Source organism: Sycon ciliatum, chromosome 2 (genome assembly GCF_964019385.1).
Source record: "Sycon ciliatum chromosome 2, ocSycCili1.1, whole genome shotgun sequence".
Lineage (NCBI taxonomy): Eukaryota > Metazoa > Porifera > Calcarea > Leucosolenida > Sycettidae > Sycon > Sycon ciliatum.
Window position 1 is genome coordinate 16,307,457 of NC_088644.1, and position 71,836 is coordinate 16,379,292.

Here is a 71,836-nt window from a genome sequence, read left to right on the forward strand (position 1 = left end):
TCTTACTAGTCTTGCCAAGGGGGTGGCTCTGGGTCCACCAGAGTTTCCCCTGGCGTATTTCTGAATTTGCTGGGGCGAGGGTTCCGCGACGCGGTCGCCAAGGCAGTGTCTTTTCAGTCACCACTCTTCTATACAGTCATACTAACTTTTTTTAGTTTTTTTTGTTAGTTAACTTGTACGCCCTTGAGAAACGCCTCAACTTCAAAACCTATGTATTTGTTTACCGCTGCCTGAATGGACTTGCTAGTCCTCTTCTGCGAGACTGCTTTACCTTGCGCGCCCATGGTGCTCGCACTGCAGCCACCACCCGTGGCCAAGTCTCTGCTGCTCTTGTTCTGCCCCCCGCTAACACCCGATATGGCTTTAGTGCAATTTCTTATTTGGGCGCTGCCAGGTGGAATACACTTCCACCGGCTTGCCGCATGTCTAGTTCACCAGCTGAATTTCGCTCATCCATCAAATTATACCTAGGGTTCCCTGTAAAAAGGCGCTGACGCCTGTTGGGAGAAGAATAAATAATAATAAATAATAATAACGACCGTTGTCGTCCTCGTCTCTCCATTCGCGGTGGTGTAGCTGACAGTAATGCACCATGTACATGTATTTCTTATCCCATGCAGCACCTGCCCGCCTTCGCCATGATCTGAAAATGCCGCAAAAAACTGATTGCCCTTGTGTTCTCTATATGTTGTTGTTGTTGTTGTTGTTGTTGTTGTTGTTGTTGTTGTTGTTGTTGTTGTTGTTGTTGTTGTTGTTGTTGTTGTTGTTGTTGTTGTTGTTGTTGTTGTTGTTGTTGTTGTTGTTGTTGTTGTTGTTGTTGTTGTTGTTGTTGTTGTTGTTGTTGTTGTTGTTGTTGTTGTTGTTGTTGTTGTTGTTGTTGTTGTTGTTGTTGTTGTTGTTGTTGTTGTTGTTGTTGTTGTTGTTGTTGTTGTTGTTGTTGTTGTTGTTGTTGTTGTTGTTGTTGTTGTTGTTGTTGTTGTTGTTGTTGTTGTTGTTGTTGTTGTTGTTGTTGTTGTTGTTGTTGTTGTTGTTGTTGTTGTTGTTGTTGTTGTTGTTGTTGTTGTTGTTGTTGTTGTTGTTGTTGTTGTTGTTGTTGTTGTTGTTGTTGTTGTTGTTGTTGTTGTTGTTGTTGTTGTTGTTGTTGTTGTTGTTGTTGTTGTTGTTGTTGTTGTTGTTGTTGTTGTTGTTGTTGTTGTTGTTGTTGTTGTTTTTGTTGTTGTTGTTGTTGTTGTTGTTGTTGTTGTTGTTGTTGTTGTTGTTGTTGTTGTTGTTGAATTTGATTTAAAGTCGCAACACAAATAGGCGATGGCGTCTTCTTTTTATACATGTGAGCGACAAGACAAATTATAGCAATGGGGATGGGAGGAGGAAAAAATTGCACGTGAAAGAAGTCACCGAAGGTAACTGAATATGTGACAGATAGAGCTGCGGGAAAAGAACCCTGCTGAAAAACCGAAAACAAGGAGTGTAACTTACCGATGAAGTGCATATCCTAACAGCCTTGCAGTACATAACTATTTATAGAAAAGAAAAAGGATCAAGGAACTACAAGTAACGGTATAATGTCCACTAACACCACCAGTTGCTAAACAATCAGCTCATGCGGCGATAACATTGCACGACACTCACCGACGTTGCCGAAGTTCTACAACTAACTGGCTATCAGCTCTAGCACATCTGATTGTTCAGCAACTGGTGGTGTTAGTGGACATTATCACCAATATCCATGAATCTTCCAAGTTGGAAGGCCGTTGGTTAGCGCTATCGAGCAGTGCTCAAGCTCACGTTCTTGCGGTGGAATGTCTCAGTACTCCTTGTCAGTCTGGTGCTACCTTGTGCACAACTGACTGTTCAAAACCTGGTTTAGTTGGTGGACTCTAACGCATAACTTGTGCCCCACCGTTTTCCTTGTTTCCATTTAACATTAAGAAGACGGTTTGATTTCTCACGAAAGCGTGCACAAAACAGGGGTATGAGAACTAAGCGTTTGCATGTGTGTATCAGCAACAACAATGTGAGAATAAAGAAAAAGGGGCAACACGAACACATGGCGGACAGAATTGGCAACAACGGCGCCATAATAAACCAAAAAAACATCACTTGAAAAATTCAAAAGATCAGTTCTCCCAATCCTTTCAAAACTTGAACAATAACAAGTAGAAAAGAAAAAGGACATATTATTATTATTATTATTATTTGGAAAGGATTGGGAGAACTTCAAATTCAAATGATCAGTCGGGGAAGTGAACTGCCTGAAAAGAGAAAAAACGCCAGACCCACCAGGACTCGAACCAGGGACCCTGCTTGTCATGAGCAATGCTCTAACCACTGAGCTATGGGACCAGGTTGAACCTAGAAGGCGCTGACAACCGTGGTTGATCCCCTGGGGGAGGGAAAAAGACCCAAGTGCCATCAGTATGTGTGGCACGTGTTGTGAGCTGCCTTTGGAGTGAAAAACTTGTCAGCGCCTTCTAGGTTCAACCTGGTCCCATAGCTCAGTGGTTAGAGCATTGCTCATGACAAGCAGGGTCCCTGGTTCGAGTCCTGGTGGGTCTGGCGTTTTTTCTCTTTTCAGGCAGTTCACTTCCCCGACTGATCATTATTATTATTATTATTATTATTATTTATTACAACATCTCAAGACTCGGCGGAAACACCGGCCAATGTTACGAGAGTGAGTGATTGCCAACCACGGCGATAAATAGAAATAAGGGGAGGGAAAAGAAAGAGTAGCAAAACGAACAGCAACAACAACTCCGTAAAGAAAGATAATGTCAAATAAAAACAGTGAAAAACACAGAGACGCAAAGGACATGTGGATAATGAGCTATATACGCCGTAGTAAATAAGGGGCGGCACGGATCTTAAACAGGCGGAGTGAGGTCAGGTCCTTAACTTCTCTGGGTAGAGTGAGCCAAACAGAATAAGCAATAAAGAGAGGGGAGCGCAAAAGAGTGGATGAGTTACACTTAGGGAGTAAGAGCGAGTTTCTAGTTCTTAAAGAAGAGAACCAATTAAAACACATGAGATGAGGTGGGCACAACTCAAGCTTAATAGAATGGACAAGAGAAGCCAGGTGTGCACTGCGTCCATGTGATAACGGGGTTGTGTGAGCGATTTTATAAAGGGCGGATGATGAGAGCATGCGGGGTTGACGGAGGAGAATTTTAAGGATTTTCTTGTGGTGTATTTCAAGCTTTGCAGCAGCGGAAGAGGATAATCCAACCCAAGACGTATCTGCATAATCAAATATTGGGTGAAGGTAGGCTAAATAAAAAAGAAGCTTACAAGAAAGTGGGAGGTAGGAGCAGTGGGGGAAGAGAATTCCTAAGGATTTACTTGATTTTTTACAGATATATTCGATGTGAGGTACCCAAGAGAGTGCAGAGTCAATCACAATGCCAAGGTGTTTGTGAGAAGACACTATGTAAATTGGATTTGGAAAGTTGGCAGGGATGAGGGTTGTGAACTCCGGCTGGGGCGGGAAGAGCATGATCTTTGTTTTTGATAGATTTGGGGACAACCCCCAGGACGACATCCAGGAAAGAACTTCCTGAATGCCAGCACGCAAGTTGTTTTTCAGGCCAGTGAGGGAAGCTGATGAGGTGAGAAGGGTCGTGTCGTCAGCAAACAGAGACGTTCCAGGGAAGACTGCAGGTAAGTCGTTTACGTAAATTATAAATAGTAGGGGACCAAGAATTGATCCTTGGGGAACGCTCGACAATACTGGCTCTGCAGCCGAGGATGTGCCAAGCACAGTTACGTACTGATAACGCCCAGAGAGATAAGATTTCAGCCAGGAGAGTGGTTGTTTGCGTACCCTGAATGCATGCTCGAGCTTTGCCAAAAGTCCTCAATGCTAGACGGTATCAAAAGCCTTGGCCAAGTCAAAGAAGCAAATGCCAGCAAGCGCTCTGTTATCCCTATGCTGGCACACCTGCTGCACGATGCGGGTCAGTTGAAGGGAGGTGGAGTCGCCTTTACGAAACCCAGATTGTGCGGGACTCAGAAACGGCGAAACATGTCTGTATAAGTGGTCATAAAAGATGCGTTCACATACTTTGGACACGCAGGGAAGAAGAGAGATAGGGCGGTAGTTTGCAGGTTCGTGGCGGGAACCTTTCTTGAATACAGGTACGACTTTCGCTGTTTTCCATGCGGAAGGGAATATGCCCGTGGTAAATGACATGTTGAAAATATGGCACAAAGGGAATGCTATGGATGGTGCCAGGGCCTTGAGGACCCGGTTGGGGATGCCGTCGGGACCAGACGCCTTGCACGTCGGAAGCTTCTTCAGATGACGCCGGACAGTGGCAGTTGTGGTGATGACGGACGTGAAACAAGCTGAGGGCTCCGAGGGGGTGAGAATAGGGGGAATAGAGAGCAACGGGTCATCTGGCCGAGTCACAGAGGCAAACTGGGCGTTTAATGCCGTAGCTTTGGCCAAAGGGTCAGCCGCCTGCTGAGTCCCTGTTGTGAGTGACGGAATTTCCCGTGATACGTTTCGAATTCTTGCTTGTCTCACAAACTGGTGAAGCGATGGACGGTGTCTACCCTGCAAAGTAGTTTGCACTGAGCGGATATAAGCTCTGTACTTTGTCCGCGTCAGGGTTTTCACAATATTTCGCTGCTGTTGGTATGCTTGTTTGTTTTGTTGTGTTGGGTACTTCTTAAAAATGCTATAGAGATCATATTTCCACTTGATTGCTGTGCGGAGATGGGCATCAACCCAGGGTGGCTGACTGGGCCGTGGGCAGCGGTGAGAATACGGCTGCTTTCCGAATGGCCAGAGGTGCTTCTCAAGGGCACTGTTGAGAATGGAAGAAAAGTGCGAAAGCGCATCATTGACGTTGCTGGCACGCAGGTGCCAGCTCCAGTCAATATCAGCGAGCTCTGCATTCACACTATCCCAGACGGAAGATGGCACGGATTTAAAGTCATATTCCGGCTTTGCAGGAACATTGCTGAAGTGGCTTCGGGGTGCAGCAGCTGGATGTCCGCTTGCAGCAGGTTCCTCACGATAAACAGCATCAGTAGGCAGTAGGAAATGACATATGGAAACGAGTTTCCATCAACTCGTTTCCATAAATATTATGTCCTTTTTTCTTTTCTACATTTATTATTGGCTCAATATCCGAGTTTCGAATAACAAGTAGAGTAATAATACTATCTCTTTGGCCACACAGATCGATCGGTCTTATGAAGTTATGAATGCGTTGACAAAATTAGTTTCGAACACTTTAAACTGCAACAGATAACCATGACGAGCACGGTACGTAACAGATAACCATGACGAGCACGGTACGTAACAGAAAAGCATGAATCAAAATATGAACTGCAACAGATAACCATGACGAGCACGGTACGTAACAGAAAAGCATGAATCAGAATATGGACTGTGACAGATAACCATGACGAGACACCAAAATTACTGTACACTGAGGATTTGCTAGCACGAAATGGAGAATCTACGCACGAGCTTCCGACTCACACACACACCCTCACTATCGCTATCATCATCACTCAGCTCACCTTCGCCTTCATTACTCGAACCACCACTACCTCCATCGTCCGCTCAGGTTTGACTCTCCTGCTCCTCACTGACCTCGACCCGCGTCTCACCAGTCACCACCATCATCAACGCAAATTGTAATTACCCCTGCTGCTGTCGTCCCCTCCAGTTGTTGGGGTTGTATGCTGGCAGTGAATGCATGAGTCCTCTTGCAATCTGCTATTGATCTGCGTGGTCCTCCATTAATTTTGCTATCCCGAGGTGTGAATTCGTTGTAGTTGTTGGATGTGAAGCTTGTGGTGTTGTTGCCGTGATTGCTGATGCCTCTGCTGACTCTGTAGGCAATTCTAATGCCGGAGCCAATACTGATTCCGGTGGAGCAAATGGCTAGCCGGGGTTACTTAATAACCCTCATTCGCCGGTTGGACAGTGCTTCCCCGATGTTGAATGAGAAGAATTATATCGCTGCCTTCAGTGTTATTGTGTAGTTGAATGGTTCGATGTTAGGTTTGATGACGGCTAATTTTCAAAAGATCTTATTTTTTTATTTAGCTTTCTTGCTATTTCTATTCGCTTGTGTTGAGTCTCTTTTTAGCAGGTACATGTATAAAGATGGTATCATTGTGTATTTGCTGTTTTACAGTGTTTTCTCTCTTTTGTTCTTTCATTTTCTCTCTCCCTTATTTTCTTCACATACAATAGCAGTACAGTACTAGTACTCGCCATGGTCTTAAAAGACTGACCCTCTACCCAGGATGCTGCATAATCCAGAACCGAACCGCACAGCATTAACATTTACTGGACCAAGAAGATCAAAGCTAGCTATGACGTCATGGCATACGTGTATTTCAACACAAAGTACAGACCCAACAGAGACGTCGGCAGCTACATTGTAATCATATGTTTCCTCCTTCTTTGTCCAGCACAGCATTAGGTAACTCTTGCATGATTTGTTCGTTCTTCCAAATACAATCGAGCCTGTACAATGTGACGAAATCATCGGATTTAGCTTGTCCTGTTCATCGCGATTAGAAACATTGCCCGCAACTATTATACCCATACATCTTCACGACTCTCTCCCAACGGTAGGCCTTGACGGATTATGCTCAGTGTCTGCTCCAGCGCCGGGTGAGCCGGGTAATCCAACCGGTTGGGCGGCGCTTGAACCCGGTTGAAAATATAGTACCGGGTCACCTGTGACCCGGTTGGTACGAGGTGATTTGTCCCGCCATACCCTTGTCTTTTATACTTTTTTTTTTTTTTACAGAGGGGGTGATAAAGCCTCTTGTACGGGCAAAAGCAACACAATGATGAGAAACCAGGGTATGATAGGAAGATAATATTACAAATAGTACACAGGTGTGGAAAATATGTCTCCGGAATGGCGAGAGTCACACTAAAACACAAATGGATTTAGATCCGGCTTTCAACCACTGCCAGCTCCCTGAGCTCGTTAGCTGGACGATGGTATGCCGACCGAGACCCACGGACACACATGACAGCGGACCGGAGCAGCGCGAAAGACAGCCTGCAGCGCACATACAGTAAGATCGGGCGCCGAAGAACACCTCGCCGAAGAACACCCAGGCTGGAAAACCGGCAAAATTTAAGAACAGTCCAGGCTAGAATTATCAGATTTAAGAACACTTTTAAAATTTTATACATTGTACATGTATGGGAGGTGAGTACATGTCATGTACACGTGTAAACAGTAACTGCTACATGTACAGTCATTCCTATTTACGACACCCACTAGTTTAGAAGTACTACATTGCACATTGTACATGTACATGTACATGACAAACGTCATGACGTCACTCGACTCGCCGCGCGCGTGGGAATAAGAACGGTCTGGCTAGAATCAAAAATTTAAAGGGGAAGTTAAGGCAAAAATTAAAATTTCACCAGTTGTAGTCTTCGGGGTGCTGAGTCGAATGGTCCTGGTCCGAGAAAGCTGAGACGCTCCCTTCCTACTTGAATCCCAATCGAACTCGCGCACTTCCACCGAAACTGGGTGACTGCGCCCTACGAGATGGGGATTTGTATGCAAAATGTCACTAAAAGCGCCGTTTCGTTCTTATAAAAGCACGGATGACCGCGATTGGCCCATATGTTGTAGTCTTTTGGACGCTGAGTCGACTGGTTTTGGTCCGAAAAGGCTGCGATGCAGCGTTCGCCCCTAATTCCCAATCGAACATGGTTGAACAAGCGGTCACGTGCTCCTGCGTACACCAGTCACCTGGTCACCGTGCCTGCAGGGTACAACTTACACCCTGTTTTGACCTTTTTTGGGTGCAGTCCTGTCACTCGAGTTGAACCTTGGTGTGAAAGTTGTCGCCTGCTGGCGTGGTGACCAGGTGATTTGGGCACCCAGGAGCACGTGACCACTTCTTCAACCATGTTCGATTGGGAATAAAGGAGGAACGCTGCATCGCAGCCTTTTTGGACCAAAACCAGTCGACTCAGCGTCCAAAAGACTACAACATATGGGCCAATCGCGGTCATCCGTGCTTTTATAAGAACGAAATGGCGCTTTTAGTGACATTTTGCATACAAATCCCCATCTCGTAGGGCGCAGTCACCCAGTTTCGGTGGAAGTGCGCGAGTTCGATTGGGATTCAAGTAGGAAGGGAGCGTCTCAGCTTTCTCGGACCAAGACCATTCGACTCAGCACCCCGAAGACTACAACTGGTGAAATTTTAATTTTTGCCTTAACTTCCCCTTTAAGAACTTTCCTAGGCTGCGCTCGAGCCCCTGCGTTCTTCGGCGCCCGATCTTACTGTATGCAACATGGTGTGCATAGGGCATGCTGGAATCAGCCCTGGCAAGCAAGCCACAGAGGCGCTTAAGGAACCTTTCACATTCAGGGGCGGCAACACCAGAAGTTGACAACACCAGCGGGCTGAATGTGCCACGATCCACATTGAGGATTCGCTCTCCGTACTGCAGCTTCTTCTGGCGCTCGTGCTGAAGCAGTAGGGCATCCAGTGGTTGGGCCGAGTAGGACGCCGCATCAGGATGGAAGACGCGTACATCAAAGAAAGCATCCTGTGCTCGGGTCCAGAAGCCACGGGCACGGACATCAGCGCGGGCATCCTCGGCGGTGTTTGTTGATGCAGCCATAAACACCTCTCCAGAAAGCGGGGCTAGCTGAGGCTCGATTGCCACTGCGTGGCAGACCTCCGTGAGTAGCTCCCCTACCATGTCACGGACTTCGAGACGAGGTGATTTGGCTTTTTTTAACATTTGGCATTTTTTAACAAATGTGTAAAATTTGCTTTTCTTCTGGCTGTTTCTTTGCTCCGGATGGCTGTATCGAAACATGGGTGGTGGCAAATGAGAGCCAGTTTATCGTAGATCAACTTTGACCAGAAAATTTGGTGCATATAATTTAATTCTCCCTGCCACGTCGGTATACCTAGTGGTGGGTGCTTTGCTGTTTTGTGTAAAATGTGTAAAATAAGCCCCTGAATGGACGAGGAGGGCAGTGGATTGCTTCCGCAGGGCCTTTGGACGACGTCAGGCCGTCTTGCCATCACTAGAGACAGTAATAAAGAACAGAAGGTCACGGAATACACTCTGTGAGAACGAAAACATCGCTGCGATGCTATGCTATCTATCCAATTCCACCGTATAACACAGCCACTAGTTACAAATACAAAAACACGGCTTTCGCAGCATACAATGCAGTTCACTCCTCTGTTGACAGATTAATTTTCATCGACTAGCAATCCTTGAAGTGATATCTATCAACTTCAGAACATTGATGACCTAATATCCCAGTTTGTGATGCCATTTTACAAATTTGTTAAAAAATGACACACCAACTATTTGAATCCTGAGAATACTATGAAAGTAGGACATAATTCAAGACACTTTCCAAAGTGGGATCATTGCCATTTTCGGACACAATGGGCATGAAGGATAGCACTTCCACTTGCAATAATTCATTTGGACGTACATGTAGCTTGTCTAGAAGTGACTGAAGAAACGTCATTTTACAACCATGTTAAAAAAAGCCAAACCACCTCGTACTTTACACTTTCGAACTTTGAAAGGACTGACTACATGGCTTGTATGTGTCAGACTCCAGTACTTCTTCTTCTTTCGTAATTTTCTAATTCCTGTCCTCTCTTTTCTAAATGCGGCTTATCCATTCGCCTTTATATCATGATCATTGGCCTACATTATAGTTCCCGTTTATTGTCCGAATTAAAATAAACCAACCAACCAGTTATGGAGTTGACTCGGCTGGTGAGACAGCGCCAGGTACATGTGTATCCGGCTCCAACCCGGTTGAAATGGTTGCGCCAGGTACACGTGTACCCGGCTGTCCTACAATCCTAGAGCAGACACTGATGCTAGCATAATGTTTCGCATAATTCCTACCAAAATCGAATAAGCGCATAATTCGAGGCAAATTGCATACGGATCGCATAAATTGGAATAATCCGACTAAGTAAGTAAATTATCGTGTCCGTTCCCGAAGAGAACTCACGACGGCCGCTAACACCCGATAAACCCTAGCGGCAGATGCAGCGCCTAACGGTGGGGGTGAGTGGATAAGTCTCACAACTACTGGCACAAGTGCCGAAAACGACCCCATTAGCTGCATCCATGTACCCCTTGTGCCTGGCCACAAGTTCCCAGTTGACTGTGGGTAGCAGCACGGCTGGAAAAACCGCTCCCAGGGAACCAGGCTGAGGTACCTCTCGTATCTCAATCATGGTCTTTGACCAACCCACTGTGCCTGCCTGAATTTAATCCGACTGTTCGCATCAAATTCCATACAGTTGTACATGTTTTACAAGTACAAGTACAATTAGATGCACCAGGAAGTCGTAGGTTTACGACTCCCTTGATAACATGTCCAGTCCACTACAATCAGTGACGGTCGTAGCTAGATTGGACGGTGCGTTGACCCCGTTGAACTTTTGCTACTACAGTACAACGCCCTCTACAAAAAATTCCCCCTGTTATTTTGCACAGAACCATCATATACATAAGCAGCATATGTGAGCATGATGCGCATAATATGATAACTTTTAGCATAAAAATAGCATAATTCTGCCATTTTTTCAGCAATGCGAAAAGCATAATTTCACGAAAATATTAGCATATTAAATCCGTCAAGGCCTAACGGTCGAATGTTCTCTTTATGGGAGAACTAGATCTACGAGTTGTTTTTTCAGCCTTGCGAAGACTAGCCGGTATACCGGTAGCCTAAACATGTTGTAGTTGCTTCTGCACGTTTCTAGTTCTGCGTGCCCCTACGGCCATGCAAATTCAATGCCTGTTTGGGTGATTAAGTGCTATGGACTGTCGGGCTCGAAAATAGAGTTCTGACTTGCCTCCCTGTCACAGTGTGATTCTACAGGCCCTACTCGACGATGAGGAGGAGAGGTGCGAAGGCAGCATGCCAGTTCTTGCCCTGGGTAAACGCTTTCTCTGGCAGCGAAGGGTCAAAATGCCACGAACAAGGCTATTCCGAGGCTACAGTACCAGAGCCTATAGCTATAACCTGGGCGATGTTCGGCAACATTCCGTAGACCTACGTCGACAATCGCGTTTGAGGTTTTGTTGGCGGAAGTATGCAGCAGTGACAGCCCCCGCCCCCCCCCCCCCCGTCTTTTTCTTTTGAATCGCAAAATAGATTCTGCCCCCTTCATTCCGCGACCGGAATCGGAATTGCACCGAACAAACGCTCTGGAACCAAAACACGGCGGATTGACTTTGGAATGGTGTCGGAATGACACCAAACAAACGCAACTTTAGTTTCCTGGTTTCGGGAATCGGGTGTCACATGTCACCATACTCGCCCCGGTGAATGTACACTGGAAAACTGGTTATAAAGCCGCTTTTCATCAAAGTAACAAAGTATTTTGTTTTTGTTGCTGGCGCGCTGTATTGTACTTTGTAGCTTGCTGGCTAGTTGTCGAAGCCGAAGTCTCGTCCGACGCTAAACTCATATCGAAGCTACAGTCCGTCCACATAAGTTGCAGTCCGTCAACAGAAGCTGCAGTCCGTTAACAGAAGCTGCAGGTCGTCAAGAGAAGAAGCAGTCCGTCAACAGATTCGAAGTTTCAGTCCGTCAACAGAAAAAGGAGTCCGTCGACAGAAGAAGGAGTCCGTCGACAGAAGAAGGAGTCCGTCAACAGAAGAAGGAGTCCGTCAACAGAAGTTGCAGTCCGTCAACCGAAGTTGCAGTTCGAGAACCGAAGTGGTAGTCCGACAACAGAATCTGCAATCCTCCAACAGAAGCTGCATTCCCCAACAGAAGTTGCAGTCCGTCAACAGCAGCTGCAGTCCGTCAACAGCAGCTGCAGTCCGTCAACAGAAGCTGCAGTCCGTCAACAGAAGTTGCAGCCCGTCAACAGAAGTTGGGGTCCGTCAACAGAAGTTGGGGTCCGTCAACAGAAGCTGAATCTGGGACAATTGAAGGCTGTCACTGGCACAAACGCGGTAAGCGAAGCATGGCATAGTGGCATAGTGGTAATGTGCCTAAACATGTACAAACTCCTTGCAATGACTTATCATAGACAAGTATGTGCTAGGCACTTCTTTTACTTTGGAAATCATGTCAAGAAAATCTCGACTCGAATCGACTATTTTTCAGCATCACTTTTCAACACGGACGAAGAAAAGTCGGCCGAACGAAGCCTAGAGGAAGAGAATCATCCTCTCCACTTCAGCATCACGAAACCGACATAGGTACGAAACGAAGCAACTAAAAGAACCACAAGAAACTGTATGCTTACCGCCACCCTGACTTCGGTCTGATAATTTTCTATCACATTCAAAATGTACGAGGAGCACTCAAAGATCAGCTACCGACGTGCGTTTGTCGTTCTCTACTCCTCGTGGTAGCCATTATCCCTTTGGTGATCGGGAAATGAAATGGCACGTTCCAGCATGTGAGGTGGAATAATCATTCTCCGAAAAAGATTCCTTCTCGGTGAGTCCAAGTAATTGCCCATCCTGGAATGGGACATACGAAACCGAATTTTGTTACCAGACAAATGAGCCAGAATGATTCCCAGCGATTCTCATTGTGCAACGTGTCCAACCAAACTCTACCCAAAGTGCCCATTCCACAGCACACTTCAAAGTCTACATAATAATGAAAGCATCATCTTGTTTTTGTCTTGTTGTTCAGCCTTGCCGACTGCACGACATCTGCAGACAGATCATAGTTGTCATGGCGATTGGGAAGAGTTTGAAAAAGAGGTAAGTCCGGTAGTTTACAGTGATCCTGACCAGTGACGTTCCAAGACTAAGAATGTATCAACATGTATACACTGATCCTGACCAGTGACGTTCCAAAGACTAAGAATGTATCAACATGTATACAGTGTAGTTTCTAGAATTTCATTGCAATGGTATGTAGTGTTTTACCCAGATACCTTCACGATAATTTACTTACTTTCTTTCTTTTTTGAATTAGGATATTGAGCCAGTATTAAATGTAAAATAGAAGAAGAAAACACATGGGAACGAGTTATGAAGCAACTATCCATGACTGTAACAAGATAATAAGCAGTCAGAACGTGTTATCGCACGTTCCTGAATAAATTGAATGCACTACTCTGCATTTTGCATATATATGAGCTACTGGATTGAGTTTATTTTGCCAGTAATCCTTCTCGAATGCAAATATCTGCACTGCTTTCTGCATCAACAGTGGAGGACGTAGGGACTAGGTGAACAAATTTTGCGAGGCAGTCTCACGATGAATTCCACGGATATACTCCCAGGCGGTGTATGGAACGGGGAAGGGGTTGCACTAGGCCAGACCTCTGCTGGCCGCCCTCATTACCTTGACAGATACCGCAGGACTTGACAAATCGCTTCGCATCGATGCCGATCCGTGGCCATTAGAAGTGCTTGTGAGATGAAAATAGGTCATGTCTCTACCGGGTGACTTGCTGTTGCGCAGATAGCTTCCATCACTGTACTCGGGTCTTTCCTGATTGCATTGAAGGGGTACGCATCGGATAATCGTGTGACAAACAATACCGCTCGCATGTGTTTGTCCAAGTCCCGTTTGGACTTTTGCATGTGAAGTTGGTGATGCAGTCGTCCAGGGACCCGACCTGGCAAAGGCTGAACAACTCCAGGCGAGCCTGTTCTTGCGCAAGGATAGATCTGTGCGCATTGCCAAGGGCTTCCTTCAATATCTCCCAATCAAGGAGCACCTTGCTTGCGTCAAAAGATTACATGAGCCAAAGCTGTGCGTTTCCTGCCAGATTACTCGCTGCATAGAACACCTTGTTTTTGTCTTCCGGGCTTGAAAGATGCAACACTCCCATGGCCAGCTCCATTGCAGATACCCACTGCCTGAATTCGGAGGCTGCACGGGTGAAGACTGGAGGCTCCCGTACGTTTCTGAAGTTGCGAGAGGATAGCAGCTTTGGTGTCCGCTCAGAGCGGTAGTCTCCATCCCGGTCCTCGAGTGGCGGAGCTGACATACGGGCTGTAGGCTGCACGGGAAATGTTTTAGCCGAAGGCTGTCCAGCTGTAGATGCAGAAGCGGAAGTCACATAGAGATGTATAAGAAGCTGGTATACCCCCAGTGTGAACAGATGTAAAAGAAGCTGGTATACCCCCAGTGTGAACAGGTAGCTGGGGGTACCCTTCGTCCGAAATCCCTTTCTGTAAGATCTTGACCAAGCCCTATGGTAGTAGGTGCCCGACAAGAGTGCTTAAGTCTAAGTGCCAATCTTGATCCTAGAATGCCGTTTTCAGTCCGTTTCCTCAACCCATATTTCACATTGTTTTAACATACGAACAAGATTCCGGGGCTGCTACTTGTTCCAATATGGTGCAGTGGTATTGTATATGCAGTCAATTTCCAATCGAGAGGTTGCATGTTCAATTCCCGACGGATATGGACGCACACATCTTTCTTCCCTTTCTCATTCTCCTAGCTCTTCTTTCATTCTCCTGGGTGGCTACAAACAGCCAGTGAATGCCGCGGTATGTAGTGTGGTGTGTGTGTAAAAAAAAGAGAGAATGAAAAAATGGAACAACATGAATAAATGAAATAGGGCAATTTAAAATTTGGACTTCATGGAGAACTTCAAAGTATTAGGAAATTAGAGGCCACATGCCACGTACTGCTCTTTTCTCTCCGAAGCACTTGCAAGCCAGAGCTTGATCCAAGCGAATGGCGAGGGCCCTCTTGGTTGGCGTGAGTTGCCAGTATGATGCAAGCCAGATATGGATTGATCGAAGGATGGATTTACCATCACTGTGGATAGGAGTCATACTGCAGCTCAGTTGGTTACAGCATTGCTCGCGAATAGCAAGGTCCCTGGTTCGAGTCCCGGTGGTGTGACTGATTTTTTTCTTTCTTTCATATCTGGCTTGCAAGTGTTGAGTTTCGGAGAGAAAAAAGCAGTATGTGGCATGTGGTCTCTAATTTCAAAATACGGACTCACGGGCCGGAAAAAGGCCCTTCAATTATAGGCGAGGGGTACAGGCTAAATTCAGTGGTGGTCAATTCTTCAGCCTTGCAAGCTGTTGTATGGTGTAATCCAATAAGTTTGTTCGCTATCATCGCTTCAGCAATGGGCATGTGGAAGTGGAAGTCGTGGAGACCGGGGGGGGGGGGGGGGGTTCAGGTCCGGGGGGGGTTCAGGTCCGGGGGGGGGGGGTTCAGGTCCGGGGGGGGGGGGGGGTTTCAGGTCCCAACTTTGTGTCTGTGTTTGGGTTTGTTATAATGTCCAGATCCAGTCAGGGATGGACTAAAGCGAAGTTAGAAGAACAATGTACTCACCCATACAATCTCCGGCCTCGTCGCACCCGCCAGTCTCAGTCAGTACCGGCTTCTAACGGTGTGCACCATGGTCCAACAGCAGGTGCCATTGAAGTAGCCGCCATGGAGCAACGCAATTCACTGCCCACGCATCACCAGTCAACAGGCCCACACATGAACCCGCTGGAAAGTCTTCATTATGACATTTGGGACTGCGTGCTATCGTTTCTTGAAGTCAGGGATATTTTTCGTCTGTGCGGCGCATCGCGGCCCATACGAACAATGCTGATGACAGAGTATACGTTCAGAAGACTTTGTATGGTAAGTGCTTGGGTGCCACATGAGTATCTTTTGTTCATCGGATAAGCTAAGTCGAATGGTCTTGGTCCCAGGAAGCTGAAACGCTCCCTTTCTCCTTTATTCCCAATCGAACTCGCGCACTTCTACCGAAACTGGTTGACTGCGCCCTACTAGGTGGGAATTTGTATGCAAAATGCCACTGAAAGCCCCGTTTCGTTCTAATAAGCACGGATGACCGCGATTAGCCCATATATTGTAGTCTTTTGGACGCTGAGTCGACTGGTTTTAGTCCGAAAAGGCTTCGATCCAGCTTTCGGCCCTCATTCCCAATCGAACACGGTTGATTAGCGATCACGTGCTCGTGCGTACACCAGCCGTGTTGGTCACCGTGCCTGCAGACTACAATTTTCACACCAAGGATCAACTCACAGGTTCAATGGTTCAACTCGAGTGACCAGAACGCTGTACAAAGTTGTAGCCTGCAGTCACGGTGACCAGCCGTACCTGAAACACCCTTGAATCACCCAAAATAAAGTTGGTGCAGGGGGGGGGGGGGTATCGCGATAGCGCGTAGCACAAGCCAACACACTCGCTTAGCACCATAGAAGAGAGGACCGAGAGAGTTCTTACGTGTATAGCGTTCCAGTTGATATATGGATGAAGAGTTCTCTCGGTCCTCTCTTGTCTGGTGCTAAGCGAGTGTGTTGGTTTGTGCTACGTGCTATGGCGACATGGTGCCGAAAAAGATACTAAGGGGTAGAGTAACAGTTAAATCTATTACTGCAAGCTGCATTAGACACCATAAGCAAACTTACGTCACACTTACGGTCGAACGTTTTGAAGCTATCCTGAATATCCGCCCGCTTCTATACGCCGATGACAATGTAAACAACCATATCTTGACGCCAGCAAACCTGCTTAGCCAGTTTACATTACTTGGACTACCAGAGCAGTGTTTGCTCTAGGATTGTAGGACAGCCGGGTACAGGTGTACCTGGCGCAACCATTTCAACCGGGTCGAAGCCGGGTACGCATGTATTCGACGCGCGCCTAGCGCCTCTGCATGATCTGTCACACATACAAGCCATGTAGTCAGTCCTTTCAAAGTTCGAACGTGTAAAGTGCCAACCGGGTCACAGGTGACCCGGTACTATATTTTCAACCGGGTCCAAGCGCCGCCCAACCGGGTCGATTACCCGGCTCACCCGGCTCTGGAGCAGACACTGCAGAGCTAACAGAAGCAGGACAGGATAACACGGTAAATTGTCTTCCAGAGAAGAGCTACTTGTGAAGTGGAAAACTGGACAGAAACATTTAGAGCTATTCTGGAACTTCTGATGATAACAATCAAACACTCCAATGGGACAAAATTCAAGTATGAAACAACACTAGTGACAAAATTCTGGCCCAACAAGGCCAGACTAACACAACAATCTACTGGTTGAACAATTTCAAAAAGATACTCATCTTTTGAACACAAAGGTCAGGCTTATGAATGCGTCGGAAAACGGCCTCCAACACTTTAACCCTTTACCGGTCTACCATAAGCGTACCGATAATATAGTATCGGTACGTTTGGCCCACATTTTCGGGGGTCTTGTTGCTAGGAGACAGCTAAAATGGCGCTCTACGCGTAGCTGAGGTCCAAGGCTTTCTGACGATGTGCAAAACAACCATGCTCACCATACAAATTTTTGCCGTATCGATCGACTGAAGTTTGTTGAAATTGGAAAAGACGACCATCCGCCATGCGCGCATCAAGAATGCGAGTGCATCTCTTGGGGCGGTGTTTGACAAGCGTTCTGAGAGCAGTAGCATCATCAGTCCAGGCTGGATGTCCCGGGAGGTTTTGCAGTGTAGTGTGCTGAGAAAAAGAGCTCCGTTGAGTCCTGCTACAGTAAGATCGGGCGCCGAAGAACACCTCGCCGAAGAACACCCAGGCTGGAAAACCGGCAAAATTTAAGAACAGTCCAGGCTAGAATTATCAGATTTAAGAACACTTTTAAAATTTGGAATTTCCAAGTTGCGAATTTACACGTAGATCTACATTGTACATGTATGGGAGGTGAGTGCATGTCATTTACACGTGTAAACAGTAACTGCTACATGTACAGTCATTCCCATTTACGACACCCACTACTTTTTTTTGTAGTTTAGAAGTACTACATTGCACTACAATCATGTACATGTACATGTACATGTACATGACAAACGTCATGACGTCACTCGACTCGCCGCGCGCGTGTGAATAAGAACGGTCTGGCTAGAATCAAAATTTTAAGAACTTTCCTAGGCTGCGCTCGAGCCCCTGCGTTCTTCGGCGCCCGATCTTACTGAAGTTCAAAAATATATCGTCCACGAATGAAGAAACAAAATTCTCCAAACAGAGAGGTAGCCTTCTTCCTGCCGACACGGCGACAGCGACTGTCACAAGGACTCGTCAGGTGCGATCAGCTGATTCGCCTGGCCGTGAGAATCACGGCATGCGTAAGCTCGCGCCTGAGTACTCATCTGAGCGAGAGTGAATCTGAAGCGAGCAGCGCTGAGATGAACAAACCGAAACTGCGATATCGTGGAATGGGAATTGCTGCTGCTGGCGTATCGCCGATGGCGAGGTGTTGGTGTTCAATGGCGGTATTGTAGAGCCTACATTTCTTGTAAAGACGTTGCCCTTACCTGATTGTTTATCATACGACTTCAGCTCCATCACGAACTTGGTATGCCTTTCGTGCTGTGATATTCGTGTATTTCATTCGCATTTGTATTTTCTCTCAACTTGAAGGGCTGCCATGGGCCCTATCCTTGCCTGGACCTAGTCATATTTGAATTTTCTGGACGCGTTCAGGCATACAGATTTTGAAAATATTTGGTTTACCCATACCTACATCACATGGTTCTTGAGTTATTGCTGGTTGTGTGTACATGTATTTGCGTGACCACCCCTCACATACATTGAGTTAGACCGGCAAAGGGTTAACCTGTAACTGATAACCATGACATCCACAACAAAAAATGGAGAAACCTGAACAGTAGATGGGGAAAAACCAATTTCTTCCTTGTTTCTCTGCAACAATGAATTTCATACTAGAAATGTTTCCAGTCGGGATACCAGTAGGGTGCCATATATCCCATACCAAAGTTTGAAAAAGACCCGACTTCTTTGGGACAATGGAGAGCCAAAATACTGAATTTTCCCATCTACTCCCATACAAAGTCACCCTCTCTGACGTCATAAATCTGGCTTAGTCTGGGCAAGATAATGGTCATGATGTCACCGAATTTAATGCAAACTTCAAGATGGTATAACTCGGGAACGGCTGCTCCGATCAACCTGGGACCTTCACCATTGAATCTGTGAATTTGTCGCTACAGGTTGTAAAGTTTTCATTTTAGGGTGAACTTTTCTTTAAAGGGGAACTTTCACCAAAACTTTTCTTTGTCTTATCTTTGTCTTATCTTGTAGTCCTTTGGCTCCTGATCACGATGGTGTTATTCGTTTTTCACTGGATGGCTGGATCAAGGCAACTGTTCGATGTACGGTGCACGCTTGCCTTCTGAACCGGGACACTGATGTGTACACAATGAGAACGCCAAACAGGGACAGAACAAACAAAAGTTGACAGTAGTTTGTCGCATTGGTACTTCCTCCACCAAGCTCCAGCTCTTTCTTTTATTTGTGATTACGAAGGAGTGGAAGGATGTTTGTTTGCTGTTAGTGTGACACACATACCTTGCACTTGTAAATGATTTCATTGTATCGAAGGTGGTGGTGTTGCCCACCCGGTTCTGAAATGAAAGACGTCGGAGTTTGTCATCTGTGACTTCAGCAACACCGTCAGATGAATCGCCTTCACGTCGCAACATTGCGTTCCTTTGGGGCTCGGGTTGGTGGTGTTATCGCCTCCCGGAGGAGTACTGTTTTCTGCACACGCACTCATCATCGTGTTGTTCCTCACACGAAAAGTTCAAAACAACGACGTACTTCCGTGCTCACAAAATAAAACTTGGATCCTCGCGGAAGAAGTCAAAGAGGTGAAAGCTCAGCTGCTTTTTATTTTGATTTAGCTGTGTAGCTGCACCTGGGTCTCTTCCTCTTTGGCATTTTCCTTCGGTACGACGTACCCATCTGTGTTACAGTTCAAAAGGCACTTGTGCACCGTACATCAGAACAGCTAGCTCGATCGACCAGCACACGGGCTGAACTTCGTTTTTGCCGACGAATGTACGCGTGGAGGTCAAGTCCGGCGTGACGTCACTCGGTATTTCGGGACAATTTTGGGGACCTTCTTTTCACGTATTTACCCACTTCGAGTCATCGCAGAGAAAAACGAATAACACGATCGTAATCAGGAGCCAAAGAACTACGAGATAGGACAAAGAAATCTTTTGGTGACAGTTCCCCTTTTATTGGACCTCGCATTGATGGACATGATAGTCTGCGATCCTGTGGTTGACTGCGATAGTGGGTAAAAAGGCTGAGCTAACGGATTAAATGTACTGTTAGTATGAATGTTTGGGGTACAGTGAGGAAGTACTGGGGCGTTGAGGTTCATTATTGTGCAGATTGGTCGAAGGTTGTGTTCTCAGCTGTACTTATTCTGTCAGCCTTGAATCGCCATTCTCGAGCTGTCACTCCGTCACTCCGTCAGGCCAAAAGTCAGTTCTTTGTGCAGCTTCCAAGTCATGTTCTGTGACGACTACGTGCGCGTACGCTTGGCCAAAGTACTTAGTCTCAGAAACAGGGCATTTCAGTATCACTTGTTTGTCTTCGCACCATTTTGCGAATGAGGAAGCTGAGCAACCAGGAAGAGTCCTTCCAAGATGAACAGCTTTGCATTTGGTACGATGGACACTGCGTAGTTAATGTTTGCGGGGTGGGCGCTGGTAGTATAAATAACGTTTTTCCGGAGGGCTTGATAAGTATGCCATTGTGTACTTGAGGTAGCTGACTGCATCGCATCGGAGAATGCGATGGTAAGTGAGCTTTGGGACGTGCAGATACTTTTGCACTGTACGAGTACGTGTTGACTCCAGAGTGCGTATTCCGTGCCTGTGCTGCTGCATCCAGCTCAGGGGAGACTTCTGCTTCAGGTACGTTAAGTACGGGTACGTCAGGTGCGGGTGCAACCTTTTTGAATTCCGAAATGCCAATTTCTCTTTTCAGAACTTTGATTTCGGCATGAAGGGCCGAAATTTCGGCTTTTTGACCAACCTTCAGTGCTACTATTTCATTGCTCAGTTTCTTCAATACAGGTCGTCAAAGATAACAATTGCATTTTCTAGCCTGGGTACGTACGTTCCGGCTAGTGTATCCACACTAATTATAGGTTAGTGCATGGCAGGGAGGGCCTTATGGCTTGTTAGTGCCCGACAGGTTAGCCTGAGGGCCGTAGGCCCAAGGGCCACCCTGAAGGGCACAAACAAGCCATAAGACCCTCCCTGCCATGCACTAACTATTTTAGAACGAGGTTACATGCATTATCTCACTTCCATTATGCTTGTGTACCATTATATTGGGTAGTTTTGTTGTTTGTGTGCAGAGAGACTTGGTGTGGTATGAAAGAATATTGTCTTCTGTTTAGTTATGGTAACTCAGCACCACTTAGGACTACTAAAAGTAGAAAAGCAGCAAATGAAATGCTGGGCTCTTATTGCGAGCTTCATTCTTATTCATAGCTTGTGGAGCTATTTAGGGGCTTTGAGGGCCCCTTGTCGATACCTCTAATGACTTTGATCTTCGGTTTTATAGGTTTCCATAAGCTGTTGACAAAGGAAATTCGTACAGATGAAAGAATACGGGAGGCAAAACCCGTACACACTTCTGAAATGCGTAGCTTTTAGTAGTACACCGTACATTTTATGCAGAGTTCATTACCTGCACCGTACTATAATGCATACAGGGAGTTGTACGCACCAGTTTATAGTATATTCAGCGGGCTTTAAACTAATCCAAGGCCCTCGACGCGTCATCAAGAGTAGTAAAATAACGATTGAGCGGGATTTAAACTCTGATAAGGCCCTTGGCGGGAATGTCGCTGATTGGTCGTTTCCTGGACAACGAGACAGACCTCGTTCTAAATGCCCTGAGGCTCTCCATCAGCTCAACACGGGACAGCTTACTCATGCCCTCTATGGTGTATTTCGTAGCCAGTTTCCGCAGGTCGTCGAATCCGGATCAAGATCCAGATCCCAGATCCACTGGACTCTCAGAATCAGTCGATCATATTTAAAACACACCGCCACCGAGGTAGAAAAACGACAATTGAAAAGTTACTCCAGACTCCTACTCTTCGTACTCATCTGCATGGTGCACCGCTTTTCAACGTTTATATGAAAAAATGCACATAACAATGATTGTTACCCGCCAACCACGTACAAATATCTTGTTTGGCAAAAACGAATCCGTTGGATTAGGTTAACCCTGCTCCCGGGGCAGGGTTGCTCGGATCCAAATCCGAAGGATCTGGATAGGGAATTGATACTAGTCACTGTAGATCAAGTGGATCCGATGGATCTGGATCTGGATCTGGATCTGACCAAACGCTCACGGCCCTACACTCCAGTGCGGTTTACGCACCGGAAAATACGGCAATTTATTGTTAAGTGCATGTATGCTATCTTGAATCTAGACTCATTTTGTGCTTCATGTACAGCTTCGTTACCACATCAGCCCGCGGTTGGATGTGTCGTACATTAGCACCAGCAAAATTTTGTACGCAGCAGCCAATGTAGCCACTCTATCCCGTCAATTCTGCTGGGATATGTACTCAATGTTTAAACGACGCCTGCCCAGAGTACATTCTGAGGTAGCATCTGATAATATTCGATGGAGAATTATGGCATACTTCCCATTGCTCTGTCCGAAGGCACCGGTGCAAAAGGGCGAGCTCTGTGCTTTTGGTATTGACGATTGGTTGCCTGCAAATATCGCCAGCTGGTACCTGCCCAACTTGGACACGGACAACTTGGAGAAGCTGTACCATGTCAGAAAGCTGTGTGAAATGTCATTAGTACGCTGTGGTTCTGTACAAGTCTATCAAATGGACTTAATCAGGAGTCTTTCACAAGAAACTCGCAAGTTAGTGTCCTACTTGCCGTACCACTATCTACGCTGCAGATTAAATGAAATAGTTAAAACATTGTCTGAAATAACTGGTAACAAGTTAACATATCTGCTGGCTTGTTTGGGATTGTATGCTGCAGCAGAGCCACAATTCTTATTTTTAAGAGCTACCCAACTTTGTCACGTTCATTCTGTGTTGCAACTCTACATCAAGCAAAGCCTGGAAATGTCTATTGCTGACTACTTTGCAGCATGCGTTGAGTGCAGGGAGTATTGTGAGCGGATGTCCGATTTCCTTTGGCGCCGTACTGTCTACTCCAAGCTTGCAGAGCACCTGAGCATGCCGTGCCCTAAGCACAATGTATTGACACGGCTGCAGTTATCTGAGGGCTTTCGTAGAGCTACCGAGCTTGTTCTTTGAGCAACGATGGACAATTAGAAAATACCTTGCATCGCATTCTCTCTCTCTCTTTCTCTCCCTCTCTCTCTCTCTCTCTCTCTCTCTCTCTCTCTCTCTCTCTCTCTCTTTCTAACTACTCTGTGTCTCTTCTTTACGTCTTGCCGATGTCATCGACTAGTTCAAAGCAAAGAGTACCATGGTGTTATGTGTGTCAGGCTCTGGCCGTCCGGGCATCTGTTTCTAGGATGGCCCAATGTTCATGTCCAGTGTATTGCTTGTAGGATATTGTGTCGGTAGTGATTTTTTGTTTGTGTGGTGCTCGAATCTGTTTCTCTTCCTAGTCTATTCTTGGATACATTCTTGCAACGCTGTACCCGTTTGTTTTTAATAAGTGAAGTGGACACAATAATTTTTTTATCGTGAGTATCTTTCTGGTCGCTTTATTGTCTAAAGGAACGGACTGTGTGTGTATTGTCTGGTTTTTCATACAGTATATTCACTATATTGATCATTGATGTCTGGAGACATACAATCTAGCCTTCGATAGGGCTCTCATTGATACGCTTTCCAGCTATGGAGCGGCTCTCCATCCACTCTCGATCCATCTCCCTCCCTCCCTCCCCCTCTCTCTCTATCTCTCTCTCCTCCTCCTCCTCCTCCTCCTTCTCCTCCTCCTCTCTCTCTCTCTCTCTCTCTCTCTCTCTCTCTCTCTCTCTATCTCTCTCATTCATTCTCTCTCTCTATCTATCTCTCTATCTATCTATCTATCTATCTATCCATCTATCTTGTCTATCCATCTATCTTGTCTATCTACCCAATCTGTACACAGAACTAGTTCTTCCTTTGTGGACTCACCAGCGCAGCACAGAGGAAATGAGGCCGGACCTGATAGCAATGAAGTCAGTGAGCTCTGCATAACGCAAAATTATTAGTAAAGGCACTACCCCACACAATAGTGCTCAACTGCTACGAGAGCAGGAGCGAAATACTCAATCTGCGACTCAATCTGTGGACAGAACTGTTTAGTCCTTTGTGGACTCATCAGCGCAGCACAGAGGAAATGAGGCGAACCTGATAGCAATGAAAAATAAACTCTCCAAAGCCAGATTTAGACCAGGCCCGAATGTACCTTGCCAGAGTGCTTAAACTGACAAGTCGGTTAGCTCTGCATAACGCAAACAGCAAAGGCAGTACCCCGCACATGAATGCTCAACTGCTACAAGAGCAGGAGTAAATACTCAATCTGCGGACAGAACTGTTTCGGCCTTTGTGGACTCCTCAGCGCAGCACAGAAGAAATGAGGCCGAACCTAGTACCTGATAGTGATAGCAATGAAAATAAATTTTCCAAATCCAGATTTAAACACGGTCCAAACGTACCTTTTTTATTTTCGGCCAGTCGGCTACGCTAATTATTTTCGTCTTGGGGGTTAGACAAGGGGAAGTAGCCATGTAGGGGCGTGAGCCCGCCTTTCAGCACCGGGAGTTGCAGCTCGCTCGACTCTACTCTACTGAACCTACCTTGCCAGAGTGCTCAAACCGAAAAGTCGGTGAGCTTTGCATAACGCAAACAGCAAAGGCACCTTCAAATTTGAGTGCGGATGCAGATTTTCTCGCTCTGCGGTTTTCTTAGCTTATCATAGTGTCCCAAGTATGTCGAGCAGTACCTCCAGGAGTTGCTACATAAACCTTAGTAAGGATCTGTCAGAGGACCATGCCTTCTTCGTCTGAGCTGCTTCTCGGAGCAGGGGTTCGGAGCACGGACATCCGAGTGGTTGATATTCAGGGCAGGAGAGGTACGTGTAAAGTAACTCTTCCTCGATAGCTGCCCGTGACACGTTGCTCTCCCGCGGACTGTCGGCCCAAGGGAAGGCCTTGGAACTGTTGCCAGTGGATGGCACTGCTGAAACGGTGCATGTGTTTCGAGTTCCGGAGGACATGGCGCTGTCGGCCATTGCGTCTTCACTGAGTCGTTTTGGGACAGTCTTGGGGCCCGCGAAAAACGAGAAAAAAGACGGTTGAGGGCTGCACCTTCAGTACAGGTATCGTGTACTACACCATGGTACCCACAATCGCTGTCCCCAGCTCCATCACCGTAGGCCGGTTCAAACTGCGAGTTTGGCACAAAGGGCAGACTCCCACGTGCTGGAAATGTAGCACCCCCGGCCACGTGGCGAGGGATTGCAGGGCAATGTCGCAGCAGGGCACCAAGCCCAGTCTGGGCGCTGCAACGTCAACAAGCGCGCTTGGATCACCCCAAGAACCACTTGGGCAGGGGCAGGAGAACCAAGAAGTGGCAGCGCTACCAACACCAGCAAAACAGCAACAAGAAGGCAGTGTGAACAAGGAGGCAAAAGGATCACATCCCTGATGCACAACCTTGGACGTACGCCAATGCATTGGGAGTTCACACTCCCTGCACGAGTGCTCGACCCGAGGCGACTGCCCCCACATCTTTATCCACACCCGCGTTCCCGATGAGTAGAGGCACAGCTGGTCACCCATCGCCCGATCACCAAGGCTTCAAGCTGGCTCGTGGGAAACACACGTTCCCAGCTCGTGTTACTACTCAGGCTACAAAGCAGGGAGACCAGGTGATTGAGAGTCAGGAAAGCAAAGCCATTCGTCAACTCGTCACACGGCTTCGAAGGAGTGTGCCACAGCGAAAGCTCGGGAGCAAGCGCAGGGACAGCTTGTAAGTTGTTAGAGGTTGCACGCCTTGCATTGTCGGTCTCATTGGCTTAACCCTTTGAGGACGAAGGACGAATATATCTATTTTTTTAAGGTATAGCTGGATTCCTAAAGACGAGTATATCCGTTTTTGAGAAAATTGGGATATCGATATAATTTTAGGTGCTTGAAGTCGCTCATATGTTGCTCAGACGAGCATAATCTGATTCTTCGTCAAGGTGAGACATGTCGCAGTCGATCCGCGTCGGTCCCGTGGAGAACCGGCCACATTTGAGTATCTCTTAATTTGCTAAATCCTATATATAGGATTTTGGTCATATTTTTCAACTCAAAATGGGTGTGGCATGAGAATAGCAAAAGTATGCGACCAATTCTTCCTTGCTAGGTCTTAGCAGATATCGAGAATTGAATAAGATACAAGTATTTTTTTTCAAACACTAACATCTCAGGCTCATCTCCTTGCTCAATATTACTAAGGCCTGTGCCCTATTTTTCGAATCCTATATATAGGATTTGAGATTTTATTGGACCTTGTTGTATCCTTAAAACTGGTAGTTTCATGACGGCATGTGCGATATGTCATCATGAAACCACCCCGTGCCACACCTGCAATGTTCTTCTGCACATTCACTGCTTCAGTCCTTTCCATGACAGCAGCTGAACAATTATGCTCAAATTCCCAATTAATGCTGAAAATGGGTATTCATTAGGGGTGAAAGTTGACACTGAAATCCCGAGTTCGAGTACTCTGATTTTCTCCGATCGAATATTCGAGTATTCGAGTATTCTTCATCTCCTAAACAGTGCACACCAAGGGCCTTAATATCACATTATACAACCTTGGTTGAATCGATTGATGATCTCTTTTTTCAGGTATACTGGTTGGTGGGTCATTTGGGCTCTCTCTATTCATGAACAAAGGCTCACCACACAGTCTGCACATCAATATCTACTGACTGCTGCTCTGAAACTGTAGATTTCTGTGGTAAATGCATGTACCATGGATGAACGAGTACTCTGATTTATTTCGAGTACGGTTATTCTTGAAAAAAACGAGCGAGTACTCGAATATTCGGTATAATTGTTTCACCCCTAGTATTCATCAGAAATATTATCGCCTTATGAATCTAAAATGTAAACATTCATGCCTCAAACATACAACTTCCATGAAAACCATTACCGTATTTCCCCGTAAATTAGTTCTTCCCAGTGACTTAGTACCCCCCTATAAAAAATACACTTTCCACTGCCGAGGTTATCACCCCGAAAGACAGTTCCCCCGAAAGATAGTAGAGAGGTTTTGCATTCCGAATTTCGGAATTATTTTCGGAATGTGGCGGCAGCAGTCGAAAAAGTAGTCGAACTTTCGGAAGTGTGGTGGCGAAAGACTAAGTGCATGGTTTTCCGAAAATGGATTTTCGGCTCTTTCATGTTTGTGAGTGCATATTTGAATACAAAAAAAGTGTATTTTTCATGTTTGTATTTTTGCATTCTGCTGCTCTCGATTATTTGAAAATTTGTCCACGTATGTATAATATATATTACTCAATCTGCGGACAGCATGCTGTTTCGTTCTTTTTGAACTCATCAGCGCAGCACAGAGGAAATGAGGCCGAACCTGATAGCAATGGAAATAAAAATTTCCAATCAGGCCCGAACGTACCTTGCCAGAGTGCTCAAACTGACAAGTCAGTGAGCTCTGCATAACGCAAACAGCAAAGGCACTACCCCACGCAAGAGTGCTCAACTGCTACAAGAGCAGGAGCGAAATACTCAATCTGCGGACAGCATGCTGTTTCGTTCTTTTTGAACTCATCAGCGCAGCACAGAGGAAATGAGGCCGAACCTGATAGCAATGGAAATATATATTATGTAGTTTTGATTTTTGCTGGTTTTTGCTGCTCTCGCTGATCTCGCCATGTTGACTAATCTTCCCACACTCCATCACACTCTATCTTCCTTTGCCATGGAGCCTACTGACAGTACAAGACAGTAGATCGCCAACCTCGTCTTCAGCTGTTGGATCACTTGGTCCACCATCAGTCCGTCCTCGTCTTCGAACCGCACCCAAATTCAGTTTGACCTGCACATGGATTTGATCCTGCTCAACCCCTTCGACGCTCTCCATTTTGTTTTGCATGGCAACCCTTGGAAACGAAGTCGAATCAGATTTTCGGAATGCAAAACACTGAAAATGCCGTTTTTCGGCACGCGCTTTTTTCGGAAAAGCACAGACGAAAATCATTCCGAAATTCGGAATGCAAAACCTCTCTACATTTGTAGTAAGTTCATACCCGTCCTACATGTACAGACACCGTACAGTACATACATCATATGCACGGACACTAGAGTTGCGCAGGCTTCCCACTGCGTGTCATTTACCCCCGATAAAAAAGTACTCCCCGAAAGATAGTACCACCCCCGAAAGTTAGTACTCATGTGGCTGCTAAGTTCGAAAGTAATTAGTTAGTTAAACTTTAATACGGGGAAATACGGTATGCCGTTATTATTGGTCGTGATGACCAATAACAACGGCATAAAAGGCACACATTTTCAAATCCTATATAATTATAGGATTTTTGACCAGCAAATTAAAGGGAAACTGAACGCCAAAAATAAGTATGGCCTATCCGAAGGAGAATTGGGCACTGATTCCGATGAGCTATGTCTCGAGCCGATCAGAGAAGAGGAACCGTGTCAAATTTCATAAATAACACCTTCCATATTTGGAAATTGGGCTTGATGACGTGCGTACTGCTTAGCTGTCACCATACTGTGCATGCTCAGCAGTGTAATTGAATGGAAGAAAACAATTACTTTGATGTTTTGCAGCTCTATTTCGTTCCCTGACGGTAACCAAATCTAGATGTAGGAATCTGTTGAGCAGGAGAGTGACACATGGTTTCACGAAGGCTGTCCAGGCTGCAGTGGTGATGAAGAAGACACGATCATCACCCCGAGATCGATTGTAGCGAATTGGAAAACTCATGGTGAATTTGCTTCCACTCCAAGGCAATGTCGAGGTATGAAGGGTGCTTGTACTGCCTTCCAAAGTGAAGAGGAGATGAACATGGCTTTGCATAGCTGTTGTTCTATGCCAACTTACCTACTCTTGCTGGTACCGTAGTGGCATATTGCAAATTTCGTGGACGAACAACTCTAGTCACTAGTGGCTAGTGAGCAACACTAACAGGTGAGATTTTTCAATTTGACAAAAATTGTTTTTGTTTGAGAACTGACAGTGGCAGTCATTTGACCCAGTAGGTGTCTCTCTGCTGCTTCTTTCCCTTCATTGGTAGGATTGTGCTTGAATAGTACAAGTGCTTGAAGTAAAATAAAATAAATAGAACATATGGAACATAAATCTAATCAAGCATCAGTACATGTGTTGCGAATTTCAACTTCAAAGCACATGAAATCACAATGATCACTAAGTATTTAGTTTATGAAATCAGGAGGATCGCTAGGACACCCTAGGGCCCTGTGTTCAACGAACACATACGCACATGCTATATTGCGCACACACATGTACACATGTGCGTGCACTCCCACCCCATCCCACAGACACATGCATGCAGCGCGCACATCCATACACATGTGCGTGTACCCCCCCCCCCCCCCCACACACACACACACTCCTACCCATACACATGTGCGTGTACCCCCCCCCCCCCCCCCACACACACACACGGATGCACAGACGGATACACGGCAAACACACACGCACGAACACACACACAAGATACGTGTACGTGTACATGGTCTTCCTGGTGCAGATGCTGGGGCAGCAGAATGGAAAATACGTCCATCAAGATGCTTGATCAAGTGTTGTGATAATGGCACTGTTTGTTTGGTTTTACAAAGAAGTGTGGGAAGGATTACAATGCGTTATAATTCATAATTGTTCTTTGCCTTGTACTGTGCAGACCAGAATGCTTCCCTATCAACTCCTGGCTTTCCATCGGCATGGTGTTCAGCTGCAGCGGCATCTGGTCCGGGGAGTTCAAGTTGCTGGATGGCTGCACTGACACAGGATGGGTTTGCGTTGGCAATGCGATACGGCAGTCATCCCACATCATGAGCTACATGTTTATGGAATTTATATTGTCACTCGTCCAGCAACGTCAAGGCTCTGCATGTTAACACAGGAGAACACCATAATAAAAAATACTACTCAGGGGATAATATTATAATTTTGGATTATCAATTTCGTGACATTTATATGAGTTCCTGTCTAAACCATGTCGTGATATTGATTGCTATCTGCTCACAAAGTACCTTGTATTGTAACAATACTCTGCCTAATCACTACCCTTCGCCAATTATTAGATTCACACAATATTCACAACGTACATGTATGCAACACGATGCTGTCTATTGACACTACTTCGAACTGAAATGCTCAATACTCTTCTCCCGTTTTCATCTCCCTCTACCTTATGAATACTCTACATTACTGGTTTCGTTTCTACCCTTTCCATTGCTGCCAGCTCCCAGTCTTTTTCAATGCACAGCACCACCTTGAAATCTTTCTGATTTGATGTACACATACTTTGAAGTTGAAATTCGAATTACATGATCAGATTTTTGTTCCACATTTTCTATTTATTTTTACTTCAAGCACAACCCTACCGATGAAGGGAAAGAAGCAGCAGAGAGACACCTACTGAGTCAAATGACTGCCACTGTCAGTTCTCAAACAAAAACAAATTTTGTCAAATTGAAAAATCTCACCTGTTAGTGTGGCTCACTAGCCACTAGTGACTCGAGTTGTTCGTCCACGAAATTTGCAATTATGCCACTACGGTACCAGCAAGAGTAGGTAAGTTGCCAACTTGGCATAGAACAACAGCTATGCAAAGCCATGTTCATCTCCTCTTCACTTTGGAAGGCAGTACAAGCACCCTTCATACCTCGACATTGCCTTGGAGTGGAAGCAAATTCACCATGAGTTTTCCAATTCGCTACAATCGATCTCGGGGAGATGATCGTGTCTTCTTCATCACCACTGCAGCCTGGATAGCCTTCGGGAAGACATGTGTTACTCTCCTGCTCAACAGATTCCTACATCTAGATTTGGTTACCGTCAGGGAACGAAATAGAGCTGCAAAACATCAAAGTAATTGTTTTCTTCCATTCAATTACACTGCTGAGCATGCACAGTATGGTGACAGCTAAGCAGTACGCACGTCATCAAGCCCAATTTCCAAATATGGAAGGTGTTATTTATGAAATTTGACACGGTTCCTCTTCTCTGATCGGCTCGAGACATAGCTCATCGGAATCAGTTCGGATAAGCCATACTTATTTTTGGCGTTCAGTTTCCCTTTAAGAGATACTCAAAATAATGCGCCGATCGAGAAATTATTTGGAATTTGAAACTAATTATTTATACTTGTTAATTTGTTGAGAGTGCCGATGGCACGTAACCTGTCAGGTGTCTCCTTGTCTGAGGCCCTCGGCATTATCTTTTTGAGCAGCGATAGTGAGGATGAACAGTGTGATCCTTTTTACTTTTCTGAGGATGACAGCGAGGTCGATGTTGGCTAAATTCATGGCGATACCTAGCCCTTGGCGGATTATGCCGGCATAATATTTGGCATAATCTTGGGAATCTTGGGATTTCGTCAAAATATTATGCTCCGGCATAATATGCGGATTGCAGACTACCTCTCAGATCGGACACAGTATGTCAAAGTCGGTCAGGTACAGAGCTCACCATACACCAGCTTCTCCGGAGTACCACAGGGGTCAGTTCTCGGGCCCCTGTTGTTTGTTCTCTACGTCCGTGACATTGTGAAAGAGCTGTCCCCTTACAACGTTGCGACCCTGCAGTTTGCGGACGATATCTCAATTAGATCCAGCAGCATGAGCACGGATGAGGTGTCCCAAAATCTCTCAAGTGCTGTCCAGCACCTCGCCGATTGGCTTAGGAACCGCGGTCTCATCTTGAATGAAACGAAGACACAGATCATGTCGATATCGCCAGTACAATCTCAAACATTTGACTTGCAAGTGCAATGTAATGGACTGCCTCTGCCAACTGTTCGCTCTGCGAAATATTTAGGTCTCCACTTTGATGCGGACATGAGCTGGAACACCATGGTCGACCACGTTGCACGGGGCGTCGCGTCGAAAGTTGGCGTGCTCAGACGATACGCTACGTTCCTGCCTTTTCAATGTCGCATAGCCTATTTTCGTTCTTTCATTTTATCACACTTTATGTATGCCGCTTCTGCTTACTTACCATTTCTCACGGCGTATCAAAGTAGACGGCTTAATGGGCTCTTCAAGCGTGCGGTACGCACAGTCTGTCGGGTACCTCCCGGGACACCCACAAGCAATATTCTTACACGCATGAACATCCAAACATTGACCACATACGCCAACATGCACCTGGTTTTTATCTGGCGTTGTCTCCATGACTCTTCTAACATCAGCATGTTGTTCGCTAACTTTTTCAGCCGCAGTAATTCCACTCAAACTCGTGGTGGGCACAGCAATTTACTGATTGTCCCAGCCAGCCCAACTGCATATCTTGCTGCATATCTTGCTGCATATCTTGCTGCATATCTTGCCAAACGTGTTACCTATGCTGGGACCATCTTATGGAACCAGCTCCCCGCTGCGGTCAGGCAAGAAAGAAAACGCAATCGCTTTAAAGTCAATGGCTCTTGCCTTTTTGCTTTCCAGATAAATAAGCCTTTTTACAAATGCTGTATGCACTGGCCGTTACGTTATTTTCTCCCTATGCAAGTCGCAACTCCTGTTTTGAGTTGTTTTTCTTCTCTCTTTTTCTTTCCCTACTAGTTGCTGTTACACTCACTGATCCTTATGCACAGATATACAGCATTCCCTCACTAGTGGGACCATTGTTATTAGGCTAGGGCCTGTTTTGGACTTCCCACTCGAAATAAAGAATACGAACAAACAAACAAACGAACAACGTGTAAGGTCGCCTTAATCTTTCGGTTTAGGCAAAAAATTATGCTTAGGGCATAATACAGCTTTGTCAGAAAGCCTGCAGATGTTTTTTTTTTTTAATACCCCAGTTACGACTCCTTGTCATAGCCCTTGGCGGATTATGCCGGCATAATATTGGCATAATCTTGGGATTTCGTCAAAACATTATGCTCCGGCATAATAATTATACGGATTCTAAAGTGTAAGGTCGGCATAATCTTTCGGTTTAGACAAAAATTATGCTTAGGGCATGGCCGTGTACGTGTGTATATGCGTGGTTTCTCAATCCTCTATGTACAGCGTGAATACATAGTGGAACCGAGCATAATTCAGCATACTTGTTGGCATAATTGTGGCATAATCAAAAGCATAATTTGACGATTGGCCGAGCATAGTCCGCCAATGGCTAGCGATACCGCTGACGCATTTGAAATTGTAATGAAAAGTTTGAAAATACTGTTACTCGAGGCATTGTTGATCACACAGGTGGCGATGACGAACTGGAGCAGCCTCACAATGGAGTGGGTGAGATTTGTCGCAGTCGATTCGCGCCGCTCCCGTGAAGAACCGGCCACATTTGAGTATAAACTCGAATGCGCCGATTGAGAAAGTATTTAGAATTTGAAAAATTGTTGACAGTGCCGATGGCTCGTAACCTGTCAAGTGTGTCCTTGTCTGAGGCCCTCGATGTTATCTTCATGAACAGCGAATCAGGGCCGTCGTAACCGGTCAGGCTGGTCCGGCCATGGCCGGACCACTTTCCCAGCTGAATGGTCCATGTGATTCGTGCAAAACCGGTGTAAAAAATCCAGAGGTACATGACTCGACTGTACTGCCGACGTGTGATGTGCTTCGAAGTAGCTCAGGACTCCGTGACGAGCAGACTGCAGCACGACCTCATGAGCTCACCTTCCACCAAAGAAGTACCACCAGTCACTCCTATCGAAATGCATGCACTAGGCAACATTGGAAGCGAGCGAAAACATCGCACAAGACAGAAGAGACTCGATCGTATCGCATACATGGAGAAGTCGACACGAGATCATAGTTATTATTGTTTTCTCTTTTCCATGTTGACCTCTTACATGCATGGACACCTTGGTATGGGGATACTCATGTACATGTACATGTATTTTGTTGTACGTATGGCCACTTGCAACTTGCAAGTACGAAAAAAGGCACAATTTCCCGAACTTTGAGGCTCCATAAGTAGAACAAAGTGAATATAATATTCCCGGGTGCGAAAGCATAATGATGAGGATTTTACGAGCATAATGCGAGAATCCATGAAAGCATAATTCCTTGATTTCGCGAGCATAATCCGCCGGTGCCTATTGATCATCATCAAAACGACCCCCATGACCAGTCCTACCCATTAAGCCGCGCTGGATCGTGTCGCCCTCATGGAGGAGCTCGATAAGATTTCCATCCTTCCATAACCCAAGACGGCGCTCCAAGTGTTTGCCACAATCCTTGGCTGCCATGGCACGCCCTACGCGTTGTAGTAATAAAGAGGGTAATTATATTATGAAGAACCTATACAAGGAATCAACATCCCTGAGATATATTGAATTTTAAATGAATGGAATTGAAGAAAGAATGGATTTTTTCGTTTTTTTCGTTTTTCGACTGCATTAGTTTCATGAATGTACTTCAAAGTACGTGTGTATTTAAATTTTATTAGTGCAATTAAGAGTATAATCGATGCAGATATGGCCAGACAACAACGAGTTCATGGAATTTTTTAAGGATTTTTATGTTATTCAAAATCGATTTTCGTGTTCCGCTCATCAGTGAATAGTAACGGAACTGAGGGTACTGTAATTATGCTGTTATAAAATGTTCTATTTTTTGTACACAGTACCCTCAGTTCCGATACTATTCACTGATGAGCGGAACACGAAAATCGATTTTGAATAACATAAAAATCCTTAAAAATGTCCATGAACTCGTTGTTGTCTGGCAATGTCTGCATCGCTTATACTCTTAATTGCACTAATAAAATTGCTTTCTCCACGCCGACTTTTTAAGTATTTAAATTTATTTTTTAAAGGATTTCCCAAAGGCATAGCCTACCGGGGAGATCTCCTAACAGTGAAAATGATCCTTGATTTACATGTATATACTAGTGAAGCGACTTGTGCAGGCAAATATATGCTGTTTATAATGAGCGCGAAATTGTGTCCGAAATTCTGTAGGATGATTGTGTGGATTAGCCCTTTCCCAAAGGTGCTCTTTTAATTCGCACTTAGTGCTTTCCGCGTCCCTCAAAATATGCTGAAAAAGTGCTCTTTTTCAATGAAAACAGGCAAAAAGTGCTCCTTTTTCAGTGAAGCATAGCCATGACATGATACATGTTCAGATATGAACCCAAGCTGAGAAATGAATACGCACTCTTCCATTTATGGGTCCACGACTCCACAAAAGGCAAAACAGGAAGTAAAGTTCAAAAAACCCACTTTTTACAGCATTGTGTACACCGGGTACAAGCTTCACCAACTTGTTGCCCCTTACCTCAAAAAAGCGGCGTGCCAAGGCCCATCGAGCACTCGGAAACTGTGATCGCATGCACGAGCAAGCAGATTTTAGCACTTTTTCAGCTAAAAAAGGTCAAAAAGGGCGATATTCACCAAAAAACGCAACAAAGTGCGAAAGAAACGGGCTTTTCCAAAAAGGGCCAAAAAGGGCGAGCACCTTTGGGAAAGGGCTAGTGTGGATGAACATGAGGGGTGAGCATATTTAGGTTGCGTTTGGTTGGGCATTTTCAGAATGTAAATGACAACCATTCTGGAATGGGAATGGGTAAGAATCACCTGACCAAACAAATGCGCCAGAATCAACTAGGAATCACTTGACATAACAATTCCATGATGTCGTTGTGGAACGGCGTCTCTCTTCTCTTTTACCTGACTCTAGTTCCCTTGAGAGAGTCGAGGAACTTCTGAGTGCATGATTTGAGGCACTTGAACCTGATGGTACATTGTTTAGCTCGTGGCAACCATTATCATTTTTGATTCCGGAATGAGAATGCTCATTCCAGCATGTGAGGTGGAATGATCATTTTCCAAAAAGAATCATTCTCAGCGATTCCCATTCTGGAATGGGACCAACCTAACGCACTTTTGTGACCAACCAAATGGGCGAGAATAATTCCGAGTGATTCCAAGTGATTCCCATTTGGGAATGTGACCAAGCAATCGTAACCTAAGGTTATGAGAGACCCGGTTATGAGAGACCTCTAACTGGGCTGCTGGGAACACGGCCATAGGCATAGTTGAGCATCACTGGCCATAACTTATTTTGCGAGGGTCCCTGGCTCAAGTCGAAGCGATGGCAGTCAATTTGTCTTCAGACTTTCCCGGAATCAACTCTTTCAACTTCATGAACATTCACATATTTGTGCACGTTTCCACCTTTGTGATGCTATTAATCCATACATTTCATTGGTTCTACAATTATGATACCTTTTTCGATCTCTGTTGCTCTATGCGGCTCTCTCCTGGTATTTCGCCTCCTGTCATTCCTGATCTCTGTTGTGCTCTTATCTTCTCCCTGGCCTGTGGCTCTCCGTGCTGACCCGCATGACTGTACATCAGATTGTAGTCTAAGTTAGTTTGGAGGAGACAAGTTCAGGGCATGTTCTCAGCCATCCATGTGCATCATTGCTCACACTGCTGAAAGATGTTCACGAATGTATAGCGCTGGAAACAGAGCGTGTGTTTTAATTGAGTGAACTTTGATAACTTTAAATTAATGCATACACGGACTATTGCGTGTGGCAGTGCGTGCCGAGGCTAGAACCTGTGGATTTAGTACCCGGGTGCAAAAGGCTTTTTAAAGCCTAAAACCTTTTAGAGATGCAATATGTATGATATTACACATAATGTATGCCTTGTGATATATTTGGCCAGGAGAGTACTATAAGTTTTGTTACCCCTGAAGCACAAACGTTCTCAGCATATACTCAAGTTTGAATGTGAAATGAACTGGTACCTGAGGAATAGCCTGGTACGGAAGTAGAAGTCTTCGACAAGATCCTGGTCCATGTTTACATGGGAATTTGGCCTTTTGTTGGTAGAACATTATGTTGCTAGCTGGACTAAAGACGTTTTGTACGCTGGAATCCATTTTATAGGCAGTACTTAGAAGTAGGTACCAAGCAAGCAGGCACACGATAACGGGAAGCACGTAGTCCCTCCAGTCTCCTTGGCTTCAGCTCTCAGCAATGATTGGCGTCTTTGTATATTTTACCGAGTGAGATCTCAGCTCAGTGCCTGTCCACGCTGTCTGCTGCCAATGCTGCCGCTCTCGTAGATCTCCAAGTGCTGTAATCTACAATACACGATCCATGTCATGATATCTGTCACTATTCAGACCAGCAGTGAAACGTGCCCACCCTGTTGACATAAGTATGGTATAATGCTGGACAGTTACTGGTATCGTGTCTTATTTGTCATCCGACTGTGGTTATGGGAGACCTCTAACTGCTACTTGTCGTAAAACATGGAGTTGGAGGCCAGTCATCAATGGTCATAGCATGATGCACCAACGCATGCTTCGAATACATGTAACCGCATCACCTCTCTTGTCCTCGGACTGTACTCTGAACAGACCGCGTTTTTGAACAGCATCTACCCGTTAGTTGGGAGGGGCCTGGGATGGATCTTGTTGACGGAGCGTGATCACATTATAATGAAAGGTGTTTGAATCCTATCTGACTCGTGCAACCTCAAAAAAGTGAAACGATAGTTCGGAGCCAGTCTGTAGACCGCGGCTTCTGAGAACGGCGATATACAGAGGTCAGAAGAGAAGGTGGAGAGGAGGAGAGGTGAAAGATGGCTATTCTGTTACGTATTGTACTGGCAGTTCTCACTGCAGCGGCGTTTGCAATCGGCAGAAAACTGTATTCATTGTGGACGCTACGGCGGCGTTTGATGGCCTTGGTGCCGGAGCCGGATAAGCCTGACGGATTCCACGGCCATTTCTCCAAAGATCTGACCAAGCATCGCTCGCAACTCTTGTCGTGGGTGAATAGAAAGCCGAAGATCTGTCGCATCCAAAGAGGACCAATCCCAATGATCTGCATTTGGCATCCAGAGACGTTTTCCCAACTGCTAGCTGTTGACCCACCAAAGTTCTCGTACCTATTTGATTTCTTCAAAGAATTTCTTGGCGAAGGCTTAACAACTAGTTCGGGTATGCGCTGGAAAAGAGACCGCAAGCTCCTGTCTCCATTGTTCGGAGGTATCATGCTGCGCAGATATATCGGAGACTTCACGATCGTTGCTAAAACCATGGTTGAGCAACTGAAGGCACGCTGTGAAGCGGGAGAGTTGCTCGACGCGGAGCATGTTTTCCATCTTGTAACGTTTGACATCATCATGCGCACTGGCATGGGAGTAGAGGTGGATTCTTGGGATAACAATGAATCAAGTCCAGTGGAGACTTTCAAACAAGCACTGAAGCAATTGTCGATCATGTCAGTAACTAGATTGAGAACCCCGACTAAGCACAATAACTTTCTCTACTATCTCACGGCTGAAGGGAAAGAGTACAAGCGACTTCTGAGCCATGCAGACGAGTTTGCCAATCGAGTTGTGAGCGATAGGCGAACAGTCCTGGCCAACAAAGAAGCTAGAGTTGATGACGATATGGACAGGAATGAGACTATGCTGGATGCAATCATCAACGCCAGAGATGAAGACGGCCATGGCTTCAGCGATGCTGAGATCCGTGACCATGTGAAAACATTCCTGGAAGCGGGTCATGACACATCATCAACAGCCATGCAGTGGGCAGTGTACTATCTACAGGAACACCAAGATATTCAGGAGAGATGTCGCCAGGAAATCGAGACCGTGCTTGGTAATTCCGGCTTGGAGAATGTCACCATTGAGCTGTTATCAAAAATGGAGTACCTCATGCAGTTTATCAACGAAACGCTCCGGCATGCCTCTATTTTCTATGCGCTGATACGCAGCATTGATCGGGAGACTGAGATCGGAGGTTATGTTCTTCCAGCGAATACTCCAGTTCAAGTGATGCTTTTCGCTCTCCATTTCAACCCTGAGGTTTGGAAGGATCCAGAGGTGTTTGATCCAAGTCGCTTCTCTCGCGAGCAGATAGCATCACGGCCATTGAATTCGTTCTTCCCACTCGGGATTGGTGCACGCATTTGCATTGGGAAAATGTTTTCAATCAACGAAATCAAAGTGCTGCTGACATCCGTATTGCTCAATTTCCGTATTCTACCAAGACGTCCGGATCAGGAGAAGCCCAAATGGGTGCCAAAAACGGTGTCTCGTGCAGAGCCAAGCATCAAATTTGAGCTGGAAGCTCTGTAAGCAGTGTAACTTATCCACTCTTTTGCGCTCCCCTCTCTTTATTGCTTTTTCTGCTTGGCTCACTCTGCCCAGGGAAGTTAAGGATATGATCTCACTCCGCCTGTTCAAGATCCTTGCCGCCCCTTATTTACTACGACATAAGTAGCTCATTATCCACATGTCCTTTGCGTCTCTGTTGCTTTTCACTGTTTTTATTTGACATTCTCTTTCTTTACAGAGTTTCAAATCTTTATTCTCACGATAGCCAGTGGCCAATAAGAGATAAGAGTTGTTGTTGCTGTTGATTTTGCTCCTCTCTGGTTTTACCTCTTACTTTATGTATGGCCGTGGTTAGGGTCCACTGGATAAATGCCGGCATTATATTTGGCATTATAAGACTATCCGAGCATCAGAGCATTATGGAGCATTAGAAAGGAACAAAACGAGCATTATGTGAGGTTTGAGCGGCGTGTTGAACGTGTTTCATAGTGGATTCTATCGGGAAATCCCAGGTTTTTGGCAACAATCGGCTACAATCATGATCATGAGAATGATGTTGTCTGATGATTGGGTTTTGCCATGAAACTCTGAGTAACAACGAAACAGCCCTATTTTACTTCCTTTTGTGTACCTCTTCTGTGCTACGCTCTGCCCATTCTGGGCATTCGAGCACTATTGCAGGCGCATGACTTTGTGATTGTGTAGACACGTAACACCTTTCACACTAATGCTACATTATTGCTACATAAAAACGTTTTGATTGTAGCGATGTAGCTAGGTAAATGTATACAAGCCACTTGTGAAGCATGCCCAACCAAGGCCGCCGCGCCGATCGGCCGAGGCAGTTCAAGTGACACAAACCTGGAGAAATGATTTACGACGTTTCCTTTACTTTTAGACTAATGGAGAGCTATGGAGGAGACATACGCGAAGTGAATATCAAACAGACGAAGAAGAGTTTTCTCGTTGTGCCAGAGGCTCTGGCGATAGCATCTCTAGCGATACAGAAGGCGACACTGATGCATTGCTAAATTTGGACCAGGATGAAAGAGCGGCTATAAACAGAAAGAGCTCGTTCCAAAAAAGTCCAGCTCAGGAGGCTTGAAAAGAACTAGAATATCTCCTGGACTCAGTACCAAGTCGATTGGAGCGCTCAGCAGCGCCTGTCTTACTTTCCTGATGAAGCACGTACAGTTAGTTGTGGACGGCTGTAATGCCAGGCCTACAGTCAAATGCTATCGGAAAGGAAGAATATTGTGGCAAACCATACGTCCACTCACCCGGATCTCAAGGAGAAGATGAGAGGCCAAGCAAAGGATGCAGAGTGGCAAAATAACTTCTGACCACGTGTTTTCAGGATTTCCGCAAATGGGAGGGATCTCCATCTGAGATCGCCTCTCAGGAGCTGGCCTCACGTCTGGCGTTTCAGATGAAGACATTATTCACAGAGTGGAAGCAGTGACAGCTTGTCTGCAGGCAGAATACTAGTTGCCAAGATAAACTTCATCCCAACAATGAATAATAATAATAATAATTTTTGAACGGATTGGGAGAACTTCAAATACAAAGGATCAGTTAGGGAAGTGAACTGCCTGAAAAGAGAAAAAACCGCCAGACCCACCAGGACTCGAACCTGGGACCCTGCTTGTCATGAGCAATGTTCTAACCACTGAGCTATGAGACCAGGCTGAACCTAGAAGGCGCTGACAAGTTTTTCACTCCAAAGGCAGCTCACAACACGTGCCACACATACTGATGGCACTTGGGTCTTTCTCCCTCCCCCAGGGGACCAACCACGGTCAGTTTCTGGAACCTACCAGAAGTGAAAGAAAGTGATTAATTTTTGAACGGATTGGGAGAATTTCAAATGCAAAGGATCAGTTGGAGAAGTGAACTGCCTGAAAAGAGAAAAAAACCGCCAGACCCACCAGGACTATTTTAAATCACTTTTCTTTCACTTCTGGTAGGGTCCAGAAACTGACCATGGTTGGTCCCCTGGGGGAGGGAGAAAGACCCAAGTGCCATCAGTATGTGTGGCACGTGTTGTGAGCTGCCTTTGGAGTGAAAAACTTGTCAGCGCCTTCTAGGTTCAGCCTGGTCCCATAGCTCAGTGGTTAGAACATTGCTCATGACAAGCAGGGTCCCAGTTTCGAGTCCTGGTGGGTTTGGCAATAATAATAATAATAATAATATAAAAGAAGGAGGCAAGCAAGCAAAGCGCGGTACATAGTGACAGCGCGCGTAGAGAAGTGCAAAGCACGTCATGGCGGGTGTGCATTACTACATATACATGACAACACAAGCACAAACGGCGAGGAAAGTAGATACTGCGCTACAGCAGTGATAACAGCCCAGTTCCAGTCTCACACCACCAGTGAGGTGTCTAGAGCCCCGCGCCACTCGCAGTAAGGTGGTGTTATAGCAGATCCCAGCCACTGTTATTGTTAATTTCCGGGGATCGCTCCCTGATATTGATGGCCTCCCGGATCCTCCTCCTGGGGCGGTCACGCTCAGAACCGAGAACCCGGATACCTGAGAAAGCCGTTGCTCCCAATGGCAATGGGTCAGATGCATGCTTGGCCGCGAAATGCTCACCCAGCGCGGTGCCGCTCACTGTGTTGCGTGCGTCGTCGTTGTGTTCTTTTGTCCTGGTAGCGAGGCTGCGGTACGTCTCTCCGACATATTTATCACCACATTTGCACTCGAGGTGGTATACAACATTTCGCTCCGTGCATGCCCCTGAACCGGACATGCAGGCGACACAAGCAGCTTTGGGCCGCCCCCGTTTACGGGGCCTGGACGGGTCTACATACCTGCGGCATGGTGGTTTGCGGAGGGCAGACGTGCAAATCATAGAACTTAGACGGCGGTTCCTGTAAATCAGCTGGGCATTTATCTTGTACTTCCGGAGTAATTTATGAATTTTGTTGTGGATATACTCGGTGTGAAACGGTAGGTTGAGGGTGACACGGTATTCATTCTGCACTCTGACACGTCGGGGGCGCATAGCTCGTTCACGTGCCGAAACTATAACTGACTCTGGGAAGTTGTTGAATTTTAGGATGTTGGTTACTTTTTCTTCACTTCTTTTTAGGGTGTCGGCATCGGAGGATAGGCGGACAGCACGCAGGAACTCAGAGGAAGCAATTGCTTTCTTTTGCTGGTTGGGAACTGACGAGTTGTAGTCTGATACCAGTCCGCTGTGACATGGCTTGCGGTATAGTTCATAGGATATAGATCCATCTGGTGAGACATGGACGGTCGTGTCCATGAAATTGGTGTACCACCAGAAGGATGGTGTGGCTATGGGCAATAACCTAGCGCCCCCCTTTGCCATCCTGTACATGCATGACCTAGAGAGTTCGCTCTTGCGTAGTGCCCCTGCCAGCCCAGTTCTGTACAAGCGCTACATCGATGATGTTTTCATTGTGTGGAACCTCGGTCCGGAACTTCTGCAGAGTTTCCTAGATCACTTCAATAATGCCGATCCTAATATTAAATTCACTCACCAATCCACGGAGTTGACTGGCTCAATCAATTTCATGGACACGACCGTCCATGTCTCACCAGATGGATCTATATCCTATGAACTATACCGCAAGCCATGTCACAGCGGACTGGTATCAGACTACAACTCGTCAGTTCCCAACCAGCAAAAGAAAGCAATTGCTTCCTCTGAGTTCCTGCGTGCCGTCCGCCTATCCTCCGATGCCGACACCCTAAAAAAGAAGTGAAGAAAAAGTAACCAACATCCTAAAATTCAACAACTTCCCAGAGTCAGTTATAGTTTCGGCACGGGAACGAGCTATGCGCCCCCGACGTGTCAGAGTGCAGAATGAATACCGTGTCACCCTCAACCTACCGTTTCACACCGAGTATATCCACAACAAAATTCATAAATTACTCCGGAAGTACAAGATAAATGCCCAGCTGATTTACAGGAACCGCCGTCTAAGTTCTATGATTTGCACGTCTGCCCTCCGCAAACCACCATGCCGCAGGTATGTAGACCCGTCCAGGCCCCGTAAACGGGGGCGGCCCAAAGCTGCTTGTGTCGCCTGCATGTCCGGTTCAGGGGCATGCACGGAGCGAAATGTTGTATACCACCTCGAGTGCAAATGTGGTGATAAATATGTCGGAGAGACGTACCGCAGCCTCGCTACCAGGACAAAAGAACACAACGACGACGCACGCAACACAGTGAGCGGCACCGCGCTGGGTGAGCATTTCGCGGCCAAGCATGCATCTGACCCATTGCCATTGGGAGCAACGGCTTTCTCAGGTATCCGGGTTCTCGGTTCTGAGCGTGACCGCCCCAGGAGGAGGATCCGGGAGGCCATCAATATCAGGGAGCGATCCCCGGAAATTAACAATAACAGTGGCTGGGATCTGCTATAACACCACCTTACTGCGAGTGGCGCGGGGCTCTAGACACCTCACTGGTGGTGTGAGACTGGAACTGGGCTGTTATCACTGCTGTAGCGCAGTATCTACTTTCCTCGCCGTTTGTGCTTGTGTTGTCATGTATATGTAGTAATGCACACCCGCCATGACGTGCTTTGCACTTCTCTACGCGCGCTGTCACTATGTACCGCGCTTTGCTTGCTTGCCTCCTTCTTTTATACTGCTGTTCTTTCCATGTCCACTTCATTCCTGATGATGGTCATAAAGACCGAAACGTTGTAACGATACCAATGGATTTGTGTGAAATGCAGTGCTCTCTTGAGTGTAGGCAGGTTGCCTGCAAACAATTCAAGTATAATGAAGCTGCGTGAAGCGTCCTTCAAAATTTTGAAATAATAATAATAATAATAATAATAATACTAACTGGTTTGAGGGAAAGAGACAAACGGTAATAAAAATAATAATAATACATCGCGCGTAATAAGACATATCAATGAAAATTGTATGCCTGTTCCGCTTCTGTCTCACATTGAGTACCGCGGTAAATAGGGTATGTGTTTCTGAAATAGTCCTTTCCATTTGATCTTATCCATTGCGAGACATCTGGACTGACGTAGGCTATTGGCGGACTTCATCATGACGCCAGCTTGGGCAGTGTCCTTGATGGATACTGTTGGCAGCATTGTCTTTGGCCTTCCACGATGCGCGGTGGCGTCCGCAGCAAAGTAGCAGGACATGGTTTTGCTTGCGGGGGTGTCTTCTGGCATGTGCAACACATGACCCAGCATCCTTCTGCGTCTGCGCTGGATCGTCTCTGACATTGGCTCCGCTTGGCACCTTGCATACAAGTTCTCGTTAGAGATGTGGTCCGGGTGGCGGATACCGATTATAGCTCGGAGCTGTCTCCTGTGGAAGACATCAATTGTTGAGAGGCTTGCTGCAGTAAGGCCCCATACCTCACAGTTGTACAGGAGGATGGGTACAATGAGGGCGTTGTATAGCCGGAGGCGACGAGACTCGGATATGTTGCTCCGTCTAAGCCATACGCTGTAAAGTTGGCCGAATGCCTTGGATGCCTTGTCGATTAGATGGTTCATGTCTTCTTCTTCACCGAGCAGCGATCCTAGTTGCTTGGACTTTTTCCATGTGGTGGTTGTGGACGAGATATGGATCCATTCTGTTTTAGCTTCGTTCACCTTGAGGCTCCAACACTGAATGACTACCTCAGCAATAATGGCTTCATCTCTCACTACTGTACATGGATAATTAGGGGAAATATTGGATACATAAACTATTCTGCCACAACCCTGCATCAAAGTTGGCCCATGGAGAGCAGTCAATGGAGAAGCAATCATGTCTTATAGTGCTAAGAAGTGGTGGAGCTCGTGAGAGATAATGTGGCAGCTTCAGAGGCAGATCGACGATATACATAATTTTCTGGAAGTTTGACAACGTGCAGACTTTCTTCTATTTTTGTCCCAAACCAAGAGCATTATATCCCTTGCTGAAGCATTATAATCAGCATTATAAGGCAGTTTTTGGAGCATTGTGGTTAGCATTATACGAACATTTTCGGAGCATTGTCCGCTAGACCCTAGGCCCGTGGTTGGCAATCACCCACTGTCTTAACATTTTTTGCCGGTGTTTCAACCGAGTCTTGAGATATTGTAATAAATATAAAAGATAAAACGTGTTCCAAAGCACAACGGCCTGCATGTTGATCTGTCTGCTCATCTGCTTTCATGTCTGTATTCGGTTCTCTGAACCCTTTATGTGAGCATTTGTGGCTATGTGTGTTTGACTTCTAATACTAAGTGCTATAAGGAAGAATCGATCATGATTCATGCCACTAGACAGTGGCCCATATGTCTATGGAATTGCAATCATTAACTTCCTCTCCTTTTCAAATATATGACCTTACAGGTACATGTGTTAGTAGTAGTGACCGAGCGGGTGTTGGTGCAAAGTCGACCTTTGACCTTTTGTGAATGGGTACTTGAACTCTGTGGTTGTTAATTAAGTGGCCACTTGACCTTTTAATTGGATAAGTGGTAATGAAGTGGCCACTTGAGATCTGAAGTGGTTTTGAAGTGGGCCAGGTGTCATATTTAATTGGATTAATGACTAAGTGGTGTTTGAAGTGCCTCTCGGCGACATAAGTGCTTTTAAAGTGGTGGGTTTGGTTGTTGATAAGAGTCACTGTCTGGGAATGTGTTCTGGAACCTTCTAGGTATTCCCAGGCTAATTAGAACTAGCTCTACGGATGTCATAGGGGGGTATTTTAGGAGGTGTGTGGTAAGCATGTGTTGTAGAGTACTGTGGTCTACATGTATATAAACACGTACGTGAACATCCTTTTTCATTTCCTAGAAAGCTTTGTAAGAGTTGCTCTCTGTCTTCTCGCTGTTAACACAACCTTTATCTCTTTTAAATCACTGTTAAAGAAAATAAACATTTGAGAAATCTTTCCTGTGAGGATGTACAACTCAGCCCTCGTTATTGCCAATGGCGTTGAGGCTGGTCTTCAGTCGAAGCATAAGACTCGCGGTAAATTCTACCCGCAGTTGAATCCTGGAACCTCCCACCACTACACCGAGGGGGCTGTAGCTGGCTTCAAGGTAATGGGGAAAGCTCGTAAATCTAAGTTCAGTCAAGTTGTAGTTGAGATCAGGAAAGATATCGCCGAAGTCATCACAGGTATTATGAAGACATCTCCATCAGCTAGAAGAGCAATGTCCTCGTCTAGGGTTCACCGAGTGTCTACAAACTTCTTCCCCAGCAAATCTGATAAGGATGCTGATGATGATGATGAGTGTGACGACGACGACGACGTGGAGGACAATGCAGAGCCTGGCTGTGATGGAAGTGACACTGTCAACACTACTGAGATATATGTCAAGGGGACAAGCGCTGTGCCCATCAAGGCATTCCGTCTGAACAAGAACGCCGAGTACGTAGTCTACCCTGCAACTGCATCTTGGCGTAAGGAGGACGGCCTGTACAAGTTCACCGTTGGAGTGCTGCCCGTGGCACGCGTCCATCAAACCAAAATGGCTGTTCGGGACTTCATCGCTGAGGAGGACAGTGATGTTCTCAACATTCCCAGTGACGTAACTTCTGGATTGGCAACAACCTTCCGCGAGAAGTGGAGTTTGTCTAATGCAGCAGATGTGAATGAGGATGATGATGATGCCATCCGTGAACTATTTTCCTAACTCTCTCTCTCTCTCTCATTATTCATAACCCTGACGTAGTGTGTACTAGTAATTGTTTTCTTTTTTTTTTTATATTTTATTATTTTTGTGTATATGTTCATGCCCATCATAATGTAAAGCAAAACATTATTTGTGACATGCACAGCAATATTCGATAATTGTCACACTAGTATTTCTCAGAGCACATTGTTTTTTTTTTTTGCCTTAAAAATAATTTCAAACACATTGAAATATTCGCCGTGATGATCACTCTTATTTAAAAAAGTAAAAAAAAAGTAAAAAAAACAAAAAAAAACACTTATCATAATTATGGTGATGATGATCCTTACTCTGATTGGTAGAGACACACACACACACACACACACACACACACACAAACATAGTAATAATTACAACTATACACGATCCAGCAAGCTAATGAGTTGCAAACCGCAGCAATTTTCGAAAGCCTGGCTCCGCCAACTTCTAATCCGTACAAAACCTCTTACCCCTTTTCAGCTGAAGAAGTTTAAGCAGAATATCCGAGAGTTTAATTCTGAGGAGAAGGAACTGATGCAAAGACTAATCCAATCTTACGGGTGCTGTGAACCTCGTGTGGAATTAATTCCTGCGGAGATGAAATGTGCGCTGTACCGTTTCTCAAGTGCCATGTGTAGGGCGAGGAAGATGATGATGAAGGGTACCGTTGCCGCTGTATAAAACCCCTGACATCTTAATTTTCCATCATTTCGCAAAGCATCCTTGCCAAGTCACAAGTAATTGTTGTTGTTGTCTTCATCCTTGCTATTACTTTGGTGAAGAAGAAGAAGAAGAAGAAGAAGAAGAAGAAGAAGAAGAAGAAGAAGAAGAAGAAGAAGAAGAAGAAGAAGAAGAAGAAGAAGAAGAAGAAGAAGAAGAAGAAGAAGAAGAAGAAGAAGAAGAAGAAGAAGAAGAAGAAAAACAACAACAACAACAACAAGAAGAAGAAGATCATGAACATGTGGTCTATTTTGAAAGATCATGGTGAGGACGGCCATTGTCCAATGGGTGCGCTGATGCGTTGTGCTGCGCGGTTAGGAATCGCAACCTCGCTGACAAACCTGGTGGAACCTTTCAATGGAGACCATGGATATGACCAAGCAGTTGTTGAAAGTCACCCCATAACCAACTTGATCTGGATTGCTGCCAAGGACATGGCTTGCTGCGGGCGGAAAGAACTACTTGATGTAGTGAAGCTGCTGTTTCCAGTTGATCCAAGCCCTGATGGAAGTACGCCTAGTACTGCTACTGGCAAGTCGGACATTGCTCAACGCCACCTCATGAAGAACCTATCCTGCGTGTTCAAGAAGGTGAAGAGCACCCCTTCCAGTAACAACATTAGTATGATCATCGTGTTGGTTGCAATGCTCATTCTCTTGTGTGAAGAAGTGTCGCTGAGAGGATACGATCATGAGCTGCACTGCACTCTAGTTGAGTTCTTCGATCGAGAACTGCATGCTCTTGACGTGGTGCACTACAAGCGTTGTCAGCAAACTCAGTCAACATTCACGAATTGTGGAATTCCACAAATGCTCCCATTGATTACTATTATGTCTATCCTTGCCTCCCTCACTTTGAGCTATATTATTTGACATGTGGACACACACACACACACACACACACACACACACACACACTCTTCTTACTGGTTGTCATCGCTTTCATAATATTGGGCAGAACTGCCCGTTTGCCATGCGATATAAAATAAATAAACAACAACAACAACAACAACAACACACACACACACACACTCAAATCATCATCATCATCATAATACATGACGTTATTCATTAAAAACATTTTATTATAATTTATCAATACACTTGGTAAAGAAAACGGAATGAATCATAAATGTTGTAGTTTCTGTACACGCCTGTGATGGTATCGTCCATTCTCAGTACGGCTTGATTGGCATGGAGTGGGTTGGAAGTGAATGACAGCGTGCACTTGTTCTTCCTGGGTGTTTGACTGTGTGCCATGCCCAGCGTGTGTGGACTGCATTCGGCTGCAGCGACATGGGCGACTACCATGATCTCTACCTGAAGACCGATGTGCACCTTCTTGCAGATGTGTTTGAGAAATTTAGATGCACTGCAATGGCCACGTACGATTTGGACCCGACACACTACTACACCCTGCCTGGATTCGCGTGGGACGCCCTTCTGAAACATACAGGAATCTCGCTCACTCTGCTGGACGACGTGGACATGCATCTGTTCGTCGAGCGCGGTCTTCTTGGCGGTGTTACAATGGCGTCACACCGCCACGCCAGGGCGAACAACAAGTACATGAGCTCACACGACCCTGAGCAGGCGTCAACATATCTTCAATACCTCGACGCGAACAACCTGTACGGCTGGGCCATGTCGCAGCACTTGCCGACATCAAAATTCCAGTGGTGTGCCCCCAGTGACGAACTCCTGCAGAAGATCCTCACCCAGCCAGATGACGCAGACACTGGGTACATGGTGGAGTGTGATCTGTCAGTGCCCACAGAGTTCCACGATCGCCTGAACGACTACCCACCCGCACCGGAGCGTGTAACCATCACCGAGAGTATGATGTCGCCATACCAGCGCGACTTGATTGCAGCAGATCCTGTCTCCGGACTGAGTGCTCCGAAACTGGTCCCGAACCTCATGCCGAAGCAGCGCTACGTAGCACACTACCGTAACCTCAGGCTGTACAGTCGTCTAGGTCTGAGGATCGATGCTGTACACCGCGTGCTCAGTTTCCGCCAAGCTCCGTGGATGAAGCCCTACATCCAGCTGAACACGGAGCTTCGGAAGAAGGCGAAGAACGATTTCGAGAAGGACTTCTTCAAATTAATGAATAACGCTGTGTTTGGGAAGACAATGGAGAATGTGAGAAGAAGGATCTCCATTAGACTGCTGCGTGTGGAAGACGAGGAAGATGCCATTCTCACAGCTGTGGCTAAGTCCACCTACGTCCGCCATGTCCTCTTCGACAACGGGCTTGTGGGCGTCGAGAACAGGAAGCTTGCGGTCCACCTCAACAAGCCGGTGTACGTTGGCATGAGCATCCTGGAGCTGAGCAAGGAGCTCATGTACAGATTTTACTATGACGAGCTCCAGCCACGCTACGGAGACCGCATGAGCCTGCTGTACACAGACACGGACTCGCTGGTGCTGCTGTTCCGCACGGAGGACCTCTATGCGGACATGAAGAGTATGGCCGATCAGTACGACACCAGCAACTTTAGCCCCGACAGTCCTCTGTACAGCGAGAGTAATAAGAAGGTTGTAGGTAAATTTAAGGACGAGCTCGGAGGGAAGCTCATGACAGAGTTCGTGGCGCTCAGATCCAAAATGTACGCGTACGATGGCGAGGAGAGTGGTCAGCGTGCAAAGGGCGTCAAGAGAGCGGTGACGAGAAGATTCACGATCGCGGACTACCGTCAGTGTCTGGTCGACAGGACGAGGATGTCACACGCAATGACCACCCTGCGCAGCCATTCGCATCGTATCTTCACCGAGACGATGACCAAGTCGTCTTTGTCGCCGTTCGACAGCAAACGATACATCCGAACGGACGGTGTCAGCACACTTGCACATGGGCACCACCGCATCGCACTGCTGGATGACTGAACAATGATGGTTGTGGTTGACAATCACAATTATTAGTCACACCCTGTACCATATCAATTCCATTTGTCTAATGAGTTACTGATCTTGATCTTGATGATGATGATGATGATGTTGATGTTATTATTTTTCTACATACTACATAATTTTGTTTTCTCCATAACTTAACTAGACTTTTAATATAGCTAAACATAATTGCGTGAAATGCAATTGCACAGTTGATGATGTTTACGATGATGGCAATGTTTGATGTTGATGTTGATGATGATAATAAGAATAAGATTGCTCTTGTCGGCAGCTAGAGCTTGCTCAATTGTCCGTTGTCAATCCAGGAGTTGAACTTGTCCGGGTAGCCTTTCCACTTGACCAGAGACTGTCCGGGGCGTTTGCGCAGGATTTTCTCCACGCGGAACTTGGTTTTCCTTGGTTTTCTGCAGTTGATGTTCGTAGAAACTGCCCTGAATAGGCTCGTTCATGAGATCTCGAATGTTGTAGGTGGGTGGTTGGGTGGGTAGAACTCTATTCACGACGAACACCTCTTCAGTCCAATTGGGTGTGTAGCCTGTATGTGTGTGTGTGTGTGTGTGTGTGTGTGTACATCTCCAATAATATACATGTAGCTCAAAGTGAGACAGGCGAGGATAGACATAATAGTTATCAATGAGAGCATTTGTGGAATTCCAAAATTCGTGAATGTTGACTGGGTTTGCTGACAACGCTTGTAGTGCACCACGTCAATAGCATGCAGTTCTTGATAAAAGAACTCAACTAGAGTGCAGTGCAGTTCATGACCGTATCCTCTCAGCGACACTTCTTCGCACAAGAGAATGAGCATTGCAACCAACACGATGATCATACTAATGTTGTTACTGGAAGGGGTGCTCTTCACCTTCTTGAACACGCAGGATAGGTTCTTCATGAGGTAGCGTTGAGCAATGTCAGACTTGTCAGTAGCAGTACTAGGGGCTGTCCCATCAGGGGTTGGATCAATTGGAAACAACAGCTTCACTACATCAAGTAGTTCTTTCCGCCCGCAGGAAGCCATGTCCTTGGCAGCAATCCAGATCAAGTTGGTTATGGGGTGACTTTCAACAACTGCTTGGTCATATCCAGGTCTCCATTGAAAGGTTCCACCATGTTCGTCAGCGAGGTTGCGATTCCTAACCGCGCAGCACACCGCATCAGCGTACCCATTGGACAATGTCCGTCCTCATCATGACCTTTCAAAATAGACCACAATCATGTTCATCATCATCTTCTTCTTCTTCTTCTTCTTCTTCTTCTTCTTCTTCTTCACCAAAGTAATAACAAGGATGAAGACAACAATTACTTGTGACTTGACAATGACTCTTTGAGAAATGATTGAAAATTAAGATGTCAGGTTTTTTTATTTATACATGTATAACAGAAGCAGCAGCAGCAGCAGCAGCAGGAGCAGGAGCACCCTTCATCCTCCTTCTCCTACACATGGCACTTGAGAAACGGTACAGCACACATTTCAACTCCTGAGGAATTACTTCCACACGGGGTTCATAGCACCCGTAAGATTTGATTAGTCTTTGCATCAGTTCATTTTTCCTCAGAATTAAACTCTCGGATATTCAGCTTAAACTTCTTCACCTGAAAAGGGGTAAGAGGCTTTGTACGGATTAGAAGTTGGCGGAGCCAGTCTTTCGAAAATTGCTGCGGTTTGCAACTCATTAGCTTGCTGGATCGTGCCCACGACACATGGCTCTTTGGAAGATATGGCTGAAGCTTCTGGCAAATCTCGTCGTGGCCAGCACAGATGCATGTCAGAGCTATGGCATAGTTCAGGCTCTTGTAGCCATTCTCCTTCTTCATGTACTGCAACGGTTCCAGCACACCGTGAAGGTTCAGCAGGACACCGGTCTTTTCCATGAAGCGTACCAGATGTCTATCGACGGCAGTCAATCGCTCCCGAGCGGCATATAACTGAAATACCGCCGCTAAAAGGTACTTTCAACCATATCAGCTCACAGGTCTGGACAATTGGTAAAATGCATTGTTTTTCAGTTGTACCTCCACTACATAACATTACAATTGAAATTGAAGTTAACGTTCGAGAACCTTCGACGGTACGGGTAATTCATTTCTAAGTCTGCTGCAGTGGTGGCGGGGTCGCTATACCCTAATGGTTTCAAAAACATCCCAGACAGTCAATCTTATTAACACCACACCCACCACTTTAAAAGCACTTATGTCGCCGAGAGGCACTTCAAAACCATTAAGTCATTAACCCAATTAAATGTGACACCTAGGCCACTTAAAACCACTTCACGTTTCAAGTGGTCACTTAATTACCACTTATCCAATTATAAGGTCAAGGGGACTAATTAACAACCGACTCCGTCGACGGAGTCGACTCCGTCGGTTGTAAATTAGTCCCCTTGACCTTATAATTGGATAAGTGGTAATTAAGTGACCACTTGAAACGTGAAGTGGTTTTAAGTGGCCTAGGTGTCACATTTAATTGGGTTAATGACTTAATGGTTTTGAAGTGCCTCTCGGCGACATAAGTGCTTTTAAAGTGGTGGGTGTGGTGTTAATAAGATTGACTGTCTGGGATGTTTTTGAAACCATTAGGGTATAGCGACCCCGCCACCACTGCAGCAGACTTAGAAATGAATTACCCGTACCGTCGAAGGTTCTCGAACGTTAACTTCAATTTCAATTGTAATGTTATGTAGTGGAGGTACAACTGAAAAACAATGCATTTTACCAATTGTCCAGACCTGTGAGCTGATATGGTTGAAAGTACCTTTTAGCGGCGGTATTTCAGTTATATGCCGCTCGGGAGCGATTGACTGCCGTCGATAGACATCTGGTACGCTTCATGGAAAAGACCGGTGTCCTGCTGAACCTTCACGGTGTGCTGGAACCGTTGCAGTACATGAAGAAGGAGAATGGCTACAAGAGCCTGAACTATGCCATAGCTCTGACATGCATCTGTGCTGGCCACGACGAGATTTGCCAGAAGCTTCAGCCATATCTTCCAAAGAGCCATGTGTCGTGGGCACGATCCAGCAAGCTAATGAGTTGCAAACCGCAGCAATTTTCGAAAGACTGGCTCCGCCAACTTCTAATCCGTACAAAGCCTCTTACCCCTTTTCAGGTGAAGAAGTTTAAGCTGAATATCCGAGAGTTTAATTCTGAGGAAAAATGAACTGATGCAAAGACTAATCAAATCTTACGGGTGCTATGAACCCCGTGTGGAAGTAATTCCTCAGGAGTTGAAATGTGTGCTGTACCGTTTCTCAAGTGCCATGTGTAGGAGAAGGAGGATGAAGGGTGCTCCTGCTCCTGCTGCTGCTGCTGCTGCTGCTTCTGTTATACATGTATAAATAAAAAAACCTGACATCTTAATTTTCAATCATTTCTCAAAGAGTCATTGTCAAGTCACAAGTAATTGTTGTCTTCATCCTTGTTATTACTTTGGTGAAGAAGAAGAAGAAGAAGAAGAAGAAGAAGAAGAAGATGATGATGAACATGATTGTGGTCTATTTTGAAAGGTCATGATGAGGACGGACATTGTCCAATGGGTACGCTGATGCGGTGTGCTGCGCGGTTAGGAATCGCAACCTCGCTGACGAACATGGTGGAACCTTTCAATGGAGACCTGGATATGACCAAGCAGTTGTTGAAAGTCACCCCATAACCAACTTGATCTGGATTGCTGCCAAGGACATGGCTTCCTGCGGGCGGAAAGAACTACTTGATGTAGTGAAGCTGTTGTTTCCAATTGATCCAACCCCTGATGGGACAGCCCCTAGTACTGCTACTGACAAGTCTGACATTGCTCAACGCTACCTCATGAAGAACCTATCCTGCGTGTTCAAGAAGGTGAAGAGCACCCCTTCCAGTAACAACATTAGTATGATCATCGTGTTGGTTGCAATGCTCATTCTCTTGTGCGAAGAAGTGTCGCTGAGAGGATACGGTCATGAACTGCACTGCACTCTAGTTGAGTTCTTTTATCAAGAACTGCATGCTATTGACGTGGTGCACTACAAGCGTTGTCAGCAAACCCAGTCAACATTCACGAATTTTGGAATTCCACAAATGCTCTCATTGATAACTATTATGTCTATCCTCGCCTGTCTCACTTTGAGCTACATGTATATTATTGGAGATGTACACACACACACACACACACACACACATACAGGCTACACACCCAATTGGACTGAAGAGGTGTTCGTCGTGAATAGAGTTCTACCCACCCAACCACCCACCTACAACATTCGAGATCTCATGAACGAGCCTATTCAGGGCAGTTTCTACGAACATCAACTGCAGAAAACCAAGGAAAACCAAGTTCCGCGTGGAGAAAATCCTGCGCAAACGCCCCGGACAGTCTCTGGTCAAGTGGAAAGGCTACCCGGACAAGTTCAACTCCTGGATTGACAACGGACAATTGAGCAAGCTCTAGCTGCCGACAAGAGCAATCTTATTCTTATTATCATCATCAACATCAACATCAAACATTGCCATCATCGTAAACATCATCAACTGTGCAATTGCATTTCACGCAATTATGTTTAGCTATATTAAAAGTCTAGTTAAGTTATGGAGAAAACAAAATTATGTAGTATGTAGAAAAATAATAACATCAACATCATCATCATCATCATCAAGATCAAGATCAGTAACTCATTAGACAAATGGAATTGATATGGTACAGGGTGTGACTAATAATTGTGATTGTCAACCACAACCATCATTGTTCAGTCATCCAGCAGTGCGATGCGGTGGTGCCCATGTGCAAGTGTGCTGACACCGTCCGTTCGGATGTATCGTTTGCTGTCGAACGGCGACAAAGACGACTTGGTCATCGTCTCGGTGAAGATACGATGCGAATGGCTGCGCAGGGTGGTCATTGCGTGTGACATCCTCGTCCTGTCGACCAGACACTGACGGTAGTCCGCGATCGTGAATCTTCTCGTCACCGCTCTCTTGACGCCCTTTGCACGCTGACCACTCTCCTCGCCATCGTACGCGTACATTTTGGATCTGAGCGCCACGAACTCTGTCATGAGCTTCCCTCCGAGCTCGTCCTTAAATTTACCTACAACCTTCTTATTACTCTCGCTGTACAGAGGACTGTCGGGGCTAAAGTTGCTGGTGTCGTACTGATCGGCCATACTCTTCATGTCCGCATAGAGGTCCTCCGTGCGGAACAGCAGCACCAGCGAGTCCGTGTCTGTGTACAGCAGGCTCATGCGGTCTCCGTAGCGTGGCTGAAGCTCGTCATAGTAAAATCTGTACATGAGCTCCTTGCTCAGCTCCAGGATGCTCATGCCAACGTACACCGGCTTGTTGAGGTGGACCGCAAGCTTCCTGTTCTCGACGCCCACAAGCCCGTTGTCGAAGAGGACATGGCGGACGTAGGTGGACTTAGCCACAGCTGTGAGAATGGCATCTTCCTCGTCTTCCACACGCAGCAGTCTAATGGAGATCCTTCTTCTCACATTCTCCATTGTCTTCCCAAACACAGCGTTATTCATTAATTTGAAGAAGTCCTTCTCGAAATCGTTCTTCGCCTTCTTCCGAAGCTCCGTGTTCAGCTGGATGTAGGGCTTCATCCACGGAGCTTGGCGGAAACTGAGCACGCGGTGTACAGCATCGATCCTCAGACCTAGACGACTGTACAGCCTGAGGTTACGGTAGTGTGCTACGTAGCGCTGCTTCGGCATGAGGTTCGGGACCAGTTTCGGAGCACTCAGTCCGGAGACAGGATCTGCTGCAATCAAGTCGCGCTGGTATGGCGACATCATACTCTCGGTGATGGTTACACGCTCCGGTGCGGGTGGGTAGTCGTTCAGGCGATCGTGGAACTCTGTGGGCACTGACAGATCACACTCCACCATGTACCCAGTGTCTGCGTCATCTGGCTGGGTGAGGATCTTCTGCAGGAGTTCGTCACTGGGGGCACACCACTGGAATTTTGATGTCGGCAAGTGCTGCGACATGGCCCAGCCGTACAGGTTGTTCGCGTCGAGGTATTGAAGATATGTTGACGCCTGCTCAGGGTCGTGTGAGCTCATGTACTTGTTGTTCGCCCTGGCGTGGCGGTGTGACGCCATTGTAACACCGCCAAGAAGACCGCGCTCGACGAACAGATGCATGTCCACGTCGTCCAGCAGAGTGAGCGAGATTCCTGTATGTTTCAGAAGGGCGTCCCACGCGAATCCAGGCAGGGTGTAGTAGTGTGTCGGGTCCAAATCGTACGTGGCCATTGCAGTGCATCTAAATTTCTCAAACACATCTGCAAGAAGGTGCACATCGGTCTTCAGGTAGAGATCATGGTAGTCGCCCATGTCGCTGCAGCCGAATGCAGTCCACACACGCTGGGCATGGCACACAGTCAAACACCCAGGAAGAACAAGTGCACGCTGTCATTCACTTCCAACCCACTCCATGCCAATCAAGCCGTACTGAGAATGGACGATACCATCACAGGCGTGTACAGAAACTACAACATTTATGATTCATTCCGTTTTCTTTACCAAGTGTATTGATAAATTATAATAAAATGTTTTTAATGAATAACGTCATGTATTATGATGATGATGATGATTTGAGTGTGTGTGTGTGTGTGTTGTTGTTGTTGTTGTTGTTGTTTATTTATTTTATATCGCATGGCAAACGGGCAGTTCTGCCCAATATTATGAAAGCGATGACAACCAGTAAGAAGAGTGTGTGTGTGTGTGTGTGTGTGTGTGTGTGTGTGTCCACATGTCAAATAATATAGCTCAAAGTGAGGGAGGCAAGGATAGACATAATAGTAATCAATGGGAGCATTTGTGGAATTCCACAATTCGTGAATGTTGACTGAGTTTGCTGACAACGCTTGTAGTGCACCACGTCAAGAGCATGCAGTTCTCGATCGAAGAACTCAACTAGAGTGCAGTGCAGCTCATGATCGTATCCTCTCAGCGACACTTCTTCACACAAGAGAATGAGCATTGCAACCAACACGATGATCATACTAATGTTGTTACTGGAAGGGGTGCTCTTCACCTTCTTGAACACGCAGGATAGGTTCTTCATGAGGTGGCGTTGAGCAATGTCCGACTTGCCAGTAGCAGTACTAGGCGTACTTCCATCAGGGCTTGGATCAACTGGAAACAGCAGCTTCACTACATCAAGTAGTTCTTTCCGCCCGCAGCAAGCCATGTCCTTGGCAGCAATCCAGATCAAGTTGGTTATGGGGTGACTTTCAACAACTGCTTGGTCATATCCATGGTCTCCATTGAAAGGTTCCACCAGGTTTGTCAGCGAGGTTGCGATTCCTAACCGCGCAGCACAACGCATCAGCGCACCCATTGGACAATGGCCGTCCTCACCATGATCTTTCAAAATAGACCACATGTTCATGATCTTCTTCTTCTTGTTGTTGTTGTTGTTGTTTTTCTTCTTCTTCTTCTTCTTCTTCTTCTTCTTCTTCTTCTTCTTCTTCTTCTTCTTCTTCTTCACCAAAGTAATAGCAAGGATGAAGACAACAACAACAATTACTTGTGACTTGGCAAGGATGCTTTGCGAAATGATGGAAAATTAAGATGTCAGGGGTTTTATACAGCGGCAACGGTACCCTTCATCATCATCTTCCTCGCCCTACACATGGCACTTGAGAAACGGTACAGCGCACATTTCATCTCCGCAGGAATTAATTCCACACGAGGTTCACAGCACCCGTAAGATTGGATTAGTCTTTGCATCAGTTCCTTCTCCTCAGAATTAAACTCTCGGATATTCTGCTTAAACTTCTTCAGCTGAAAAGGGGTAAGAGGTTTTGTACGGATTAGAAGTTGGCGGAGCCAGGCTTTCGAAAATTGCTGCGGTTTGCAACTCATTAGCTTGCTGGATCGTGTATAGTTGTAATTATTACTATGTTTGTGTGTGTGTGTGTGTGTGTGTGTGTGTCTCTACCAATCAGAGTAAGGATCATCATCACCATAATTATGATAAGTGTTTTTTTTGTTTTTTTTACTTTTTTTTTACTTTTTTAAATAAGAGTGATCATCACGGCGAATATTTCAATGTGTTTGAAATTATTTTTAAGGCAAAAAAAAAAACAATGTGCTCTGAGAAATACTAGTGTGACAATTATCGAATATTGCTGTGCATGTCACAAATAATGTTTTGCTTTACATTATGATGGGCATGAACATATACACAAAAATAATAAAATATAAAAAAAAAAAGAAAACAATTACTAGTACACACTACGTCAGGGTTATGAATAATGAGAGAGAGAGAGAGTTAGGAAAATAGTTCACGGATGGCATCATCATCATCCTCATTCACATCTGCTGCATTAGACAAACTCCACTTCTCGCGGAAGGTTGTTGCCAATCCAGAAGTTACGTCACTGGGAATGTTGAGAACATCACTGTCCTCCTCAGCGATGAAGTCCCGAACAGCCATTTTGGTTTGATGGACGCGTGCCACGGGCAGCACTCCAACGGTGAACTTGTACAGGCCGTCCTCCTTACGCCAAGATGCAGTTGCAGGGTAGACTACGTACTCGGCGTTCTTGTTCAGACGGAATGCCTTGATGGGCACAGCGCTTGTCCCCTTGACATATATCTCAGTAGTGTTGACAGTGTCACTTCCATCACAGCCAGGCTCTGCATTGTCCTCCACGTCGTCGTCGTCGTCACACTCATCATCATCATCAGCATCCTTATCAGATTTGCTGGGGAAGAAGTTTGTAGACACTCGGTGAACCCTAGACGAGGACATTGCTCTTCTAGCTGATGGAGATGTCTTCATAATACCTGTGATGACTTCGGCGATATCTTTCCTGATCTCAACTACAACTTGACTGAACTTAGATTTACGAGCTTTCCCCATTACCTTGAAGCCAGCTACAGCCCCCTCGGTGTAGTGGTGGGAGGTTCCAGGATTCAACTGCGGGTAGAATTTACCGCGAGTCTTATGCTTCGACTGAAGACCAGCCTCAACGCCATTGGCAATAACGAGGGCTGAGTTGTACATCCTCACAGGAAAGATTTCTCAAATGTTTATTTTCTTTAACAGTGATTTAAAAGAGATAAAGGTTGTGTTAACAGCGAGAAGACAGAGAGCAACTCTTACAAAGCTTTCTAGGAAATGAAAAAGGATGTTCACGTACGTGTTTATATACATGTAGACCACAGTACTCTACAACACATGCTTACCACACACCTCCTAAAATACCCCCCTATGACATCCGTAGAGCTAGTTCTAATTAGCCTGGGAATACCTAGAAGGTTCCAGAACACATTCCCAGACAGTGACTCTTATCAACAACCAAACCCACCACTTTAAAAGCACTTATGTCGCCGAGAGGCACTTCAAACACCACTTAGTCATTAATCCAATTAAATATGACACCTGGCCCACTTCAAAACCACTTCAGATCTCAAGTGGCCACTTCATTACCACTTATCCAATTAAAAGGTCAAGTGGCCACTTAATTAACAACCACAGAGTTCAAGTACCCATTCACAAAAGGTCAAAGGTCGACTTTGCACCAACACCCGCTCGGTCACTACTACTTGTGTTGTACTCCCAGATCTCACATGGTGAATCCTACCCAATCCTTCTCCCCAACTTCTTCTAGTGTCATCTTCTTCGATTATCCTCTTCTTGTCTATAGTCTATACCGCAATTTTTTGCATGTCATTAGGGTTTTCCATATCTTTGGTACATGTATTTGCTAATCGACATACCATACTCTTGAATACAGCTAATCACACGAAGCCACCATAGCGTTGTGGCCGAGCACCCCTGAACAACAGCGAAGACCTCTTGTTCGAGTATCTGGTTCTGACAGTCTATTATTGTCATCAAACGTTATGTTGATCATTTTCCAACTGCCAAAGCTTTCGTCTTCTCATATAAATCTCAATTTCTAATTTGAACAAACGGCGAGGAGACAACAATTTGATAACCGCAATCAGTAACACAAGCTGGATCGACATTTGTGTACACTGTATTCATGTATTGTAAAACTGTGGAGACCAAGACGATCAACAGCCAACTACAACAGAAACTACGCACTCAGCGGACAAGGGCGTAAGGAGGGACGTGAGAGCAGGGTGACGACCGAGTCCCGTTCAATGGACCATGTCAGGCGGGATAACAGAGAGAGCGCAGAGGAAGCAGATGATGGGACGGACGGTGAAGGGAGCAATGAGTCGGAGAGCGACGATTGTAGTGATCGTGAGAGTACCGGTGAGAATGTTAGCGTTGTGCGTAGGTTTCGTGGTAGCAAGTCTTCAGTGTACAATCATCTGTTGGCTAGTCCTGATTGTTGCAATTCGTATTCCGACTCTTCATTCACTGTATTGTGCCGTGGTCGTCATGGTTGTGGATTACAGTTAAAGGTTTTGGAAGCCATCTGTCAGCGTCTGTATAAGCCTAATTTGTGTGTACAGAAAGATAGTATAATTGGGTTGAAATTGTTCAAGTAAAGTGTCATGTTTGGTGCGGCCAAGGTTGGCCGTTAATGTTCTAGGTGTAATGTACTGCTGTTATTTGTTATCACTTTGTCCTTCCTTCTTTCTTTCTCTTCTTTGTTCACTTTTCAGTTGCAAGTTTAGTGTTAGTACACACATTCGTTATTGCTCTCGCTTTCATTGTTAAAATTCACACTTGTAAATTTCACTGCTGTTGTTCTTAGTGTTATTTCTCTGACTTAGATTTTCTATAATAGTTCAATTTTGTTTTCAGTGTCCTTTAGTACAACGAAGATTCCTATCCTGATGAGTGTTGTACGAAAACTTGTTTGAATCCCTTTCTTTCTCTACACAATTTCTTCACATTTGTCATCGTTTTATTGCACATCGTCTCCACAGTTTTACAATACATGAATATAGTGTACACAAATGTCGATCCAGCTTGTGTTACTGATTGCGGTTATCAATTTCTAATTTGTTCGAAGTTTTATTTTACATCGTTTTATTTTGGATTTTGGTTGACTTCTTGGGCTTTGATTTTTTGGGAATTTTGTTTTTTCTGTTTTTTTTTTGTTTTTTGGGAATTTCAGTACCGCAGAATTCTGCTTACAAGTACAGTCAGTACATGATTGTGCAATGTGCTGTAGACTACTAAGTATAGTACATTAGTACTATTAGTAGTTACTTACATGACTGATTGTCTGTAGTGCTACCTACATTGGCTACAGTCAGTAGTGTGTATGCACCGGGGAGTAACTGTACAGACCAGGGAGTAGTAAAATACTACTCCCTGGTACAGACCATGACTGTAGATCTACCACAAAGACTACCACTAGTAGATCTACCAGTCAGCGCTGCAGCATGGTCAACATGGTCAATGGCTAGGAAAATCAAGACAAGAGACAAGATCTTCAAGTACATGAATCGGTAGTTGTTCAAGCTCACTTTTGTGTCTTTGCGAAAATTATTTTGCCGCAAAGGCCTCACAGCAGTTTGTTCGAACCTGTGCACGAAATGACTGAAGCGGAAGGCCGAGTGCTCCAGCAGAGTTGCTCTCAGCATGAGAGCGTGCGCGTGCAGAACATGCTGTTATCATCCAGCCAAACTGACCGGCTGCATTAGGGCTGTGAAAGACTAGGACTCAGTAGCAACCCGCCGAAATGCTGGTGTGTTAGTAAATCGGAGCTGGAAAGTGTTTGCCGGAGGCTTTTCGTTGCGACGATCCGTAGATCTACGATGTTGTGTACAATCGTAATCATTGTGTAGGCAAGCGCTCATGAGATTTTCATGGACAGTGAGTTTGACAGCGTGCTGGAGTCTGAGAATGTTGCGAAAGACAAGCAGGGATGGTGATTGTCAGATGCCGCACTGGCGAACGACCCTACAGCTATCAACGACGTCCCACCTCGGTGTTTTGTGTTTTCTCGTTGGACTGCTGATATTTTACTTTGTTGGTACGATCATACGCCTTGCTCTGTCGCTGCCTGCTGCAATGAACAACGAGCCAACGGAAAGTTTAGATTGGAAAACGAAAAATGAACTTGACAGCTGGAAACGGGACGATCAGAAGTACCCCATACATCCAGCCTACAACTGGGACATCACGCTTCCAGAACCAATAAAATCATCTGACTGGATTAACCTCCTCAACAAACATTCCAGGTTACAACAGGAGATATGCAGTAGCCGGAGACCGTTGTCAGCTGTGGTCTTCTACTGTCAGCGACCTTGTCTTGGAATTGCAGATGGAATACGTGGCTTTCTTGTTGCCTATGCTCTTGCTGTGATCACTAACCGAGCGTTTCTCATCAATTCCCCGAATCACTTCCCTGTTCAATCATACTTGGATTTGGCTAAGAACGTCTCGCTTTTACCTGGCGAAATAGGCACGGTGAATTGGCATGTGGAGAGCTGTCTACCTGCTGCAAAGGGTGTATTCTTTGCAGAAAACATGGAACAGGATCTGCAAGTGGAATCGCCTATTCCAGGTGTTATTAGCAAAATTGTGAATGCCGGACAAACTGTTGATACTGACTGCCAAATTCTGCAGCAACTTGCTGTTAGCGAGCACCTGCCAGACATCCTCCTGCTGAACACCAACCATCATAGTGAATGTGCGCTATCGTTCATAAATGACTACAACAAGCGGCACAGCCTCGAGGAGATCAGCCCCTCACGGCACGAGCCAATATTCCGTACACTGTTCCGACGGTTGTTCAGCTTCAGTCAAGACACGTTACGCACCGTAGATAAAGACATCAAAACAAACCATGTTGATTTGAATACATGTGTATGTGTTCATGTGAACACCTGTATGCCCTCCACAGACACAGCTGGAAGTTTCACTGTCAGGCGTGACATTGGTGAGCTTGTCCAATGTGCATCTGCTGTGCAGGAGTTGTTGCGTCCAAATCTTGACTACAGCAAGCCAATACACTGGTTGGTAGTGAGCAACAATGCTTCTACCAGCCAAATGATATTTGAACTTTCAGAAGAAGCTGCGCCAAATGGCAAGCAGATAATCATCGACATAGACAGGTCCACAATGGGACCAGCTCGACATCTGATGGAAGCCTACAGCCCTGAAACAGAGACAGATAACCATCAAGAAGGCATCGCGAAGTGCGTCCTTTCCGATCTCTATCTGCTCAGCAGCTGCAAGTACCTGGTGACTGGAGCGGGGTCTGACTTTGCAGGCTTAGGTGCACTGCTTGGCGGGGATTGGTCGCACAAAAAGGTGTTCAGAGTGAGCACCGATTTGAGAGTAGACACGTCGCTGCCAAGCTATGCTAGGCATAAGTCATGTCGCCGTGTTCTACCCACGTATCCTCAATGATTTAGAGCAGTAGTAGCAGGCGCAATCATAACATGAACTCTTTCCATACACCTGTTGGCTGATGTTTGGAATATCTCTCATCTAGCGAAATTGTAACGATCCATGTCACACCTATCTTCAATCAAAATGTAATGACACAAGACGGGTTGAAAGTCTATATTTATTTAGAGAGTCTATAATTATCTGATTCTTGGCTTGAACCGTGCAAGTACAATCATGTACTCGTACATTTGCTGATCCGCTACCGCAGCCCAATATTGATGTATGTCCTGAATACTGAATGACACAGAAAATGCGGACTCAGTTACAGTTATTGAAGAATGTGTGCATGTTGCTTTGCACTTGAGTGATAATTATTCATTTTAATCATGCTTTGTGCATTTATCTTTGCTTTTTCTTCACTTTCCATCGCCGTGAAAATACTGGGCTTGAACTGTGTATACTTGTATGACTCCTGCTAGAAGTTATATAGATACATGTATGTACGAGGGTGGTCTGGAGTTTGGTGGCACGCTCTTTGACTCCATGTCTCTATGATCCCGAAATGTTTACGAATTTAGTGCCAGCCAGCTCCCCTGCCCCACTCCTAGCTTTGTAACGTTTGTTACATGATCACATAGTCATTAGTCACATTACTCATACTGAGTCATAGTGGCTCTCACATGCGGGTGCATGAACATCCCAAACCCTACCCAGACACCACTACATTGAAGTACTACTCAGTACATCCAATCTGGACCATAAATTCGTGAAAGGAGTTATCACGACAGTCATCGTGTAGATCATCTACATGTGCAAAAATGTTACTGTGGTTTGCGCCCTGGAACAGTACCATGCATGGCACGTACACGGTACAGTGCTGCTCAATGAAATCCAGTCATGTCACTCAAGTACGCGCCGCGCGTTGCGCAGCCCTAGACCTGCGAACACTGGGCTGCGAAATAGTGCAAGGCGCAAACTTGAGTGACCAGGTGACACGACTGGATTTCATTGAGCAGGCCGTAGATCATTGTCACATTGACATAGTCATGCATTGTGTAGATCGATTCGACACATTCCCTTTTCGCACGTCCAGGCACACCGCGTACCGCCAGTGCCAGTGCCAGTGGTGCATATTATCACCTAATCATGGCACAGTCTCTTCGCGGCTTTTGTCACCTCAGCTGCAGAACTGATGAACGTCACACTGGCTAACACTGGCTAACATCACTGCAATGACTATGTTGTCCAAGTAACAGTTAGTTAGTTTGTAACGTTGTGGGTTATTCTTTCTTCAAGAAGGTAGAGAAAACAGTTTGCTCCCACTGGAAAGCAAGCCTTTCGAAGTCGCCTTCTCAACAGCTGGATAAGAGCACTAACTAAAGGACATTCAAATTTTGACGTCGGACAGCTGTGGACCGCAACAAATGTAAGAGTCAGATAAGAGTGCTTGGTTTTACTTCTTTGAATCAAGTAGTTTGTGATTGTCTTTTGCCCGCGTTCGGAGTTTCTAGAATAATTAGAGGCAAGGACAAGACGGTGGTCACTGGTTATACCGTCAGGCTTTAGGCCCTGGCTTTCCAGCACCTGGACTCGCCGAGCAAACACCGCCCGTCTCAGTGCCAGCCTTCTCACCAAGACTACAGGCTCTGTATGTTCCAGGTAAGTGGAAGTGTTCCCGAGCCTAGAGTCACTAGACATGAAATAATCACAGATAACAGTGTTGAGCGGTTTCTTTCTCTTTGCATTTTGTGCTTCCATCCACCAGCCCACTCCATTGAAAATGAGACACTCCTTGGCCTATTTCTATTTCTATCGGCAGCTGTGGTCCGGAGCGAATAGGAAAAATAAAGTAATTAGATTATGAGTGTCAGTGTGACAATGTTGCTATCTACTTGACGGAAGGACGACTATTTTCAATGTCTTTTTGCTCTACTTCCAGGACCTTCACTGAAGATATTAGCTGTCAAAACAGACTGGATGTGACATGCGAGCATAGCCGGAAACCCGACAAGAGGTCATTGATAGAATTTGTTGAGTCCGAACAAGCTCCTTGAAGCATCGTCGAAAGGCAGCCTTCCGGACGTTTCCCCTTCATGTGTAAGACTAAGAGCTGGTCTTCCTTTGAACTAATCAGCCCTCGTTCTTTTCCCATATTTCCCAAATGACGGGACCGTTGTCCCTGTTCCGCTTGCAATTCTTTATGCTGTTGTAAATTATACATGTACTCACAGGTCTACGAGTTCAGCTGCTGCGGCCCATATCTACTCGGTCATCTCAATAGCTACGAATATGGAAAAGACAACCCACGGGGGGGGGGGGGTACAGTGGCCAAGAGTGCAGAAGAATGTGAAAGAGGAACGCATGCAATTTGCTATACACAGTTCTGCGTTGGATACTCTGGAGGGTAAGCAGCAGCAGCTTTCGGCGTGCTCATTATTTAGTTAAAACTCTGCCATGTGCACTCTCTGGTAGACCTGACTCAACACACCAGCAACAGGACTCGTTACGTCATTGCCTAGATAATTTAAAATAACTGTTTTAGGCATACATTCCCCTGAACAGCTGTTTCTACCATACAGATCTCAAAAGTGAAGGTTGTAAGAATGCTAAATGGCTAGAAATTATGTTACCGTACTCGCGCGATTAGTGCCCCTGGGGCACTATTTTTTCCAATGTCCATCACAGATGGGGCAGTATTCAAGAGAGGGCACTATTTATTCATTGCTGGTACGTTTGCGTCATCCAGCATAAAAGAAAAAGAAAAACAGAGCCTAAAGTATACTGTAAACGCTCACGACTCCACAGAAACGGGAACAAGACCTGCGATTTTGTTACTGAAAACACCAGTGCAAAGCAATGGCCAAGAACATTAGCAAAAGAACACCAAACTTGCACATGGGCTTGGTTACAAGACCCGGGGGGGGGGGGGCACTATTCAAGAGAGGGCTTTATTTTTCACTGGCTCTTGGTGACTAGGGCACTATTCAAGAGTGGGCTCTAATCGCGCAAGTACGGTATTTGCTATATATGCCATTTCATGGCATATGATATATAGTACATTATGGATCCTCCTTAGGAGTGCAGGAATCTTTTGACCCTACAGTGTCACATGTACCTACATGTCTTAGCCAATGTATATCTGCACCGCACTTACCGATAGCACTTACTCTCCGTGTGTTTGCACTCCTGTTACCTCAACGTGTGGGGTCGCGCTCATTTCACAGTTTTTTTCTCTCTGTATAATAAGGCGGTTTTCACTCGTTCAAACCTTCCAACATTCGTACCACCTTCATCGATGAGATCTGTATGGTCGAAACAGCTGTATGAAGGAATTACTGCCAATGTCGACAATGACTTGGGGTCGTGTTGCTGGTGTGGTGAATGAGGTCGGGCAGAAAGGACATGTGGTGTGTTTGAACTAAATCAGTTTTTGCATTGCTTCAAACCGAGTCTGGGCGCATCAGTGTGCGGAGAATATGGTATCAAGCTACCATTATTCAAAGTCATGATGCATTGATCTGTTTTTCAGACTTCATAATAGTATACTTGTAGATCCCTACATACCAGAAATGTATGCCTTTATTTGTTCTCCAAATGATGGGTTCCTCCCTTTTTTGTGTTTTCAGTGACTAACTTCTGCGCTTGAAAGATCATGTCTCCTCTCCTGATGGACGTAGCAGCAGCAGCAGCGGTAGCAGCAAAGAAATTATTGCACTTCATGCATCAGGATTCAAACTGGGGAAGCCATCACTGGACATGAAAACATACCTATCCTGTATCTACTTGAACAGACGTGAGTTTACAAGCGTATAGCTGTACCTCTGCTACTGCGGTAATGTCTTTATATGCCGGCTTCCAGGAGGGTTGGATACTGCAATACCCTCCTGCTATCGTGCCTTACATTGCGGATACCTCTCCTCCAGGCTATGTAGTTGAGCAACAGTTCTGCACAGTTTGCCGTCAAGGCCTATACTAACAATCTGCACGTCCAAGCCAATGTATCACTGTCCAAGTTCAAATAACTGGCAAAGCAAATATAGGATACGTCACGTGTTCTAGTGGACCAGGGACTTACCATACACACTTAATGAACAGAAGAGACTGCCTTTGATAGGCATCCATTTGCCTTTGGTGAAATAAAATGCCACCTACACTAAGCCCAGAAGCTAACTAAGCTTCCAGTTTGAAATGAGCATTTGAAAGTAGCAATCCTTATAGTCTGAGATCCGGCACAAGATTTATGGGTGATATTAGTAGTAGGACAAGAGCAGAGTAGCTAGCAGTAAATGAATGAATGTCCTTCTAGCCCTCAGAGATTGGCTCCGGGCCTGTATCAAATGTGTGCGATGTGCAAGGAAGCAAAACACCCCCAACAAATAACTGGTTAAAGGAATAGCTTACACCAATGGCAATGCATGGGATTGTGTAGGGGTATGTAAAGAGTAATGCTAAGTATGAGTGAGTGGGACTGGCCAGATAATGTATTACACAGCAAGATACAACACTTCAACAGCACATCCTAGAATACCTTCTGGTATGCTTTTCTGCTTTGTATCATCATCCCCATACCCCTCTGCGAACAGTGTTTCAAGTCAAAACATGTGCCCCCCCCCCTCCCAAGGCAGGGTTTCGATCTAAAACGTTATTTTGTGATTTCAGTGTATTTTTAAACTACTCACAATAACGTTTAAAATAGGGCTGAATTGATCATCCATTTAGCCCAATCGATTACTCTTTATCATAATGATCGATTATTCGATTATAATCTTTAACTTAAGAGGCCGCACCTGGAATATGTACGTGGAATGGCCAAAGTGGAAATATGTACAACATTTAACACAAAAAAAGTGTTATGTATGTAGACCGGACGCGACCTTGACCTTCGAGCGTCATGCTCCGGCTTCGTTGTACTACACTAGTCACTAGGATCGTTTTTCAATTTTGACAGCATGTTACAAGGCGAGTCGCGCGTGCAGTGTGTAGCACTGTGTACTACCGGTTATACCGGGGGTATATACTCTGAGCTGCATGCACTGCGCGTATGCACTGCGCGTATGCACTGCGCGTATAAGAAATTTAAAATTTATAAAATGCAAAATAATCGTAATCGGTAATCTAAACGATTGCTCGATCGTTTAGAGTTATCAAACGTGTACTCGATTATTCGGTATAATCGTTTCAGCCCTAGTTTAAAAACAATAAGCAGTGTGTTTGAAAGGTGGCATGTTCATGTGCGGTAAATGCTCAAGTAAGACTTAAATTGCTCTACTATGGTGCTCTTTTGTGGAAATTCTCTTTGCTTTCTGTGGACATGCAGCTCATATCCTGCAACTTCGTTAAGAGTGCTTCAATGATGAAGGTGTAACCCATTGAATCCTGCCAAGTTGTCCCTGGGCAGAGCGGCTGGCAACTTGGGTTGACATGATGGACAGTAGGTCTACACTTGACGGGAGCAAAGCATTGCACACTCTGCATACTGTTCCAGCATCCAGGATATACTCTCATACTGGAGGTAAGACGCGTAAGTCCAAATCGACAATGCTCCCAAACCCATCCCCTAGCTTCGAGGGGTGGGGAGGAAAACTGCCGCCACATTATGCCTTGTACAATGCTCATTTGTAAACTTGACTCGACGAATAACACCCTTATCTCACCAGCAATGCATTTCCAAACCTTGTGTGTGTTCTCTGAGAGCTAGGAGTATTCATATACATTGCACTGCAGCACTAGGTCAGACATGTGTCTCAATTCGATCGAAACAGTGCTAGAAATCTCTCCACAAGCTTTCCAATGCGTTGTCGTTCAAAAAGACGAGAATTTTCACAGAGTTGTAGAATGGTATATCCATGTCTGCATTCATTGCATGGAACTTGTTACATTGGCGGTTTCAAGGTCTACCTCCGTTAGTAGATACCGGTAACCCCGGGGGGTTCAAATTGCTTGTCTGTCGAGTAGTATCCACTATCCGGACGCGAATGGGTACGCGTTTCAGGCGTCACAGGACTTTTTGATAAAATAAAAATCAATTAAAAAAATAATGCAATGAATATAACTAAATGCGCACTCATATCACAACCATGGGGACGAATAATGTATTCCAGAACGTTTTCTTGTCACAATTATCAATGGAATTCGTGACTAAAGAGAATGATGAAACTACAATAGGATTTATACACTTGGAGTGAAACAGCGAGGATACAAGCATAGTAAGAAAAATAGCACAAACCTAGGAACAATTTGCACAGGTAATAAACTGTAGGTGAGGTGAGAAATGATAGGAAATTCAGCAAGTGCAGTGAGACAATGGACATGCATGTGCAAGTGTGTGTGAGTGCGAATTTACTGGAATAGCGTAAGTGCGGTGACATTTTCTTTTTGTTTACAAAGATTTGGATCACGAATGCGAATGTAGACTGCTTCTAGAACTTGCAACTGCTTGAATCTACTTGCAGAACGAACAACACTGAACCAAGAATCATCATAACTTTCACGACACACGGGGTTAGACAACAAATGCAATTTAATTGCCGATGTATTCTTCTTTTTCTCACCGCCTCCGCCTTCACTTGGTTTCTGACCGCCACCGTCCTTCACACTATCTGCACCATCATCGTCATCATCGTCATCGCCCTCCTCATCATCGCTGCCACCTTCACCTGTCGTCGGCTCTCCCAGCAACTGACCACCGGGTTCCTCATCGTCATTGCACACGTCGCTTCAACACTCCTCCTCCAGCTGCCGTCGCGTTCTCTTCCTGACCGGTCTTCCCTTGCCATTGCCAAACACCTGACAGTCATCAACTCTTCCGCTGGCATCATCCATATCCGGAGAGTTTCGATGCATCTTTCCAGTCACCTCTGCAAACCGAGCTGCCGCCAGCCGTTTGCTCCTTCTCAGCTTTGGTGAGTTGCGGTTGTATGCGTCCGGCGTACCGGTACTCGCTGATAATGAAGATAAGACACAGTGTTCGTCTTCGTTTATATTAATGTTTGTTCCCAATTTCTGCGTGCTTTGTTGGTTTTTCCGAGACACCGTTTGTGGAGCAGAAGCCTCTGCCGGAACGGACAGTGGAGTCGGGTGCTTACGTGGTCGGCCACGCTTTGGTCGGCCACGCTTTGGTCGGGAGGACCTAGCCGCCTGTGACAATAGTGAGAGCGGCACGTCTTGTTTGATACGTTCGGACAGATGTTGAAGGGGTGAGAAGAATCACACACACTTGCACATGCATGTCCATTGTCACACTGCACTTGCTGAATTTCCTATCATTTCTACTTCAAGTAACCTCACCTATAGTTTATTACCTGTGCAAATTGTTCCTAGGTTTGTGCTATTTTTCTTACTATGCTTGTATCCTCGCTGTTTCACTCCAAGTGTATAAATCCTATTGTAGTTTCATCATTCTCTTTAGTCACGAATTCCATTGATAATTGTGACAAGAAAACGTTCTGGAATACATTATTCGTCCCCATGGTTGTGATATGAGTGCGCATTTAGTTATATTCATTGCATTATTAAGATGATTGTCTCCACGTCGCCTTTTTACATAATTAAAAAAAGTTCACGGTTCGCATCAGATTCGGCTAGAGGCCGAGTTTTCCGCATCCGTAGGAACTCCACCACCCTTCAAGGATATTAATTTGATAGTTGTCTACTAATGCAACCGATGACGTACTATCGAGGGTAGACCTGTACGTATGCACGAAGCAGCTGAAGAGGTTATAATGAACTCCATGCTACAGCTGGCTGACATTTTCCGCCGATTAAGGCCACAGCGCCCGGCGTGGCATTCACTTGCTTGACTGGATTTCATGGAGCGCCGGTGTGCGCAGGGCAGTTGGGGCACAACCTAGTTCTTCCCTATCCCACTGCTCAAACTAATTGCTTGAGCATGACTATCTGTTTTTGTCTGTCTGTCTTTCTGTCAGTGTGTGTATGTACGGCTTGCTGCAGGGTTGCACAATGGCCCCTATTTATTTGATCTTTACATGCGTGCAGTGTTTGAGAAATGGCGCAGCACGACTGCTGGTGATGACGAGCTGCGGATCCATTTACCCAGCTCTGCAGGGATTAACACCAGGTTGGCAGAGTATCGCAGAATGTTTCGGATGCTGACCACGCCTGTTTTGATGAAGTATTCAGTATCACCATCAAACACATTGCGTATGGAGTGACTTTCCTAGCCGCCTTTCTTTATGGATTAGAGAGTTGGACCGTAATGCTGCGTGATGTTCGGTGATGTTCGGCGCCGGGAGTCATTCTATAATCTGTGTGTGCATTCCAATCTGGAGGTGAAACATGGCCG

At 45.7% G+C, this 71,836-nt stretch overlaps 4 protein-coding genes and 3 long non-coding RNA genes across 7 annotated transcripts; 5 read left to right on the plus strand and 2 right to left on the minus strand.

The window, feature by feature from the left end:
• The first annotated feature begins 11,378 nt into the window (after positions 1 to 11,378).
• LOC135808933 (uncharacterized) lies at positions 11,379 to 23,591 on the plus strand. The gene is made up of 4 exons (XM_065322186.1): positions 11,379 to 11,974; positions 12,669 to 12,739; positions 15,242 to 15,590; positions 22,223 to 23,591. The coding sequence occupies exons 2-4, from the start codon at positions 12,711 to 12,713 to the stop codon at positions 23,051 to 23,053; spliced, it is 1,209 nt and encodes a 402-aa protein (XP_065178258.1). The 5' UTR covers positions 11,379 to 11,974; positions 12,669 to 12,710; the 3' UTR covers positions 23,054 to 23,591.
• Positions 23,592 to 28,534: 4,943 nt separating this feature from the next.
• Positions 28,535 to 30,382, plus strand: LOC135810760 (uncharacterized). Its single transcript, XR_010552370.1, has 2 exons — positions 28,535 to 28,915; positions 29,649 to 30,382. It is a non-coding gene; the product is annotated as an uncharacterized LOC135810760 (long non-coding RNA).
• LOC135810759 (uncharacterized) lies at positions 29,470 to 30,853 on the minus strand. Its single transcript, XR_010552369.1, has 2 exons — positions 30,457 to 30,853; positions 29,470 to 29,854 (listed from the first exon to the last, which is right to left on the minus strand). It is a non-coding gene; the product is annotated as an uncharacterized LOC135810759 (long non-coding RNA).
• Positions 30,854 to 37,322: 6,469 nt separating this feature from the next.
• LOC135808935 (cytochrome P450 4F6-like) lies at positions 37,323 to 39,472 on the plus strand. Its single transcript, XM_065322187.1, has one exon. The coding sequence runs from the start codon at positions 37,521 to 37,523 to the stop codon at positions 39,027 to 39,029; it is 1,509 nt and encodes a 502-aa protein (XP_065178259.1). The 5' UTR covers positions 37,323 to 37,520; the 3' UTR covers positions 39,030 to 39,472.
• A 9,188-nt stretch (positions 39,473 to 48,660) lies between these two features.
• On the plus strand, positions 48,661 to 50,253 carry LOC135810414 (uncharacterized). Its single transcript, XM_065323907.1, has one exon. It carries the CDS (start codon positions 48,661 to 48,663, stop codon positions 50,251 to 50,253), a length of 1,593 nt encoding a protein of 530 aa, XP_065179979.1.
• A 4,742-nt stretch (positions 50,254 to 54,995) lies between these two features.
• LOC135810415 (uncharacterized) lies at positions 54,996 to 56,588 on the minus strand. Its single transcript, XM_065323908.1, has one exon. It carries the CDS (start codon positions 56,586 to 56,588, stop codon positions 54,996 to 54,998), a length of 1,593 nt encoding a protein of 530 aa, XP_065179980.1.
• Positions 56,589 to 64,804: 8,216 nt separating this feature from the next.
• On the plus strand, positions 64,805 to 69,283 carry LOC135810761 (uncharacterized). The gene is made up of 5 exons (XR_010552371.1): positions 64,805 to 64,960; positions 65,046 to 65,193; positions 65,474 to 65,631; positions 67,161 to 67,327; positions 68,852 to 69,283. It is a non-coding gene; the product is annotated as an uncharacterized LOC135810761 (long non-coding RNA).
• Positions 69,284 to 71,836: the final 2,553 nt, after the last annotated feature.

Bases quoted from the DNA above. Each gene is read 5' to 3' on its own strand.
- LOC135808935 (XM_065322187.1), top strand. From the start codon at position 37,521: ATGGCTATTCTGTTACGTATTGTACTGGCAGTTCTCACTGCAGCGGCG.
- LOC135808933 (XM_065322186.1), top strand. From the start codon at position 12,711: ATGGCGATTGGGAAGAGTTTGAAAAAGAG. The intron at 12,740-15,241 runs GTAAGTCCGGTA...TATAATGTCCAG, and splicing joins GGGAAGAGTTTGAAAAAGAG to ATCCAGTCAGGGATGGACTA. The intron at 15,591-22,222 runs GTAAGTGCTTGG...CTTCATGTACAG, and splicing joins CGTTCAGAAGACTTTGTATG to CTTCGTTACCACATCAGCCC.
- LOC135810415 (XM_065323908.1), bottom strand. From the start codon at position 56,588: ATGGGCGACTACCATGATCTCTACCTGAAGACCGATGTGCACCTTCTT.
- LOC135810414 (XM_065323907.1), top strand. From the start codon at position 48,661: ATGGGCGACTACCATGATCTCTACCTGAAGACCGATGTGCACCTTCTT.